This window comes from Gossypium arboreum, chromosome 13, assembly GCF_025698485.1.
Source record: "Gossypium arboreum isolate Shixiya-1 chromosome 13, ASM2569848v2, whole genome shotgun sequence".
NCBI lineage: Eukaryota > Viridiplantae > Streptophyta > Magnoliopsida > Malvales > Malvaceae > Gossypium > Gossypium arboreum.
In genome coordinates this window covers 79,421,167-79,493,255 of record NC_069082.1, presented here as the reverse complement: position 1 = coordinate 79,493,255, position 72,089 = coordinate 79,421,167, and the positions used below count along the sequence as shown (strand labels likewise).

The following is a 72,089-nucleotide window of genomic DNA, read 5'->3' as shown; positions in this document are numbered from 1 at the left end:
CAAAAAGAATTGAATCTGAGACAACCGAGATGGTTAGAGTTGATTAAAGATTATGAACTGATCATTGACTACCACCCGGGAAAGGCAAATGTGGTTGCAGATGCACTAAGCAGAAAATCCTTGTTTGCTTTAAGAGCCTTGAACACACAGTTGGCCATGTTAGATGATGGTTCGGTTTTGGCAGAGTTAAGAGCCAGACCAATGTTTCTACAAGAGGTTTGTGTAGCCCAAGTCAATGATTGTCATAACTTGATTTAGCTATTTCAAGGACTAATTTGAAAGAAAATCAAAGTCTAAAATTTTACCCATGTTGAATATTTGTGTATTTTGATGTCTAATGGTAGAAAATGCATGCTTGGTGTTAGATGAACAACATTTACCAAGTGATTTTTGATGAAAATGTCAAGCAGGGACCTATTTATAAAAGTTGTAAAATGTGTGTAAAAATGTGAATAAATGAAAATTGTGGGCTGCTATGAGCATGAAAAAGATTCGGCTAGGCTTGGGTAATGAAGAAATTGAATGAAAATCATTTTACGAGCCTAGGGACTAAAATGTAAAAAGTTAAAAAGTTAGGGGCAAAATGTAATTTTTACCATAAGGTATTTTTGGGATTAAGATGAATAATGTGATAATTAAATGAGTTAAATTTGATATTATAGCTCAAGAAAGATGAGGTTCTAACCTGGACCGAGGAAAGAACAAAGTTGTGGACTAAATCAAACAATTAGCCATTTTCTACCGAGGTAAGTTTATATGTTAAAAATAAACTTTAGAATAATTTTATTTAAATGCTTTAATATTACATGAATTGTATGTATGATTTTGAGAATGAGTATAATCCTATGAACGAGTTCGACGACAAATCGAAAAGCAAAAATCCCATTTGAACCTTAGGAATAGGGTAGGATACAAGTGACATGTCACTAGGGTAGTTATGTTTTTATGTGATTATGTGATTCGGGTGCTGGTCTTGTATGTCCTACCGGTGGTTGAGTATACCAGCATATGTTGCAGGTACTTGACAGTTTGTGTGAGCAACACCGTATAGCTACGTCTTGACTGACAGTTTGTGTGAGCAAGCCCGTCGATAGCTCGAGGGCGAGCAATTCTGTGATATGAGACTTAGGTAGCTTTGGCTACATAAGTGGCACTTAGTGTGCAAATTTTCTTAAGTATCCGACATCATTATTCCGAGTGATTCACGGGTCTGTCAAAGATGAGAATATGTGTAAATTCATTTCGAGATGGCTCAGGTATGTACATAAAGCTCATGCTTATTAAATGTGTGACATGGTGAAGATCAAGTAAGTTTTGTGATGGAATAGATTATGATCATGAAATTATGGTAGGTTTACATTAATTATGTTATATTATTTGAATGTTATGTGCTTGGTAAGGATTTCTTATTTCTTGCATATGAGCTTACTAAGCTATATAGCTCACTCCATTTTTTTCCATGTTTTTATAGTGTCGCCAAGCTAACTCGGAATCAGAGATCATGAGAGATTCTGTAACACCCCAAACCCGTGACTGTCACCGGATTTGACCACGAGGTGTTACCGGGCTTACTTTACTTATTCCTCTCTTGGAATTTTTTTTTTTGTTTTCCTTTTTCTGTTCCAGGCAGGCTAGTTAACTGCGTCACTGCCACCTTAAAAATCATATCTCGAGTTCCAGAACTCGAAAACCAAATCCGTAAATTTTCCCCGAATTTAGACTCATATATCCATCCATGGATTTATTTCTAGAATTTTTGGTCAGGCAAATTGGTACATTTTATTAGTTAAAGTCACCCCTGTTTCAGGGTTCGACTACACTGAACTTTGTGCATTACGACCTAGATATCATCTCGTACAGAGCTCTAATGCTCATGCCGTTTGTTTCTAATGAAACTAGACTCAAAGGGGAATCTATGCATATAAGGAATGACTTCTAATTGTTTCTGGATAATTTATGGTAAATTTTCAAAGTCGAAACAGAGGATCCAGAAACTGTTCTGGCCCTGTCTCACGAAATCTTGAATATCTCTCAAAATACAGCTCATATGGTAGTTTCGTTTCGTCCATATGAAAATAGACCCATCAAACTTCGAGTACATAATTTTCTTAGCAATTAATTCCACTTCTACTAATTTTGGTGATTTTTCGATCTCATATCACTGCTGCTATCCGCAACAGTTACTGCAGTAGACTATGCCAATTTCATGAATCTTTCCTTGGCCTTACTAATCATTCATCATACATGGCACAACTATGGCCACCTTATCAAAAATTAAGGTTTCTAAGACCCGTGGCTATAGGTTCTAGCATCCCACTCAAACGACCACATAGGCCATTTTCACATGGCTTAAAGTTTACAACCCAAAATTCAACAAAACAAAATAGCCCATACATGCCAAATGTTCTCCTAGGTTGACTAAGAAGACAATACTAAAATTGCTCGCCGGTGTGATGACTTCGTTGATGGCTCCGAGCACACAAAATAGACGAGTCCAAGAGACCTAAAATGGGTGACAAGAAAAACACCGAGTGAGTTTATAACTCGAGAAGTCATAAGCATTCGACAACCATCCATTAATAAAATTATCACAACATGAAACAATAAACGAGGTTAGGTACTCCATCCATGTCGAAACTATACCATGATTCCTCGGACCTTTCGGTTCAATCTCATACCAAGTCATACATCCACATTTCATATTCTATTCAATAAGATATTTGAGGCATTTTTACACACCAACTCATTTTCACCACAATCATACAATTGCAATCATCACATAGATTTAAAGCTTACCAAGCTCATCCCCGAACATGAACATAGCGCCTATTCGCCATGAGCTCAAGGTACTTACCCAATCCGCTGTCCGTGATCAACTCGATAATATCGCACACTCAGTGCCAATAGTGATGCAAAAGCATATAGTGAGTCCGCACACTTAATGCTATATAATCAGCTCGCACACATAGTGCTATATAATCAAATTCGCACACTTAGTGCTGTACAAATTTGAAACCCGCACACTTAGTGCCAATCTTGTCACCGTGTCCATTTATACCCGCACACTTAGTGCCGAGACCAATACTTTATGCATTTTACTACCTTTATACATTCAACGATGGCATCATTCCATACACATACATTTCCATTTACACATCAATTCATTAAACACAATTGCATATATATTATGATCATTTAAATCAATACCAAATATATGCTTAATGACTTACCTTGGAGGTTGTCAAGCGCTTTCAACGGCTATTCTATCACCTTTTCTTTTCCTTTATCGGAGCTAGTTCCCCTTTGCTCTTGAGCTTAATCTTGATGCAAGTATAGCCAAATCTCCTTCTAGTTCTCTTCTAAACCAAGCATGGAACAAAAACTTCCTCTTCCTCTTTAGAATTTTCGGCCAAAGAAAGAAAGGAAAGGATGAACAAATTTTTTTGTTTTCTTTCTTACCTACACAGCAATAGGGAGGGGAGAAGCCTTCACACACACATTTTTTTTTCATTTTTTTATCACCCGTACACCTTAGTTTAATGTTTCTCCCTAATGCACCAACAAAACATGTCTATGACATGTTTTGCCCATCCTCTCTTGTCATGGCCGGCCACCACCTATAAAAAGGGGGGTATTTGACATGCAAGTCCATTGTTTTGCATGCATGCTTTAATTAGTCATCACACATTTCCCTATCATACTTTCAAAGTTTACTACTAGGTCCTTTCTAGTGAAATTCACCTTTATAACTCTAAATCAAATCATCAAAATGTCACACACGAATTAACACATATCATAGGCATCAAAATAAATTTTTAAATTATTTTTATGCCTCGGTTTTGTGGTCCCGAAACCACATTCCGACTAGGGTCGTTTTAGGGCTGTCACAGATTCGCCTCACACTATCAAAACTGTTATTTTGGGTATTTGATAATCTTAGTAATTTGAAGGTATGGCATGTATAGGGACTTGGTCATTTTGTTATACGTGTCATTCCATTTGGCCAAAAGTATTGGCTCATATTTGTTTAAGTTAATTTGGTATTTAGCCATGTAGTTGGCTTATTTTGACTATAATGGTTGTAAGCCTATTTATTTATGTATATGTGCCAATGTCTTTGGTGTTATGGTCATGGCCTGCTTGGTGTATAATAGAGTGTGATTTTTTTGCATGAATGTGTAATATTTGGAAATCTGATTTATTGGTGAGATGATAATTGTAACACCCCTTACCCTTGTCTGACACCGGTATAAGATACGAGGTATTACCAGACTTAAACACCAGCAAACATACACAACTAGCCATAAAATTTCGTTCAATTTAAAACCATCCATACACATGTAAATTGTCCCTTATATGGTCTTACAAGGCCCAAAACATACATCGGGAGTAATTTGAGAATAGTCCAAGAATTTTAGAAAAACTTAGAAAAAAATAATGAAATAGGGTCACACGCCCATGTGGGTAGGCCATGTGATCACACACGCCTGTGTGGCTTGGGACACGCCTGTGTCCTCAGCCCATGTAACTTTCTGTTTATGATGTCATCAACAAAATTAGGGTCACATGGCCAAGGCATAAACCCATGTGCTTAGGCCGTGTGGCGAATTAAATTCCAATAATTAAGTGCAAGCTTCACCCAGCCTGGGCACAAGCCTATGTCTTGAGGCCGTGCCCTTCACACGGCTAAGACACACGGTCGTGTCTTTGCCTGTGTGTCTACTACTGGGCATTTTGTTTTGCATTAATTAGGGTGCAGGGGACACATGGTCGAATCACATGCCCATGGGGCAGACCGTGTGTCACACACGGCCTAGACACATGTGGACAACTTTGAGTCTATTTTCCAAGCCATTTGTCACCCTTAAATGCTCATTCACTCGTACATTTTTGATGGCATGAAACATAGTATATTTACTCACTCAAATACTTGTAAACTTGATTAATCCATAACTTTGTAATATTAACATATCACTTATCCAAACCATCAAGCTTTAACATAGCATTCTACACCAATTTCATGTTTGTTCATCATTGTAATCTTACTGCCAATTTACTCAATTATACCATAGCTTTGGTCATACTTATTAGTCATGATTCATTCATTTAGCACATACACCATTCATCACACATATCATTCACAAGCAACCACATCAAGCATAACACATTGCATGCATGCATAATTAATTAGGTTTACAACCCAAATAATCAATATGAACCATATCACAGACCATATACAAAATAAATCAAATATTACCATAAGCCAACACATTTGACTAGACCAATATGACATATAACATAAAGACCAAGTCCCTATACATGCCATACTCAAAATGTTGAGACTAACTATACTTAAATGTCTAGTTGATAGTGTGAATCAAGTCTCCGACATCTGTCGATCTTCGAGCTAGCTTGGCAGTACTATAAGAAAATGGAAAAGAGAGGGGAGTAAGCATAAAGCTTAGTAAGTTCACATGCAAATAAACATAATCATACATATAAATACCATTGACATAACATAGTTTACTTATGTGTTACCATAAATTCATCGGCATAGCTTAAATTTGAAGACATAACTTACACATTTTCAGTCTTACCAAAAGTTCATAACATACCGAGCTCATTCATATGAGTTTTTCATACATACCTATACCAACTCATAACACATTGTTTTATTTCCTCATCATTGACTTACTTGTCGAATAACTCACAGGTTTGCCTGTTGAACACTCGAAATACTATCAGATACACAGAAAGATTGCACATAGTGCCTCATACGTAGCCACTTGCTACCTCATATCACATATCACACATTGCTTGCTCTCGAGCTAATCACAAGTCTGATCACACAAGCTGACAGTCAGGACGTAACTACACGGGCTGCTCACACAAGCTGACAGGTACCCGCAACACATGCCGGGCTACCCAGCCACCGGTAGAACGTACAAGACCAACACCCGAATTCACATAGTCACATAGACACATAATCCCAATAGCTCATAATCACATAGTTCCTAGTAACATGTCACATTGTATCCTAAATTATTCCTAAGGTTCAAACGGGATTTTCTCGATGTCACATCTTTGTCGAATTCGTTCACAAAGTCGTTCTCATTGACCATTTTAAACATAGAAATTCATACATTAATAAAGCATTAAAACATGATACAACATTGCATTGTTTACACATGAACTTACCTAGGTACAAAATATGGACAATTAATTCGATTTAGTCCAAAATATTGTTCTTTCCCAGGTCTAGGTTCGGAATTCGTTTTTCTTGATCTATAATAGCAAATTCAGCTCATTTAATCATCACATTATTCAAATCAATCCAAAAACTATATTTAGGCAAAATTACAATTTTGTCCCTAAACTTTTACATATTTTCAAATTAGCCCCTAAGCTCATAAAATGAAATGTGGTCATTTTCTTTGTTATCCAATCCTATTCGAACCTATACCATGCCCATATCAGCCCACAGTTTGATTTATTTCACATTTTTACTACTCATTTTTACACTTTTTTCAAACAAGTCCTTTTTATGCATTTTTATAAAAAATCACTTAATAAGAAATGTTAAACACACATCAAACTTTCATTTTCTTCCATTAAACATCAAAATAGAAACATGTCACACATGGGTCAAATTTCATACATGAACCCTAGCTCAAAATATGGCTAGAAATGGATAGATCATGCTTCAAGGACTTCAAAAATGCAAAGAACATAAAAAACGGTGCTAGGGAGCACTTATAATCAAGCTTGAAAAGTTGAAAACCCTAGCTATGGAGCCCTTGAAAATTTTAGCACACAAGGAGGAAGATGGACACCATTTTGACTTTATTTTTCCCTTTTTATTCTTTTATTTACCAAAAGACAAAAATGCCCTTAAGGCCTTTCTTTCCAATTTTTCCTGTTCATGCCCATCTTTGTCTAAAATTTTAGAACTTGGTCAAATTACTATTTAAGAACCTCTAATTAATGATCTAATGCAATTTCATGCTTGAAGCTTCTAGAACACAAGTTTTACAACTTATTCAATTTAGTCTCTAAAGTCTAATTGGACACTTTAGGCATAGAATTTCTTCATGAAAACTACACACAAACATGCGAACATATCATGTACCATCAAATAATTATAAAATAATTATTTCTATTTTAGATTTGTGGTCTCAAAACCACTATTCCAACTAGGCCTAATTCAGGATGTTACAATAATCTTATGCACAAATAGGTGTTATGAAAGTAGTTTAATGATACCTTGTATAAGTGAAATTAGCATGGTTAATTTGGACATGATAAATGCTGTGAGTATGATAGTGGATAGTATTGTACTGATATGATTTAGCCATGATTGTGGATGTTTGGCTGCCTAAGTGAGCCATGGATTTGTGCTATTGAATTGGTATAAGTGTTTGTACTAGTAAAGGTGATAAATGGGTTGGTCAATAGCCCCTATTTTGTCCACACAGGTAGACAAACTGGCGTGTGTCTAGGCCGTATGTGACACACGATCTATCCATGGGCATGTATTTTGGCCGTGTGTCCCCTGCACCTTAAGTTTAATACTCAGAATTGAGCACATAGGCAGAGACACGGGCGTGTGTCCCAGCCGTGTGGACGGTACGGCCTCAAAAACACAGGCGTGTGTCTCAGCCGTGTGAAGTCTACCCTTATTTTAAGAAAATTAATTTTCCATACGGCCTAGCACTCGGACGTGTGACTTGGCCATGTGATCTCAATTTGCTCATGGGTTACAAGTTAGAGAGTTACATGGGGTTGGGACACGGGCGTGTGTGACCACACGGCCTGCCCACAAGGGCGCGTCCCAAAACACATGGGCATGTGACCCCTATTGAGGGAATTTTTTTTTTAAAGTTTTGTAAAATTTCCTAAGTGCACGTGTAGCACTCCATACCCGAGCCCTATGCCAGGGCGGGATACAAGGCATCACCATACTTAATCACATGCATATAGTCCTTTCGATGTCATTAAGACTTAGTCAAATTAAAAACTTTTTCAAACTTTGTTTAAACTCCTTAATATGGGGCTACGAGGCCCCAAACATTCGTTGGATACCATTTAGGACCAATTCGGGTCCTTTAACTAACTTTAGAGAAATAACTCTTGAAATAGGGCACACGCCCGTGTGGAAGGGCAATACGCTCGTGTCCCATGCCCGTGTGAATTAAATTCTAAATTCGAACCTACAGGGTTTTTCACATGGCCTGACACACGCCCGTGTTTCTCATACGACCATGACACGCCCGTGTCCTAGCCTGTGTCTAAAAACCTTGACATTCTATTTTTGACGTCAGCATCCAATAAGGGGCACACGGCTAAGGCACACGTCTGTGGTTAGAGGCTGTGTCCATCACACGACTGCGGTACATAGCTGTGTCTCTACCCTTGTGTTAACTACCACGCATACTGATTTGTAAAATTTATGTGCAGGGGACACATGGTCGAACAATATGCCCGTGGTGCAAACCGTGTGTCACGCACGGCCTAGACACACGCCAGTGTGTCTACCTATGTAAACAAAATAAGGCTATTTACCAAGCCTTTTTGCCACCCTTACTTGCACTAACCTACTTAATCTCTAACATGGCAAATCCACACAACAATACAAGGTCTCATCAGCCACACAAGGCATTATCTCATTCATGCAATCTACTCATCCATGAAAATATCATCAATTGCATATATCAATAAGGAATATTAGCCATTATCGAAGGCTTTATACAAAATGAAGGGATTCATCCCAAGCTAACACATTTGGCCAAATTAACATTGACACAAAACTCAAAAGTCTAAGTCCTATACATGCCATATTCAAAATAATAAAACCAACTATACCAAGTGCTTTGGTTGATAGTATGTTCGATACCTCCGACGTCCGATGATCCTCGAGCTAATTAGGTGACACTATAAGAAAATGGAAAGGAGAGGGAGTAACCACAAAGCTTAGTAAGTTGCATGCAAATAAATATAACATCTTTACCATTCATTATCATGCTCATAATACAAAAGTAGGCATAAGCACAACTTACTCATCACTATCCAATACAATTCGCACAGCATATATTGAGCTCACATCTCATACATTTCAAATAGGTACCTGTACCACTCACAACATAGTTATACTGATGACTTAAGCTGTAACTCTCACCGTTGAACCATTTGGAATGCTATCGGATATTCACTGAGCCTCAAACATAGGGTATAATACCGATGACATATCCCAAACATGGTCTTACACTGGCTCATCCATCAAGTCGATGCTATGTCCCAGACATGGTTTTACACTGACTATCGAAATTGAGGCCGATGCCATGTCCCAGACATGGTCTTACACTAGCTCTCACATATCCATGCCGATGCCATCTCCCAGACACAGTCTTACACAAACACCTCTATACGTGCTGATGCCATGTCCTAGGCATGGTCTTATGTTGATACATCTCGTAGCCGATGCATGTCCCAAACATGTCTTACACTAGCTCTCGTCTCAATACCGATGCCATGTCCCAGACATGGTCTTACACTGGCTCTCATAATGTGGCTGATGCATGTTCCAGACATGTCTTACACTAGCACACAAATAACCCGAATGTCATGGCATGAATATCCTATTTATATCTTAAGGTTCAAACGGGAGTTCTACTATCTCAATATTCATCATACATAATCATTTCAGACAAGAAATTTATGCTATATCAATTCAAACGTAATAACAATGTAGTTGTATTATTTACATACAACTTACCTCGGTATACAAAATGTAGGCTACTAGCTCGGCTTAGTCCACTAGCTTTGTTTTTCCCCGGTCTAGGCCTGAATTTTGTAATTCTTGATCTATAATGATAAAATTCACAAATTTAATCATTTTATTGATCAAGATACTCAACAATTCATAATTTGGCAAAATGACCATTTTGCCCTTAGACTTTCACAAAATGACTATTTTACCCCTAGCCCCAGAAATCGATTTTATCACATTTCCTCTTTAATCAAGCCTAGCTGAATACTTTTTATTCTAAGAGCAGCCCACAATTCTCATTATTTCACACATTTATCAACTATTTTACAACTTATGCAAAATGGTCCTTAGTTAGGGTTTCCATGAAAACTACTTCACAAAAGTTGTTTATTTCACAACCATGATTCATTTTCTTCCATAAAATTTCATAAAACACCATGAACACTCTCTTGGTAAAACCCTGGACTTTCAACCATTTTGCAAAATAGTCCCCTTATTAGAAAGCTCATGTTACAAGAGGTCAAAAAATACAAAAATCATCAAGAATAACCTTCTAAATGACTTACTTGATAGAGATACTAATGGCTATTATTTTGAGCTCTCTAAACCCCCCATTTTATGTTGAAAATTGGTGAAGAAGAAGAAGATGATAAAGTGATATCATCTTTTCTTTATTTTATTTCTATTTTGTCAAATAAGCCACCAAAACCTACCTAACATTTGACTATTTGACTTTCCTTGTCTCATTCCCGGCCATCACTTATTTAATGGCCTAATTTCACTTTGAAGACCCCGTATTTAGGTTCTTTAGAAATTTGACACCCTTAGCTATCAAAATAGGACTTTTGCACTTTATGCGATTTAGTCCTTTTTCACAATTAAACATGAAGTCGCTAAAATTAATTCACCAAAATTCTCATACTCTCATATAATCATGCCACAACACATAAAAAAATATTAAAAATAATTTCTCCGACCTCGGATTAGTTGTCTCGAAACCACTATTCAGATTGGGCCTAAAATTGGGATGTTACAGCTCGATTTAGTCCTAGACTACTTCCAAAGCATGTTTTGGGCCTCGTAGGCTCATGATAGGGACTTTATGATTGAATGTGAATGGATTTAATTTGGAAGTAAATTTATGACTCGGAATTGTATGATTGTTTGTATGGTAAGTCCAGTAATGCCTCGTACCTTATTTTGGAGTCGAATACAGGTAAGGAGTGTTACACTGAGTTAGTTTGAACTACGCAACTAAGAGGGTCATTCTGAGGACTGAGGATGATAGGGAAGTGGTCATAATTGGCGAGCATCAAGATTATCTGTCCAGTGTGATCTCAGCTATTGTGGTTGAGAAACTGGTCTGAAAAGGGTGTGAGGCGTACTTGGTTTACGTTAGTGTTTTTGATTCATGGGACTCTTCTACGAATATCTGAACTGTAAGGGATTTTTTGAATATTTTTCGTGAGAAGTTACCAGGTTTACCTCCAGATTGAGCTTCTTCCAGGTACGGCTTCGGTGTCCATCACTCCTTACCGTATGGCACTGAAAGAGCTTACTGAGCTTAAGGCTCAACTGCAAAAGTTTCTAGACTGTGGTTTCATTCGTCCTAATGTGTCTCTGTATGGAACACCAGTTTTGTTTGTTAAAAAGAAGGATGGGACAATGAGGATGTCTATTAATTATCGGTAATTGAATAAGTTGACCGTAAAGAATAAGTATCTGCTTTCGAGGATCAACGACCTATTTTATCAATTTCGAGGGGCTTCAGTGTTCTCCAAGATTGATCTTCAATCTGGGTATCATCAGTTGAGGGTTAAAGAAGCTGATATTCATAAGACTGCATTTAGGACCCGTTATGGACATTACGAGTTCCTAGTTATGCCTTTTGGTTTGACGAATGTTCTGGCCACATTCATGAATCTGATAAAATGAGTGTTTCAACCTTACCTAGATTAGTTTTTCGTAGTCTTCATCAATGATATCCTTGTTTACTGTAAGACTAAAGATGAGCATGATGAGCACCTTAGGGTAGTACTTCAAATTTTACATAAGAAGTAGCTCTACGCTAAGTTGAGCAAGTGTGAGTTCTAGTTATGACAAGTAACTTTTTTGGGGCATGTGGTATCTATGGAGGGGATTCGAGTAGATACGAGGAAGATAGAGGCTATGTTGGATTGGAAACATCCTAAGAATGTATCTGAGATCTGTAGTTTTTTGGATTTGGTGGGATATTATCGGCGGTTTGTCGAGGGGTTGTCTCTAATTGCAGCTCCCTTGACTAAGCTTCTGTGTAAGGATGTGCCATTTATCTAGACTGATGAGCAACAATCGATCTTTGAGAAGCTCAAGTCTATTCTGACTCAAGCTCTTGTTTCGATACAACCTGAACCTGGTAAGGAGTTTATGGTGTACAATGATGCGTCACATATCAGTTTTGGATGTGTGTTGATACAAGAGGGCTAGGTGGTGGCTTATGCATCTCGGAAGCTTAAGACACATGAGGGAAATTATCCAACGCATGATTTAGAGTTGGCTATGGTAGTCTTTGCGTTGAAAATCGGGAGGCATTATCTGTATGGTGAGAGGTGTATTATCTATATCGATCATAAGAGCCTTAAGTATTTCCTTTCTTAAAAAGAGTTGAACCTTAGGTAGTAGCACTGGATTGAGCTACTTAAAGATTATGACTGCACCATAGAGTATCATCCTGGTAAGGCCAATGTGGTGGCCGATGCTCTAAGTTGTAGAGCAATGGTTGATTTGAGGGTAATGTTTGCTCGCCTTAGTCTGTTTGATGATGGGACTTTATTGGCTGAGTTGAAAGTTAAGCCAACTTGGATTGATCAGATTTGAGATAGACAGTTAGTGGATGAAACTCTGGGTGTACAGACCCGTCAGGTTCAAAGTGGTACTACTTCTGATTTTGGGTTAAATAACGATTTGAGATAGACAGTTTTCAAGGTCGCATCTGTGTGTCGAATGACCCTGATTTGACGCAGTCGATTCTAGGGGAGGCATATAGTAGCCATTATGCTATGCATCCTGGTGGTAACAAGATGTATCGTGATCTTCGTGCGCTATACTGATGGTTGAGTTTGAAGCGAAAAGTTACTAATTTTGTTGCTCGTTGCTTGACGTGTCAGCAAATTAAGGTTGAACATCAGTTGCCTTAGGGTTTGTTACAGCTAGTTAAGATTCCCTTATGGAAATGGGAGCAAGTGATGATGGACTTTGTTAGTGGGTTGCCCTTGACACCCACTAAGAAGGATTCTGTTTGGCTCATCATGGATGGATTGGCCAAGTCTGCTCACTTTATTTCTGTTCAGACAGACTACTCTCTATAGAAGTTGGTGAAGCTTTATATTTCTGAGATAGTAAGACTACATGAGGTGCCTATTTCGATCATTTCTGATAGAGATCCTCGCTTCACATCTCGATTTTGGAAGAAATTGCATGAGGCTCTAGGTTCGAGATTAGACTTCAGTACTGCGTTCTATCCTCATACCGATGGTCAATCTGAGAGGGTGATTCAGATACTGGAGGATATGTTTTGGAGTTGTGTGATTGATTTTTGAGGTAGCTGGGAGGATTATCTGTCGTTAGCTGAGTTTGCCTACAATAACGGTTTCTAGTCTAGCATCCAGATGGCACCTTACGAGGCTCTGTATGGTTGTAGGTGTCGTATTTCACTATGCTGCACTGAGTTGGGTGGATGTTGGGTTTTAGGTCCTAAGTTGGTTTTTGAGAACAAAGATAAGGTTAGATTGATTCGGGATCGTCTGAAGGCAGCTTCTAATAGACATAAATCTTATGCAGATTTGAAGAGGCAAGTTATTGAGTATTATGTGGGTGATTCTGTGTTTCTTAAGGTTTCTCCATGGAAGAAGGTTCTAGGATTTGGTCGTAGCGGTAAGTTAAGCCCTAGGTTCATTAGGCCATATCAGATTCTGAAATGTGTGGGACCAATCACTTATCAGTTGGAGCTACCTCCAGAGTTGGACCGCATACATGATGTGTTTCACGTTTCGATGTTGAGGCGGTATTGGTTGACCCATCTCACGTTATCTCTGTTGAGGAGATTGAGGTTAGACCAGATTTAACTTTCGAGGATGAGCTAGTTTAGATTCTGGATCATAATGTTAAGGTTCTGAGGAGGAAGTCCATACCGTTAGTGAAGGTTCTGTGGCGAAATCGTGGCAATGAGAAAGCCACGTGGGAGCTTGAGGATTCAATGTGTCAGTAGTATCCTCATCTGTTCTGATCAGGTAAATTTCAAGGTTGAAATTTCTTTTAGGGGGTTGAGCTATAACACCCTAATTTTTCCTATTTCTGCCTCTGTGTAAATTGTCAACAAGTGTGTATCTGCTTCAATGGTTAAGTGTTCTGGGTGTGTGTGTGAGGTCCCAAGTTCAAGCCTTACCTTTAGTAAATTTTCTTATCTTTGGAATTAAGCCCTATCTTTATTCTGTGGGCTTATATTTAATTGCCTTAATTTTATATCAAAATGAGCCTGCTGGTTCGAGTGGTAAGGGAGTTAATGTGTTGGAGGTCCTATGTTTGAATCCCTATGTGAGAATGGGTATTATTTTTGCTTGGCTCTGTGATAAAGTTTCAGTTGTAGTAGAGTTCTGAGTAGTGGGTGGTTAGGATTACGGATGTGGTCGTGGTTGAGTGAAATTTATCTTTTCCCCAAAAGTCTCTTCCTAAGAATCTGACCTTTTTTCATTTCTTTTCCTCTCCTCTCTCTGCGTTTTCTTCTTTTTCCTTTTCTTCTTGGTTTCTCCTTGTTTTGGGGGGATTTGTCTCCTATTTTTGGTGGTCAGTTCAAGGTGGTTGTTCGTTGGTTGGTAAGGGTTGTTTGGTTTTTCTTGATTAGGGAATTGTTCCTTAAATTCATGTTTTATATTCCCAAAATCTGTTCGTTGGATTTAAAGTTGTGTTTTGACAGCAGCATATCGAGAAGAACGGGACTTACCTCTCGCGAAATCATATTTGGGAGTGTTCAAGGAAACGGGTAAGCGTTGGATGTTTGAATTGTGACTTTGATTGATTTGAAGAATTCGATTTAATATCAATTTAAATGATTAATTCAGTGTTTGTTGGTCAATCTTAGGTGCTGTGTGGTTAGGGGATGTTTTTGCATCAAATGGATACTAGTGTGTACCCGAAACGCTAAAAAACAGACGTCGGTAAAAACAAAAAAATCATATTGTCGACGCTACACAAGCATGTGGTCACTTGTGTGGTCAGCTGTGTGTGAAAACACAATCATGTGGTCGACAAAGGCATGGTCGTGTGCAACACCTGGCCATGTGGTGGCTTGAGTGTGGCTGTGTGTGCCACACGGGCGTATAGGCCTACACGGGCAAGCCACACAGGCATGTGGGCCCATAATTCTAAAATATTCCCTATGGTTGCGCTGGTTGTTCCGTTCAACTGTGGACATACCGTAGGGTCGGTAAGGGCTAAATAAACCCCTATCTGTATGCTATGAAATTTTGCTAGGCTGATCTAATAAGGATACTAATGTATGCCTGACTATACTATTATATGTGTATTTGTTATTTGTATAAAACATGTTTAGCATGTTTAGCCTGATAATTTTGTATCAGATATCTGCATCTATTTTAGGGTGGGTCTTATATATATGTGGAGGAAGTGTTCTGTATGGCGATTATCGCCTATATTGTGGCAGCTAGACTGCACTATATCTAATACATGTCGTAACGACACAATGTGGTGTGTAGGGATGGGTGGGTGTTTTTAACCTCACGTGGTGTGATGGGATGGTCGGAGTTGGTGTGCAGAGGATGGGGGTAGGACTTTGCATATCTGAATCTGTTATCTGATTTTTACACCAATTTTTGTAACTACATCTGGGATAGGTATAAGACTAATTCTGTATCTGATTGTCAGAAATGTTCTGTATGTTTGCTTGTCAATTCTGCTGGGTTACACACTGAGTTTACGTAAACTCGCATCTATTTGTCTGTTCAGTCAGGTAATCCTCAGACTTAGGAGGATCGGTGCGGCAGGGACACAGCGGTGACCACTATATCGTAAAATAGTTAAGTTCTTTTGGTTTATTTTAAATTTTGGACTTATTGGAGAGTTGTAATTTTTGGAGACTCTTTGGACTGTTTAGTTTTTAACTGATCATTTTTTTTGGATTGTTTGTCAATTTGATTTCTTTGGTAAATTTTTTTATTAAAATGATGGTTTTAATGTAAACAACAGTTTTTCTAAAAACATGACCGCATTTTCAAACTATAACGACTAAGGCTTCTACTGTAATAAGTTTTGGTAAAGAAACTAACTAATTTGTGGTTTTTAGTAAATTTCAAAGATTGTTGTTTTACCAAGTCAACACAGTTTCTGGAACCCGTTTATTGTGACATCACCTGATTCGGCTGGGTTTGGGGTGTTACATGTATGGCGACATTTCACCTATATTCTGGCAGCTTGACTGCATATTATCTGTAATGTGTCGCATCGACACTATATGGTGTGTAGGGATGGGTGGGTGTTTTTAACTGCACATGGTGTGATAGGATGGTTGAAGATGGTGTGTAGAGGATGGGGTAGGATTCACTGTATCTGTTTTGTTTATCTTTTATCTGTATCTGTATCTATAAAGGAATTTAGTCTGAGTCTGAATCTGAATTTGATCGTATATGTGATATCTATTTGTAATGCATGTCTATTTATGTTGGGTTACACACTAAGTTTTCGAAAACTCAGGCTTGTTCTGTTCAGGTAATCCACAGACTTAGGTGGATCGGTGCGACAGAGTCTCACGCTGACCACGAGATCATAAACTAACCTTAAATATTGGTTTTAATTAAATTAAGGACTGTTTCTCGGAGTTTTGTATTTATTGGACTCTCTAGACAGTTGGTTTTTAATTAGGTTTTGGATGTTTTTTTATTCTTTTATTGCGATATCTGACTGAAATATCAGTTTTACGAAAACAAATATTTTTCTGAAAATACAAGTTAGATTTCCAAAATATAATTATTTTAAGACTTCCATTGTAAATTATGATTTGGCAAGTAAATTAATTGAATAATGATTTCAATAAAAGTTATAATAATGATAATAGGTTACAAAGCTTCAATGAATTTGCATTGTTTTTTAAACCCCTTTATTATATAATAACCAGATTCAACAATAACGTTTAGGTCGGGTTTGGGGTGTTATAAAAATATATCTATTCATGTTGTCATGATTAGTCTTCAATTATAATATACATGATATAAAAAATAAATCATAATAAAATATACCTGAAGATCTTTAACATCATCGTCATCACCCTAGTTATTATCACGAGCACTGTTACAAGTAGTAAAACAAATTTGTTTTCGTAATAACATTTATAATCTAATAGTAAAAATCATTAAAAGAGAATCGTGCTGATAACACGTTATAAAATAAATAGATAGAGAGTAAAGAACAAAGAAAATGAGAGAGCAAAAGAGAGAGCGTATTTTATTGATAAATTAGAATATTTACAAAGCTTCTCCAAAGTCTCTATTTACATCATAAGAAGTATAAATGAAGTAGAGATATACTTCTAACGACTATTAGAATTTAAAGTACATCAAAACTTATCTTGATCTTGATGGACATCCACTTAATAAGATATTTATAACAAATATGATGTTTACTTTTCTTATTATTTTTATTAATGATCATATTATTAACTACTTTTCTAGACTAACATAATGCATATGATTATTTGATTTTAATTTTTGTTACTTGTTTCGTATTTAATTTTATCATACTAATAATTTTTATACTAATAATTTTTTAAAATATATAAATTATATAACTGTAATTATAATTTGTACCCAAATATAACATAAAAATTATGATATAATTACACAATATCAATATTGTTGAAATACATCCTTAATGAAAATAAAAGAACGTCAACAACACTTATACAGCTGGAGGTAAAAAGTCAAACTTGTGAATTGAGATTTTTTTTTTCTTTCCCTAATCTTGAGGGAAGTTCAAAAATTGTTGTATTTGAATTTTAAGGCTAACCTCAACACATATGAGGGTCTCTCAAAATTATATTCTAAAATCAATAAGTTTAACAAAACTTATTTTGTTTCATGTTGAATTTACACTGAATTGGATAGGGTATGGTTCATAGCATTGTGAATATATTTATAAAATATGATATGAAATTTATATTTATATAAATGAGTAGTTTTTAGGTAATGGTTTAAATAGATTTATGTAAAACTATTAAAAGATGAAAACAGTGTAGTAGTATTTGTTGCTTTTAAAATATGATTTTTAACTCCTATTAACTCGTAATGTAATTAAGTCAATAATTTTTAATACTACAAATCTAATAGGTTGGTGGTTATTTTAAAAGTCCACAATTATATTTTAAGAAATATTACTTTTTCAAAATAAATAATTTTAAAACAAATAAATTTATATAAAACTTGAAACACATATTTTATTTTTAATCTTATAATTTCATTTATCTTGTTTTATAATTTTACTAAGTAGTGATAAATATTTTTAGACCCGAACCGATGGTCAAACTGATCAAGTCACTAGTTTGTTGGTCAAACCGGTTCAATTAAAAAACTCGATTCAACTATTAGTTCAATCGATTCAGTCGGTTCGTACTAGTTTCCAGTCTAACCAGTTGATATGAGTATGGGGGCTCAATTTTCAACCCAAGAACATGTGGGGCTTAACCTTCTTCAAAGCCCATTTGACAAACTCAGAAGATCATGTAACTTAAGGCCCAACTTTTGATGGGATCCAGACAACCTTGACATTGAGCAAGATTATCACAACTTTGAATATTAATTTTAAGAAAATGAAAAACAAAACAAATCTTGGTTTAAAGCAAATAAATTTAAAGATTTTAAGCTCAAAGTAAAGAGTCCAATTCTTTGAAATCTTGGTTCAAAAATTTATTTATTAAAGTGAAACTTGTTTGAGTGATCATCTATGATTTTAATGAAATTAAATACATGAGGAAAACGAGCTCCAACAATCGATATGACCCTCCGTAGAGTGTGTAATACCCTCAACCCCATCCGATTTACCAAGTCTGGATCTTAGGTGTTACTAGACGATGCATAATATTTAACAATTCCTCATTTATTTCAATATGTTATTTGAAATCCAAAAGAAAAGCTTCACATTTTCAAATTTTAAAAATGAAATATATGTTAAACAATTTATTACAACACATCTGATACACATCTTTACAAATTAGAAATTTATTCAAGACAAAGTCAAAAGGTAAATTTCAAGACTTTCCACAAATCCTCTGTATGCATAATAGCTCAATCCACCAGCAGCTTGGTGTACTCCTGGCGTTGTCCCTCCAAGCGAAGCCTTTTATTAACGAACTAGAAAAAAAAAATCTTGTAAGTACAAAAGTACTTAGTGAGCTCATTAATCATACCTTGATGGAGTCTTCGTAATATTCTAGGACTTTCCATGAGTCAATTTCTACTATGCATCATTTATCATAGTCGATGTCATACGATCTTATTATTCTTGTATACGTCAATTATCATTCCCTGTTATACTTAATTTTTCATACTTAATTAACTGGAGGACCCTTCTCATTTTTACATGATTCTCTTGCCCTATAATACTTTCGTAACAAAATATACCTTTAGAATCCACCTCCAGCAATCCATAACTTAACTCATACTCATCTTTCAAATAATTTCTTATTGACATTGTCTTGGGCGGATACATACATATGATGGATACCTACACAATTTTCATGCTATTGGTTCTCACTTAGACATACCCTGATTCATTGTTGTTCACATACCCATACTGAAAATTCACTATGAATAACATCCAGATGGACTCCATATTATATTATATCAGGATAACATAACTTAATTTAGCATTGACTCGGATTCAGAATAAATTTTGAAGAAGATACGATACTCCTTACTTTTCATACTTACAAATCATCAAAACAGACACCATTCTTGTTATTCAGATAAACACCAATATTGATACAAAACTAAGTACACTTTTCACTATACTTCCCTCAAATTAGCTACAAACACCAATTCAAAAGTGACAATTTATGTCAACAACAAAGTTTGAAGGTACTAGATATAAAAAACACAAGAACTTGACACCATACTTTTCAAATTATAATATTCCTACATAATGTGAAACATAAGATAAGTAATACATTGCAAATAAACATTTTCTTATAAAACTCTTTCTCTTTCTTGAGTGATTTACATTTTTGCTTCAAGCCCTTAATCTTTTTCCATAATACAACGTGACCCATAACATCATCTTTGACCTATTTATAATCGCTCTCCTTGCCCACATTTTGCACACTGCCACTCTCAAACATCTCAACATTACTGATTTTAGTACTAGATATACTCTCATATTTTGACCTGTTTATAATCGCTATCATGTAATTCATGTATTGTTTCATTTCCCTTGTTACACAATTTATCATCATACCATTTAAAAAATCCGTATCCCCAATCTACAATTCACACAAAAAGGTCAACATTTTATCATGTAAACCCTGCAATTCACTTAAAAATCCATTGCTAGGATGAAATGTAGCACCAATTTAGTCCAACCGACACAAAAATCAAACAAACTAAAAACTCCCCAAATTCATATGAACCTTAAAACAAAATTGCAAACTAAAAAATCCTCAATTTCGTATAAACCCTAAAATAATATTGCAAACTAAAAAAACCCAATTTCATATGAACCCTAAAACAAAATTACTAAATATATGGTTACCCAAAATTTGAGCAACCATAATACCTTATGCTTGGGTTTAAATCCCTCCACGAAGTCTCTCTCGGAGCTAACTTGTTACAAAAACATGTTATTTTCTCTCCATCATAAATGAACTCCCCTCGTGATGAAGAAACCAGTTTCAAATATGGCAACTTCTCCATTGATGGCTTCCAACCACTATTTTCAGACAATATTTTTTATTCTTTTACTAACCCACTAGATTTCAGAGTGGATTCGAGATTTAGAGTTTTTCAATTAAGGGATCTTAGATTGTTTTATTTGTGTCTCTGTGTGTGTTTAAAGGTTTTTTTTTAATAATTTTAAAATCATTTGCTAATGTGACATATAAGACAAAATAGTGCCATGTCAACATTTAGTTACATTTGGCCGCCATGTTAGCGATTAACGTTAACCGTTAGTCAACTAGCTACCATGTCAACATGTCCATTAAAAATAGACCAATTTGACAAAAAAAAAACATTAGGGGTTAAAATATTCCAAAAAAAAAAAGATAAAGGGCCAAAGTGACCAAACAATCAAACGTTTGGGGCTATTTTAGGCATTATGCCAAAAAATATGATAATGTTATTTATAAAAGATACAAAGATTTTATTTTATTTATAATACAGAAACAAATCACATTAAATAAATAATGTTATGGAATTTTATTTTGTTAATCATATAATTCATGGGTATATTTTTCTTAGCTTTCTCAGCTTACATAAAATAAATTCAATGTTGAGAAACTTTAACCCTAAACCCCAAAATAAGAGTATATAGCTCTTTTCAACATAAATCGATCTCGATATTTGACTGTTTTAACTTTTTAAATATTTACTAGTATTTTTCCTCCATTTATTCAAAGTGACAAATTAGCAGTTTTGGGCAAGCCCAGATTTGAATATCTTCAAATTTGAATTATCTCAGGTTCGGATCAACTCATCTTAAATATTCTTGGGCTCGGGCTTTCTTTGGCATAACTTTTTCTTGAAATCAAAATTTTGTGTACTTGAATTTTTTAGATTAGTATTAATTTAGGCCAAACAAGCTTAGACAAATTTAAATTATTTTAATATTTTATAAACTTAATAAACTCATTATATTAAAAAAATGATCTTTTTCATTGATATGAGTTTTGTATTAAAAAATAGTTTTAGTTTAATTTTGTAGATATAATTTAAAACCATCTTGTCAAAATTCAATACATTAAATTATTTATATTTTTTATAAATTAAAATATATAAGATAAATTTATTTAAATTTTTATTTTTATTTCTTATTACAATTTCTTATGTTTATTTATTATCGATTTTAATTTTTTTACAATAAATATAAAATTAAAAATATAACTTTAATTTTAATTGAAGTTTAGAAAAAACGAAAAAATGTATACAAGGGATACGGAGGGGGGCAGGCGCTCGGGGCATTGGATTTGTATTCGTTGCACACTCTTTTTTTAAATATTATTTTTAATTAGTGTTGTTAAAATTTTAATAGTTAATAAAAAATATGCTCTCAACTTTGCAAATTTTTGGCAACGATGGGAAGGGCAATACCCACTCCGAGGGTGATCGTGATACCAAAAAATTGAGGTTTAAAGAGAACGCTATTGATGAAGATATTTCTATGGTGGTGGATCCCGAACCACAACCGATTATTTCGTGGAAAGATAAATTACTGAGAAGACACGATGTAGTCTCTGACTCAACTTAGGATGTGTCTTCTGCAGGGAAAGATAATGAATTTGAGTTACTCGAAGGAGACTTTAATGCGTCTATCATTGATGGGATCCCTGCTATTGAATTTTTGGATCGTGTTAAGGAAATTCTTTTCAAAGAAATGGAGTTGACGGTTATCGTTAAACTCCTAAGGCGTAACATTGGTTACAACGCCCTTCATAACCGCATTATTTTCCTTTGGAAACCTATGAATCCTATTCGGTTAATGGATATTGCTAATGTCTATTTTCTGGTGAAATTTTATGATTCAGGTGATTACAACAGAGTTTTATCACAGGGGCCATGGATAGTTTATGGCCAGTACCTGATCGTACAACCGTGGACTAGATATTTTAACCCCTTGCAACTTTACCCGAGTGTGGTGCTGGCGTGGATTCGTTTGCCGAATCTCCCAGGTTATCTCTATAAATGGAAGATTATTGAAGCCATCAAGAGTCTCATTGGGAAGGTGGTCAAACTAGACGTCCAGACCGATAATCAGACTAGGGGTCGATTTGCTAGATTACCTGTCTACATTAATTTGGATAGGCCGCTGATTTCGTAGGTTTTTATTGATGGAGTTACTCAACGTGTCAAATATGAGGCTCTTTCGATAGTGTGTTTTATGTGTGGCAAGTGCGGTCAAGTAAAAGAGATGTGTACCTCGATGGTGTCAAACCAAAATCTCGCGATTTTGGTGAACACGGTGGTTAACACGAGGAATAAAACCCTTGGTGAGCCCTCGATCGCTGTTGGATCTCTTTAGGAGAGAAACACGGAAGGGGAAAAACCTGATTCAGCTAGCAGAGAAAAAGGTCTGAAATTTGGGCTGTGGATGGTGGAAAGAAAGAATCTACTATAGGGGAAGTGTGGTTCCATAGTAGGGATTTTGGCAAAACAAGATAAATATTCTTCTGGCTCCAGATTCTCGGCGCTATTAGAGGAGAGAGATTTGAAAATGGATTTGGGATAGTCAATTGGAGGTTTTTTAGGGCTTAATTCATTTGATAAATTGGCAGATAGGTCAAGGAGTCTGACTTCTAGGGTTAACAAAAACATGGTTAATTCGTTTGAAGATTTAGGCCAAGGAAATTTTAATGGTTTGGGCTTTTCTAAGGGACCTGTATTGAAGAAAAATATGGATAAAAATGAAAAGGAGAAATCAGGCCATAAATCCAATTATCATTTGGATAACAGTTTAGGGAAAAGGCCTATGGGATTGGATGGAGCAGTAAAAAATAATAGGGGGTGTTATGAAAATTTATCCATTTCTAATTTGGATTCTTCTGATTGTCCGGGTTCAAAATAGGCAATTTCATTAAAACAAATTTCTAAGGATGACACAACTATTCAAGTCAAATTAGGTTCTAGTGTGCAGGAGAATAACGGAGCTGAATTTTAAAAAAAAATTAAAGCGCACTACAATCCTGTATTTGATGAATCTGAGGGTTTTATTCTTCCTATATCAGATAATACCCTTGATCTAGGTAAGCATTCAGCAGTCAGTTTCAATAAAAATGTTTACTACATTCAACAGGCTAATTTGGTTTTAAGGTCTGTGGAATTCCTGGACTTGGTTCTGGGTTCAAAGTTAAAAGGGCCCAAAGACCGAAGAAGCGAAGGTAGAGACAGTGATAGTCAGAGTAATAGGAGGACATATTTAGCTCTACGAGGTCGAGGTAATCATTTTAAATCTTCTAGAAATACGCGTGTTCCTTTAGCTGAGTCTATGGCGGCAATGGCAGAATTTCTATCTCCCAAAATTCTCAACGAGAATTTGAATGTCGAGATCGACGATGTAGGATCAAAGTTAGATTGCAATATCAGACTTGAAAGCTAGGTTTGTTTCCCAAATTTTTAATTATTTATTTATGAATATCACTATTTTTTCATGGAATTGTCAGGGTTGTGCAAATGTTAAATTCCCTAGAATTTTTTTGGAATATAATATGGAGTATAAACTAGGTATTATAAGTTTGTTAGAACCGAGAGTCAGTGGAACCAAGGCTGATAGCATTATTACTAAGACGATACTCAACCCCTAATCGAAGAGATGGTTGAAAACCAAGGGAATCAGCTACCTCCTGCAATTGCGGCTAATCAAAATCCTACTCCACGCACTATGTATGATTTTGCTAAACCTTCTTTAATAGGAACTGAATCTAGCATAGTTGACAGTTGTAGCTACAAATACTTTTGAAATGATACAACAATTTGTTCAGTTTGATGGTTTGTAGGATGAGGATCCCAACGCTCATTTAGCCAACTTCTTAGAACTATGCGATACATTTAAAATTAATGGTGTTTCTGATGATGCCATTCGTCTTCGGTTATTCCCTTTTTCATTGAGGAACAAAGCTAAACAGTGGTTGAACTCATTACCACGTTGTTCAGTTTGATGGTTTGCAGGACGAGGACACAAATGCTCATTTGGTGAATTTCTTAGAGTTTTGCGACACTTTTATGATCAATGGCGTTTCTGATGATCCCATTTGCTTTCGGTTGTTTCCCTTTTCGTTGAGGAACAAAGCTAAACAATGGTTGAACTCATTACCACGAGGGTTAATTACTACTCGGGAACAAATGACCAAAAAATTTTTACTAAAATACTTTTCGCCTGCTAAAACGGCTAAATTACGTAATGATATCTCTTCTTTTTTGCAGATGGATTTAGAAACACTCAATGATGTATGGGAGAGATACAAGGACTTACTGAGAAGGTACCTTCACCATGGGTTACCGCTTTGGCTCCAAGTACAAACATTCTACAATGGTCTGAATCCTTCGACTCGGCAACTGGTTGACGCAGTTGCTGGCGGAACCATCAACAATAAAACACCGGCAGATGCCTATGAGTTTATAGAGGAGATGTCACTGAATAATTATCAGTGGCAAGTCGTGAGGACAAAGCCAATGAAAATAGCCGGCGTTTATAGTGTCGATTAGGTCATTATGCTCTCTAATCAGGTAGAACTCTTAAATAAAAAGATTGATGGTTTTCTTAATTCTTCACAGGTTCACCCAATAATGCAGCACGAAGCAAGTGGAGGTGGAACAAACAATTCGGAATATCAACCTTATGCCCACAACATGGATAACGAGTAATTAAATTACATACGTAATAATCCTCGACCTCAAAACAATCCATATAGTAACACTTATAATGTAGGTTGAAGGAACCACCCCAATTTCTCGTGGGGCGGTTAAGGAAATCAAAGACCACAACATCCTCCGGGCTACCAACAACCATCCTATCAATAGTAAAAGAAGCCAACCCTTGAAGAGATGCTCTCAAAATTCATATAGGTGTTAGAAACTCATTTCCAGAACACCGAGATAGCACTTAAGAATCAACAAGCATCGATCCAAGGGCTCGAAACTCAGATAAGATAGCTATCCAAACTGATCTCGGAAAGACCACTAGGAAGTTTACTTAGTAACACCAAATCAAGAGAGCATGTCAAAGCAGTTACACTAAGGAGTGGGAAAGTGTTAGCGGAATCTGAAAAGAAGTTAGCATAAGAAGCCGTGGAAAGCAAAAGTAGGGAAGAAAAACCCGAAAATAGTGACAAACCAGTGCCGGAGGAATATAAACCACCAGTTCTATATCCAGCAAAATTGAAAAAAGATCTTATTGATGCACAATTCAGTAAGTTTCTTGAACATTTTAAGCAGTTACATATCAACTTACCTTTTGTTGAAGCCATCTCGCAGATGCCTACCTACGCAAAATTTTTGAAGGAGCTTCTAACAAATAAAAGGAAGTTCGAAGACTTATCTACAGTAGGACTCAACGAGGAGTGCTCAGCCATACTCCAAAACAAGCTGCCAACCAAACTAAAAGATCCAAGAAGTTTTACTATCCCTTGCTTAATTGGTAGTCTGAATGTTCAAAAAGAACTAGTTGATTTAGGCGCTAGCATTAATTTGATACCATATAAAATGTTCAAACAACTTGGTCTTGGGGAACCTAAACCTACTAGGATGAGTATTCAATTAGCCGATAGATCTGTTAAATATCCTAAGTGTATTATAGAAGACATACTCGTAAAAGTAGATAAATTCATATTCCCTGTTGATTTTGTTGTACTTGACATGGATGAAGATGTGAAAGTACCCTTAATTTTAGGGCGCCCATTTCTAGCCACTGCTAGAGCTGTAATCGACGTGGGTGACGGTAAATTGGTACTTAGAGTAGGGGACGAGGAGATTATCTTTAAAATTTATGATGCTATGAGATTCTCTAGGGAATAGGATGATTCATGTTACTTTATTGACTCTATTGATCATATTACTCAAGACTCTTTTCAGGAAATTGTACAAGTGGAGATGACGGAACCATATCTAGCTCAAGGCGAGGAGACAGGTGAGGAACCTAATGACCATTTGTCAAGACAAGTAGAATATGAGGGCATTAAGATAAACGATGAACTTAAGCAAAAATCCTCTATTGAGGAGCCTCCCAAACTAGAACTTAAACAATTACCAAACCACTTAGAATACACATTCCTTGGAAATAATTCTACATTACCAGTTATTATTGCTTCTAACTTGCAACCCAAGGAGAAAGAGGAATTAATCCAAGTATTAAAAGAACATAAAAAGGTTATAGCTTGGAAAATTTCTGACATTAAAGGAATCAACCCTTCTTTTTGCACCTACAAAATTTTGATGGAAGATAAATACAAACCGTGTGTGCAAGCTCAAAGACGTCTGAACCCCAACATGAAGGAAGTTGTAAAAGCCGAGGTAATTAAACATTTAGATGCTGGAATTATTTATCCTATTTTTGACAGATCTTGGGTAAGTCCAGTGCAGGTTGTCCCCAAGAAAGGAGGCATGACGGTTGTGACCAACGAGAAGAATGAATTAATCCCAACAAGAACAATCACAGGATGGAGAGTTTGCATAGACTACAGGAAATTGAATGATTCCATAAGAAAAGATCACTTCCCCTTGCCATTCATTGACCAAATGTTGGAAAGATTATTCAAACACATGTATTACTGCTTTCTAGACGGACTCTCTGTTACTTCCAAGTCCCAATAGCTCCTGAAGATCAAGAAAAGACGACATTCACATGCCCATATGGTACGTTCACTTATCATAGAATGCCTTTTGGATTATGTAATGCTCTTGCCATTTTTCAGCGATGTATGATGGCCATATTCGAAGAACTCATGGAAGATATCATGAAAGTATTCATGGATGATTTTTTGGTATTCGGTAACTCTTTCCATCTCTGCCTTAAAAATTTAAAACAAGTCTCAATAAGATGTGAGGAAACAAACCTTATGTTTAACTGAGAGAAATGTCACTTCAAGGGCATAAAATTTCTAGTAAAGGGATTGAGGTGGATAAATCTAAAATAGAAACAATTGAAAAATTACCACCTCCTAGTTCAGTTAAGGCTATTAGAAGCTTTTTAAGACATGCTGGTTTTTATAGAAGATTTATTAAGGATTTTTCTAAAATAGCTAAGCCTTTGACTAAATTGCTAGAAAAAGATATACCTTTTAACATCGATAAGGAATGTTTAGAAGCGTTTAATACTTTAAAGGATAAATTAATTAATGCTCCAATCATAATTGCACCTGATTGGAATTTGCCATTTGAACTAATGTGTGATGTGAGTGACTTTGCAGTAGGTGCAGTATTGGGACAGCGAAGAGACAGGTATTTTCAACCTATCTATTACGCCAGTAAAACTTTAACGGCTGTACAAGAAAATTATACTACTACGGAAAAAGAGTTGCTAGCTGTGGTTTTTGCATTTGATAAATTTCGATCATTCTCATATTGTCTAAAGTTGTTGTTTACACTGACCATTCCGCCCTTCACTACCTTTTAACTAAAACTGATGCAAAACCTCGACTCATTCGATGGATTCTCCTATTGCAGGAATTCGACTTGGAGATTCAGGATAAGAAAGGAGCTGAAAATCTCGCGGCTGATCATCTATCTAAGCTTGATAAATCCAATACCGGAGAACTAGATGACGTTGAAATAAATGATTCGTTCCCTAAAGAATAATTTTTCGCTATATCTAACTCCGAGGTACCTTGGTTTGCAAACATCTTGAATTTTTTAGCTGCTAACATTATCCCAAAAGTGTTAACACACCAGCAAAAGAAGCAATTCTTTAATGATGTGAAAAACTACTTTTAGGACGACTCATTTATGTTTCGTAGATGTATAGATCAAGTCATTAGAAGATTGGTTATAAGATCAGAAACATCAAAAATATTAGAACACTACCACTCAAGGCCAACCGGAGGACACTATAGTGGAACAAAGACCGCACACAAAATACTCGAATCAAGTTTTTATTGGCCTTCGTTATTCAAAGATGTTATCAGGTATGTTACTTCATGTGACAAATGCCAACAGACAAGTAACATATCTAAACGTTATGAAATGCCTCAAAAGTATATGTTTTCATGTGAAATATTTGACGTTTGAGGTATCAGCTTCATGGGCCCATTCCCCAGTTCATTTGGGAATAAATACATCTTAGTAGCAGTTGACTACATGTCCAAATGGGTAGAAGCCCAAGATCTACCTACTAATGATGCTAGAGTGGTAGTACGTTTCCTTAAAAAACTCTTCTCGAGATTCGAAACACTTAGAGCAATTATCAGTGGCAGGGGCACTCATTTTTGTAATACCGAATTTGAAAATATCCTTAAGAAATACGGAGTTTTTCACAGAACAGCCACCCCATACCATCCTCAAACTAATGGACAAGTTGAAGTAGCAAACCGAGAAATCAAACGGATCCTTGAAAAAATAGTAGAATCAAACAGAAAAGACAGGGCAACGGAAGTAGACGATGCCTTATAGGCTTACAAAATTGCTTTTAAGACTCCCATCAGGACATCACCTTGCAGACTTGTTTATGGAAAAAGTTTTCATCTACCATTCGAATGAGAGCATAAATATTTTTGGGCTATTAAATTTCTAAACCTTGATCCTGAACTTGCAAGAAAAAATAGGTTTATGCAGCTGAACAAGCTTGATGAATGGCGAGCCAATGCATACAAAAATTCACGCCTGTACAAGGAAGCGACAAAGCGGCGCCATGACGTTCGTTTAAAGCATTGAAAACAATTTGAAGTTGGAGATCTCGTTTTACTATACAACTCAAGACCCAAATTGTTTCCCAGGAAACTAAAATTACGATGGTCCGAACCCTTTGTAATTCAATCTGTTCTTCCATATGGCTCAATAGAGGTAAGTCACCCATCATACAGTACTTTCAAAGTAAATGGACACCGTCTCAAACTTTAAAATGGTGAGAATTTTAAAGTCGATAGAGAGGAGCTACGACTCCACAAACCGCCCTGAATAAACCAACAAGGTAACAGTCGAGCTTAGACTATAAACAAGTGTTTCTCGGGAGGCAACCTGAATACTAACGGTTTTATATTATTTACATTTCAAGTTTTAAACATTTAGGTCACTAACAGAGTACTTAAAGCTTAGGTTCCCAACTCCACACGGCCTAACACACGGCCGTGCTTAAGCTCATGTGACCAACACAGATAGAAACACGATCGTGCGATATGGCCGTGCAGAAATAGGGTAGAAGATTTCCCCAAACACGGGCTGTGATAAAACGCCACTGCTGTGTGACATGGTCGTGGTCGAATCTGCCAAATAAACACTGGCATGCGACATGCCCGTGTCTAGCACCCGTGGACAACACTATCAAAATAACACGAGCATACGAAAACCTACACGACTGTGGGAGAAGCAAACCACACCAGACACGGCCGTGCGACACGATCATGTAGCCACACGACCTATACACGCGGGCGTGCGAGAAGGCTGTGTGACGACATCACAATTCGCGACGAACACGGACTGGACATGAACCACACGGGCGTGTGCAATGGCCGTGCCATTTGAAAAATTAGAATAATTATCTTATTTTATTTTTCTTTCATTAAGTTTTTAAGATTCATTTGTTTCCCTTTTAAAAACGGCTTACCTTCAGAGTCAAGCTTGCCATCCAGAGTTATCTCCAATACTTAATCTCGCCAATCCAAGAATATCATCCATTCTTAATACAGGAAGTTTCACTTCTCTCCCTATCTTAATTTTATATACTCTAATACCTATCTTTGTACATTGAGGGCAATGTACATATTAAGTATGGGGGGAGGCATTCATTTTATTATTAGAAAAATCCTTGAATGACTGGCTTGTTCTCTTAAAAAGCTCTCATATCATATTTAGGATAAATTTTAATTGATTTATGATTTTGATTGATATATCTTGAATTAAAACATAGGGATTTATGCATTGATTGTTTAAACTTTAAGACATTAGAGAATCAAGCATGATAAGTTGATTTTTAAGAATTTAAATCTTAGGCTGTTTCCCCAAAGTTTAGGCATTACTTTGAATTGGAATTCACAAGTTTTTAACATCAAAAAGCCATAATTTTTCTGAGATTTTTGAGCCTTTTGAGCATCTTGTAATTCTTTCATGCTCACTTTTATTATTGCTTTAAGTGCGTCAATATTGAACTATTATTCTAGAACTTGCTTGATTATGCATGTCGAGACCACACCATTTGATTTGATATATCAAAATGATTAAGGCACTTAGGATTAACCCACTCATTCCATGAAAAGCCTACCTCCACGATTAACCCTTAGTAAACCCATTTGAGCCTAACAAGCCATTCCTTATATTAACCTCAATATTAACCCTTAACCCATTATTGTTGAAATCCCCTAAATTAATTTGATCCCTATTTTTGTTGAGATTTGAGGTGAATAAATTGTTTAACTATGTCTTGTTTGTAATAAGTTAGTCCTTGAATAATTAACTTGTTCTTAAAATAAAAAAAAAACCTATGTATACATATTTGTAATTTCATATTCTGAGAGAAGCTCTGTTGTACGCAAGTGAAGATTAACTCTTTTTCTAGTTAGTCAATTTTTCAATTCAATCTCGATCCTAACCCTTTCTTTCAGCTTGTGACCACAACCCCTAACCAAGCCTCACTACAACCCTCTAAAGACCTTTTGATTGATGTATCATCTTAAATTATAGTGGTGGAGATTTGATTTTCATGCAAGCCTATGGTAATGAATTTTCATTATTGACTATTGAGTGCTTCATTTATTGTCCTTAAACGCCTCGAGTGATTTGAGTGAATCTTTAGAGAGGATGTAAAACTCTGTGATTGTAACATCCTAAAATAGGGCCTCGTCAGAATAGTGGTTTTGGGACCACAAATATGACATCAAAATATTTATTTTATGATTATTATGAGCCCTAGAATATGAGTATATGCATGTGTTAAAGTTTCATGAAGAAATTCTAAGCATAAGGTGCCCAATTGGAAATTAGGGACTAAATTGAATAAATTGCAAAACTTGGATTCTAGAAGCAATTTGTATGAAATTGCTTTAGATTATGAATTAGTAGGTCTTGGATATTAATTTGCCCAAAATCTAAATTTTTGGACAAAAATGGGCTTGCATGGATGAAATTTTAAGGAAAGGGCATAAGGGCATTTTGGTCATTAGGCTTTTTAATGAAATAAAATGGCAAAAATGAACCAAAATCAGCTCATTTTCTCCTTCATCCAGCCAAATTTCAGGGGTCACCATAGCTAGGGTTTTCAAGCTTTCCAAGCTAAATAGCAAGCTCCCAAGCCCCGTTTTTCATGTTCTTTGTATTTTTGAAATCCCGATAGCTTGCTCTTCCTATTTCTACCCATATTTCATGCTAGAGGTTATGTTAAAAAATTTACCCATGCATGATTTATTGGTATTTTGATGGATTATGGAGGAATATGAAAGATTAATGTGTGTTAAACATCTTTTCCAAGTTGGTTTTCATGAGAAACCCTTATAGGGACTATTTTGCAAAAGATGTAAATGTGCGGTAGAAATGGGGAAGATAATGAAAAATGTGGGCTTCCATAAGAGAGAAAAATGTTCGGTTAGGCTTGGGTAAGATAGAAATTGCATGTGTTTCATTATACGAGCTTAGGGACTAATTCGTAAAAATGTCAAAGGTTAGGGGTAAAGCGGTCAATTGGACCAGGGGTGGATATTAAACTTGAAATGTATTATGTGGGGTATTAATGAGTTAATTTTGCTATTATAGACCCCGAGGAACAAGTTCCGAAGGTCGATCGTGGTAAACGCAGGGTTTCGGAACACACTCCCGAAAAGAATACCAGGTAAGTTCGGATAACTTAAAGTAAACCCCTAATATTCATAATTGTATGATTTATGAATGCATGAAATTTGTATTTATTGATAGTATGAAGATGCATGAAATGCATCTTTAGTAATGACTTGTTGATAATCATCTCGGTTGAGGTTGATAAAGTGGATTCGATGGATAAACCCTGATTGATATGTGTAACGGGATACTGTATGTGTTGCAGTAAAGATTTAGCCTGGACGGATAATCCATTGATCTCAATTATGATAAGGATCTAGCCCAGACGGGTGTTTCTTGAATGATCAAGTCTTCCAAAGAATATATATGTATTATAGATTTAGTCCGGACGGGTAATCTGATTAGGGACTGAATTTAGCCTGAACTAGCTTCTTCCATCCCGTGTTTGAGCCATAACACTTTTACTAATGGAACCCTTTTGTTTCGCAACTCCTTCATTTCACGAGCTAGGATACTGAATCGGTTCTTCTTCATAACTCATATTGGCTTGAATCTCAACCTCGATGGACTAATTACGGGACGGATCGATCTATAGCGTCAAGCATCGAAACATGAAACACGCCGTGAATCTTTTCAAGTTCGGGGCAAAATCAAACGATATGCAATCGGACCGACTCGTTCGGATATCTCATATGGCCCGATGAACCTCGGACTCAATTTGCCCTTGCGCCCAAATCGAGTATCTTTTTCCAAGGCGAAACTTTAAGAAACACTTTATCTCCCACCTAATACTCAATGTCTTTTCGCTTCAGATCCGCTGCACGACTTCGACGATCGGAGGCTATCTTCGATTTTCACGGATTACTCTTACTTTCTCAGCGTCTTTAATCAAATCCACTCGAAAATTTTGCTCTTACCGAGCTCGGTCCAAAACAATGGTGTACGGCATTTACGCTCGCATAAGGCCTCGTAAGGCGCCATCTTAATACTTGATTGAAAACTATTGTTGTAAGCTTAATTCAATCAAAGGTAAATACCGCTCCCATGAACCATCGAACTCGAGGATGCAACATCTCAACATATCCTCAAGTATCTCGAATTATTCGCCGGATTGACCATCGGTTTGGGGTGAAAGGCGGTCTGAAATGCAACTTGGTACCCAAAGCTTCTTGCAATTTCTTCCAAAATCGCGAGGTGAACCTCGGATCTCTATCCGACACAATGTAAATCAGACCCGTGTAATCTCACAACTGAGAAACGTACAATTCAGCTAGTTTATCCAATGAAAAATTCAGACGACAGGATAAAGTGAGCCGACTTAGTCACCTATCAACAACAATCCAAATCGCATCCTTCTTACTAGTCGACAATGGCAGCCGGACACAAAGTCCATTGTGACTCGATCCCATTTCCACTCGGGTATCATGATCGGTTGAAGTAACCTCAAGGCACTTGATGTTCCGCTTTCACTTGTTGACATATTAAACATCTCAAACAAAGTCGGAGATGTCTCGTTTCATACCATGCCACCAAAACCGACATTTCAAATCGTTGTACATTTTCGCACTCCCGGTGAATTGACATTCGGCCATAATGAGCTTCGCTCGTAATCATCAAATGAGTTCTCAATTTCTTGGAACACACAAACGATTTCGAACCTCAAACAATCGTCATTATCAATTTGAAACTCCGATTCCTTGTTCAAACACACTCACCTGCTTTGCAACCAGCTCATCGTCAACTTTTCGAAGCTTCGCGAATTTGATGAGTCAATAATGGTTTGGCCTTTAATTCGCTATTAACACATTGTCGGGTAGGATAGACAAGTGTACATTCATAGCTCGTAAAGCAAACAAAGGATTTTCGCTTAAGGCGTCGCAACCATATTAGCCTTTCCGGTGATAATCAATGACAAGCTCATAATCTTTTAACAACTCGAGCCAACGTCTTTGTCGCAGATTTAAGTCTCTTTGAGTCATCAAATATTTGAGACTTTTGTGATCCGAATACACATGGCACTTCTCACCAAATAAGTAATGTCGCCATATCTTTAAGGCGTAATACGATGGCGACCAATTCGAGATCATGGGTCGGATAATTTTTCTCATGTGGCTTTAATTGTCTCGACGATAGGCCACAACTCGACCTTCTTGCATCAATACGCAACCTAACCCAAGTAGGGAGGCATCACTATAGATGACAAACTCTTTGCCAGATTCGGGCTGTACTAGTACTAGAGCTTTCGTCAAATGAGTTTTCAATTGGTCGAAACTTTTTCGACACTTTTCCGTCCATTCAAACTTGACATCTTTCAAGCGCTTTGTCATGGGTGTGGCTATCATCGAGAATCCTTTTACAAATCATCGGTAGTAACCGCAAGTCCCAAAAGCTCGAACCTCGTAATATTTCTTGGAGGCTTCCAGTTAATATGACTGAAATTTTGCTCGGTCGACTCGAATACCCGATGCAGATACCACATGACCCAAGAAGCTAACCTCTTAACCGTAACTCACACTTGTTGAACTTAGCATATAACCGCTATCCCGTAAAATTTGCAACACTAATCTCAGGTGCACCGTATGTTCGGTCTCATCTCTTGAATAGACCAAAATGTCGTCAATGAATACAACTACGAACCGATCCAAATACGGGTGAAGATCCGATTCATCAAATCCATAAATACCGCAGGGCATTAGTGAGCCCAAACGGCATCACTAAGAACTCAGAGTGACCGTATCTCGCTCAAGGCGCTTTGGGTATGTCCGAGTCCCGACCAAGAATCGATAATAGCCCGATCTCAAATCTATTTTTGAGAACACCGAGGTTCTTCAGCTTGATCGAACAAATCATCGATACGCTGAACGGATATTTGTTCTTTATTGTCACTTTATTGTCGACGATAGTCAATGCACAACCTCATGGTTCCGCCCTTCTTTTTCACAAACAACACCGGTGCACCCCAAGGTGAAAAACTTGGTCGAGCGAAACCTCTATCCGTCAACTCTTGCAACCGAAGCTTTCAACTCCTTCAACTCGGTTGGTGCCATACGATACGGAGCTATCGAAATTGGCGTAATCCTGTGTACAAGCTCAATACCAAATTCTACTTCCGAACAGTGGTAAACCCAGTAATTTTTCAGAAAAACATCCGGTATTCACAAACCACCGGCACCGATTTGGGTTTCTTTTCCAATTCCTTGTCATCAAGTACATACGCAAGGTATGCTTCGCACCCCTTTCTTACATGTTTCTGGGCCAACATTGCTGATATTACGGTGGCAACCCTTTAAGTCCGTAGACTCAACTCGGATTATCCCGTTATTCAAGCACCTCAAATCAATAGTCTTGCTTTTGCAATTCACAACCGCATCATGCACGGTCAACCAATCCAAACCAAGAATAACATCAAATTCATCAAACGGCAAAAGCATTAGGTCCGCCGGAAAGCAGGACCCTCGAATTTCTAGGGGACATTTCTTGCACACTTTGTCGACAAGCACGTATTGACCCAAAGGGTTTGACACTGAATTACGAACTCAAGAGACTCAACAGTAGAGTCTTATGGATGCTAAGGTTTCACATACATATGAATGAGTAGAGCTGTGGTCAATCAATGTAATCACACTAGTATCAAAGAGAGTGAAAGTACCAAGTGATAACATCGGGGAGGATGCTTCCTCTCGTGCACGGATGGCATATGCCCTAGCAGAGTACGGGTCTCGGATCGAACAGCCAGATCGGTGGCCCCTCTCGACTACCACCCCTACCTCCCGAAATTCTTGGTGGTCTACCTCTAGTTGTCATTCCACTAGGTCTTGCACCTTGCATCCTATTCTTCTCATCAAGCTCCGTGCAATCTCTAATGAAGTGGTCCTTCAACCGCATCCGTAATAAGCCCTATTGGTAGACTTACCCCAACATTCACCTATGTGTCTTCTCCCACATTGGGGCATTCAGTTTCTCTTGACGGTTATTGCCTACACTAGCTACCAAGTAGCTCGGGAGTTCACAATGGTCGTGCTCTAATGGAAATCCCGCAATCGTCCTCGATTTATTGGTGTCCTCCCGAACTTCTTTTACACCGAGAACGGAGTTTTACCCGTCGATCTTTTGTGATAGTCTCTAGCTTCAAATTCAGCCTTCTTCTTCTCCTTTCCAAGTTCCTCCGCCTTTGTGCTCGCTCAACTAGTGTAACGAATTCTTTTATCTCCAAAATACCCACTAGTAGTCTTAGATCTTCATTCAATCCTTCTTCAAACCTCTTGCACATAGCAACCTCATCAGCCACACACTCCGGGCATACCGATCGAGTCTTACTTAACTCATGTTCGTATTCGAGACATGTCATGCGGCCTTGCTTGAGTTCCGTGAATTCCTTACGCTTTTGATCGATGAACTGTTGATTAATATATTTCTTTCAAACTCCGCTTGAAAGAAATCCCAAGTAACTCGCTCGCTTGGAACTATAGAAATCAAGGTCCTCCACCAATAGTAGGTCGAGTCCCGCAACAAGGATATAGCACACTTTAGACATTCATCGTGTGCATGATAGTTCATCAAACACCGAATGGTGTTGTCAAGCGTAACTCGGCCCTTTCGGCATCATCAAGAACTATGGCCCTGAACTCTTCAGCCCCGCTTCCTAATCAAGTCTACAGTGGCTTACTCATTTCACAGGTCAAGAATCGATGGCATTACGGGCTCTTGGGGTGGATTATTCAAATTGGAATTGTTGGACAACCGGATTGGTTCGGGCATATTGCGCGACCCACTCATTCATCATGGTAAAGAAGGCTTGTTTAGCCCCTCACCTTGATTATTCGCAGATGACCGAGGTTCAACAGCGGCGCCCCTTGTGCAGAGCAGCCGCTACACTTTCAACGCCATCCGCCAAGGTTCTCTCTACATCGGGATCCATTTACTAATCAAAACAAAAAAAATTTTAACCGTCAAGTCATCACACATTTAAACATTAACATTAAGGCATGTAAGCTAGACTCATACGTGCCATGGTAGTCCTAGAACCGACTAAACCATAGCTCTGATACCAATAAAATTGTAACACCCGAACTCGAGACCGTCACGAGTCGAACACGAGGTGTTAATGCACTTCAAACCACTTATTGAGAAATTCCAGACAAGCTGCCAATCTATGTACTAGTCGTTTCAAAAATCATAACTTGAGTTTTACAACTCAAAAATCAGTTTTGTAATTTTTTCCTGAAACTAGACTCATATTTCGATCTACATATTTATTTCTAGAATTTTTAGTCTAGCCAATTAGTACAGTTTATTAGTTAAAGTCTCCCATGTTACAGGGGCCGACTACACTAACCTTCATGCGTTACAACTCGAATAACTCCCTGTGCAGGGCTTCAATACTGATGCCGTTTGTTTCTATAGAAACTAGACTCAAAGAAGAATTTATACATATATGGTATGACTCTTAATTATCTCTGATTAATTTATAATGAATTTTCAAAGTCGGAACAGGGAATCCAGAAACCGTTCTGGCCCTGTTTCACGAAAACCCAAATATCTCTTAACATACAACTCATATGACCGTTTCGTTTCTTCCATATGAAAATAGATTCATCAAGGTTCATTTACATAATTTATTCACTATTTAATTCCATTCCTACTATTTTTAGTGACTTTTCACATCCACGTCACTGTTGCTGCCAGCATCTATTTCTAGGGTAGACTTTCTCTAACACATAGTTTCTATGATTCAACCACCCCTTTTCATATATAGTCCAAAATATAATCATGATGACCCATTCTAATGGCTGGTCATTGCCAAACATTTCCATGCCTCTTAATGAGCATATACATACCAAATGATTATAACATTATGCTCAAAACATTTATAAGCCATTTTCGCATGGCTATTCAAAATTTTACATACCAAGTTCAAACAAAACATAATAGCCTATACATGCCGAAATGTTTTCTTAGACCATCTAAGAAGAAGATACCAAAAAGTCGCTAGTCGGTGTGATGACTTCGACGACGGTCCCGAGCACGCAAAATGGATCAAGAACCTAAATAAACAACAAATAAGCACACCAAATGAGTACATAACTCAGTAAGTCGTAAGCACTACTCTACCATCCAACAATAACAATCATAAGTGAATAAACAAATAATACAAAATCGATGTTTCCAACCATAACAAACTATGCTGCAATTTCTTAAATTTTTGGTTCGATCTCATGCCAAGTCCTTCAACCAAATCAAACGCCAAGTCAGCCCAATCGATTTGGATCCGCTTCTCAAGTTGGAACAACGATGCACTAGATAATTTTATGCATACACCGCACAATCTCAATTTCGATATTTAGTTAGTAGCTCAATCACTTACCTCGCTCATGCACAATTTATTTCAACAACCGAATGTGGCACACATAGTGCTTATTATGTTCGCACACATAGTGCCATAGCAAATCGCACACATAGTGCCATAGCAAATCGCACACATAGTGCATTAATAAATTGCACACATAGTGCATTTGAGATAGCCTCATGCCTCAACCTCCCAATCGCACACATAGTGCCACATAATCTTGCACACATTGTGCCCTATGTCAATTCATCATGGTAAAGCAATTTACTAAATTCAAATTGTACATATGGTCATATTAATAAATAGGAGAATCACTTCGAAAAATATCTATCCAAGGAGTTCTCACAACAAGTGCTTAAGGACTTACCTTGCGTTGAGTATAACGGTTCCGACCCGCTACTCGATGTCCTTGGCTTTGCCCTTGCTTGTTTCTCCTTCTTTAACTTCTCGGGCTTAATAGATAAATAAACTAGTTCAATCATCTTGCTATACATTTATAGTTCAATTACACATGCATATGTCTATTTGTATATTCGGCAACCCCTCTTACTAATTACTCATTTAGTCGATTATACACATGATTAAAGGTAACATCATGAATGGGCATACTTATATATATATATACATACCCGATTGTGCACCAAAAATTTGACTCAACATCACCTACATACTCCCTTTGATGGCCGAATATATATATATGTATAGTGTCATCTATAACATCATCTAAACACCTAAATTCTTCTAATGCACACTTGACCAACCTTTGTCCCAATCTAGCATAGCTTCACCTCCATTTGTGATATCATATAAATTTGCATGTTGCTACATTCCTTAGGTTCAACATCTCTATGCCCATTATAGCCACTCCCCTAACCCAATTCTAAAAATCGGCAACATCCCCTTTCAACTATGTTAGCCGAATACTCCTCCCTTCTTAGTCCCAACTTCGCACCTCCAACAAAATGACTTAACATCTTCACTTTCATGCTAACATAACAAGCAACTTAGTTCATCCACACAACTAACATGTCAATAGCATCAAGGTATCTACTAAAATTTTTTTAAGCTTCTTGTCAAATTCCAACTCTCCAACAACCCCAAATCCCACCATGGGATAGATAGAATTCAAACTAACAACCAACAATACACATGAATTTAAAGGAATAACTTCAACATACCTCAACTTAGATACTAGTATGGCCGACTTCTCCAAAGCTTTTTCTTTTCTTTCACTTGGTTTTTCGCTAAGGGTAGCAAGGATGAACACCTATTTTTTTTGTTCATTTTCTTATCATTAATCTTTATTTCCTCTATTTTAATATCTTACCAACATTAAATAATAATAACAACATGATCTTGGAAAGATGAAGCCATGCCTGCCGGCCACTCAACTTAGTTTGGGGCATTTTGACATGCAAACCCAACTTTTCATAATTCCATACTATTTGGTCCTCACTTATTTACCTATCAAATTTTCTAAGTCTCTCAACTAAATCCTTTCGAGCAAGATTCACATTCCTAAGATAAAAATTGAATCATCAAATTTTTATACAAGTACTACCACACATATAAGGTATGCAAATAAAATTTTAACTAAATTTTATGACTCGGTTTTGCAGTCCCGAAACCACATCCCGACTAGGGTCAAATTAGGGCTGTTACAGTACATATATGGAATGATCATTCCTATGAATTGACGGATAATGGGTATTCCATCGAGATTTCCTAGAAACTCAATGAGATCAACATCGGATATACATATATGAATGAAATGTTGAATGATGAGCTCATCTAGTTAGATTATATGATACATGATTATGTGACTAACTCATTGATTGAGTGCATGTGATAGGAAATCATTTTATAATGGATGATTTCATGAATTAAGTATGGATGTATGCTAATTATTTGGTAAGTTTAATTTTTGGTTATTTAAGCTTACTAAGCTTGAAAATGCTTACCCCCTCTCTTTTCCCTGTTTTTTAAAGCTCGAGGACTCATAAAGATTGAAATACGATTGGAGAGTTAACACAGTATCAACTAGTCAAGCTTTGGTATAAAGACACTTCTATTTTGTTAATGGCATGTATAGGGCTTTGAGTATTTTGTCATATAAGTCATTTGAATTTCCAAATGAAGGCATGTAAAGATGCATTCATCTTTTTGTACAAGGCCATGGAGATTGGCATATTTGAAAGTAGGCTATGACCTGCCTTTATATGCATGTTTATGCTCCATTATGATGGGTTGCTGCAAGTGGCAATGAGTTCAAAAATGAGCCAAGTTTTGAATGTGTTACAATAACATAAGAACCCATAAATACTAAATGGGAAATAACCTTTTTGAATGAAACCAATGATATAAGGTTTTCATACAACTAATTTCATCAAGATCATTTACAAGTGTATAAATCATGTTTTACTTTGAATTTGGTATCTTTTAAGAAAAAGAAGTAGAAAGGGGTGATTAAAGGCTTGGTAAATAGCCTATTAAAGTCTACATGGTTAGACACACGGGCGTGTGTCTATGCCATGTGTGACACACGGCCTATCCCCATGGGCGTGTGGTATGGCCAAACTTTAAGTCAAATTAGTACACGGGTAGGACACACGGGCGTGTGTCTGGGCCGTGTTAATTTAACAGAATGCTCAAGTTTTAGACACGGGGTGATTCCACGGGCGTGTGGCTTGGCCGTGTCGAAAAGTTAGTGTTGCCCACGGGTTAAAGGCATAGACGTACCTTAGACCACACGGGTGTGGGTGATCACACAGCCGCTCATGCATGGGCGTGTGGCACTTCTAAATAAGGAAATTTTTCTAAAGTTATGGACCGTTCCCAATCCTAAACCGAATCATCTCTATGTATATTTAAGGCCTCGGAGGCCCATTTAAAGGACGAGATGTGAATGCTTGTAAGTTCCAGTTCGGAGCTAAAACTGGTGAGTCGAGTCAGCATGTTTTAAATGAAAAGTTTCGGTAATGCCTCAAACCTTATCCCGATGCCGGATATGGCTGAGGGGTGTTAAATTTATTGGTATCAGAGCCACGGTTTAATCTGTTCTAGGACTACCGTAGAGGATGTGAAAGGTTCGTTAAATAGTAGACTGTATCAGATGCCCAAGCCACTCCATACAAAGCAAAAAGAGATATGGGGAAAGAGGACATCCTTGCCGGATTCCTCTAACAAGTCTGAATTTAGATAATAGAACACCATTCCACATAACTTGCATAGTAGAATTAGAAATAGACATAATAACATTATTGAGATAATTAAGGATACCTGCCACTCGAAGAGAAGCTTTAATAAACTCCCAACTGACTGACTCTGTCACAAGCCTTCTCCAAGCCAATTTTAATTGCCACCCATTTCCATTTCTTTTGACTTCGCATGGTATGAATCACTTCTTGAGCTAAGATGATATTTTCATCAATATTCCTTCCTACAATAAAGCCAGCTTGTTCCTACGCAATAATTTTAGGGAAAATATGTTTAAAACAATTTACAATTACCTTCATCGTCAACTTGTATAGGGCCGAACAAAGGCTAATAGGCCAGATTTGGCCAAAAGCATGCGGATTCTGAACCTTCAGAATAAGAACGATCAAAGTATTATTCAAATCAAGATCAATAGAATTTCCATCAAAGACCTTCCGAACCCATTCACAAATCACTCCCCCTATAGTGTCCCACTGTTTCTGGAAGAAAAGGGCATGAAAACCATCACTATCAGGGGCTTTAAGAGGTGCCATATCAAACAGAGCCTCCTTAATCTCCACATTCGACATCAGTCTTCCCAAAAAACTAATGCCAACTAGATCAAGCTAGGGAAAACCACTATGAGGTAAACTTCCTAGAGGTGCAAGAATTTCTCTATACAGTCTTTATGTAACATCCCGAATTAGGGCCTAGTCGAAATAGTGGTTTCGGGATCACAAATTTGACACAGTAAAATTTTTTTTTATTACATTTTTATGGTCTACAATTTCACGGGATGATTTCGTGAAAATTTCGTTCGAAAATTTTGACGTTTGGGCACTCAATTTAGTTAAAAGGACTAAATTGTAAAAAGTGCAAAATTTGAGTTCTAGAAGCTAGAGGTGTCTAATTGCTATGAAATTTTAAATTGGAAGTCCTTGAATGGTAATTAGACTGTTGGTTAATTTTTGGACAAAAATGGACATGAAATAGGTGAAATATAATATTTTTAAGTTAGGGCATTTTGGTCATTTAGTAATTAAAATGAATTAAAAACAAAATTAAAAGCCAATTTTTGTCCATCTTGTACCCCTTGGCCAAAACTTGCATGGAGAAGAGATATCTAGGGTTTTTCAAGCTTCTAAACTCGATTTTAAGTCTGTTCTAGTCCTGTTTTAATGATTTTTACGTTTTTGAAATCATCGTAACAAGATCTATCTATTTCTACCATTTATTTGAGCTAGGGTTGATGTTTAAAAATTTTCCCACGTATTTCATGCATGTATTTTGATGTCTAATGGTAGAACATGAATGTTGGGTGTTTAATAAATGACTTTTGATTTTCGGTGAAAATGCTTAAAAGGACTAAATCGTAAAAGTTATAAAATTTGTCATAAAAGTGTGTTTTAGTGGGAATTGGGGACTGCTATAGTTATGAAAATGGTTTGGATAGGCTTAAAGTACAAAAAAGTTGAATAAAAATCATTTTACGATCATTGGGGCAAAAGTGAAAATATGTGAAAGTTTAGGGGTCAAAATGTAAATTTGTAAAAGTATGATTTTTGGACCCATATGAATAATGTGACTAATTAATAAGCTAAATGTGATATTACAGATCAAGGAAACTGAGATTCGGGCATAGATTGGAAATGAATGAGATTATAGACTAAATTAGAATAAATAGCCGTGCTCGCTTTTGAGGTAAGTTCGTATGTCAATAATAATGCAATAATATCATTGTTTAGGCTTGAACTTAAATTGATGTGTTAGCATTATGTGGTGAATATTTATATAGTAGGTATGATGATTGTATTATGTGACAAATACCTACATGTTATTTTGAGCAATGCCATGATTATTTCATGAATATGAGAATGGTGAATTTGTAAGCATGAATGATATTATGGTCGTTATCCACGATGATATGAACAAATACGATGAAGATTCTATGTGCAATGAGAAAAATCCCATTGGAACCTTAGGAATAGTTTAGGATACAAGTGACATGTCACTAGGAATTAAGAAATCTGAGCTTGTTGAGTGGTCTAAGTTCATGATATATGTGAAAATCTGAACTTGTTGAGTGGTCCAAGTTCATGATATATGTAGCATCCGAGCTTGTTGAGTGGTCCAAGTTCATAATGGATGCGATACATGTAACATCCGAGCTCGTTGAGAGGTCTGAGTTCATCATGGATGTGTTACATGTTATAAGGTAGCTTTGGCTACGTATGTTTATGTGGCATGTGCAAGTTTCTGTGTATCTAATAGTATTCCAAGTGTTCAACGGGAATTATAATGAATGATGCGATGAAAGTCCCGAGATGGGCATGGTAATGAAGGTAAAGTTATTCGATATGCTACAGATATGTACAGGTACGTATGTTATACTCATGAGTATTGCTTTGTTACAAGATGATATGTTACAAAAAGGTATATTAACATATATTTATATAAATATTTGATTAATGAGCTAGAATTCTTGACTGATGAATAAACTTGGTGATTATGTTATTATGCCATCATATTTAGTTATCATGATATTGCACTAAAATAGTTTTGAACATCAGCAGTTGTGTGATTTTGAAAATCCACCAAAAATTGTGGAAATTGAATTAGATACTGAATAAGATATGCGATTAAAGCTTATTAAATCTAGTTTCACATAGAAGAAATAATGTAAGCAAAAGAGTTTCATATTACAACATATTTGAACTTTTATAAGACATAGTCAGAGTGCTTTTGGGCTCCCCTGTCTCAAATTTGGAAAATCACTAAAAATTGTAAAAAAATGATTATGGGTTAGAGTTTATATTGCTAAATCCTTAATGAGTCTATTTTCAAGAGAAATATACAAGAACATTAATTGAATCTTGTACTAAGATATAATTGATTTTTAGTAAAGAAGGGTCAAAGCTTTCAAATAGCAGAACAGGAGCGACTTTAAAGAATAAACTGTACTTATTGGATAATCAAAAAATTCTGAAAATTTTATGATAAGAAGATATGTGAGTCTAGTTTTAGGGAAAATTAAAAGATATTGATTTGAAGTTTTGTATCTCAATATATAAATAATTTAGTGACTATGACTCGAGAAAACAACATGACCAGAATATAAGTAAAAGTATAATTATGGTTATATTACCATGGAAACATGTTGATAATTTGCTTATCATTTTCATATGGAGTTAATAAGCTTTAAGATTACTCCCTCCTCTCCATTTCTTTAGTGTTGTCAGGTCGGCTCGGGGTTGGAAATCACCGGAGGCAGCATCACATTATTAGGCTACCACCTTTGGAGTATTGTTAAATCTTAATGTCTTCAAGTGAGTGGCATGTATAGGGACTTAGTCATTATAATGTGTATTCTTTTGATTTGGCCAAGATTTTGGCTTAAATTGATTCATTATGTTTAGCCAGGAGATGTGGCTTGTATGGGTTATGGCTTGTAAGCCTATTTATCCAGGCTATTTATTGATGCCTTGTGATGTGGTCATGTGATTATAATTGTTTGACATGAATGGTTAGTATTACGGTATGTATGCTTGATGAATGTCCTATGACCAAACGAAGTGGTCATAATCAGAGAATAAAAGTGTGATATGACAATAAGTCAATAATGCTTGAACATGAAATTGGTGTGGAATGACTTAGGCAAGCATGGTATAAATGTATAAATGCTAATCAAAATAACATATTCAATTGATTGTGAATTGGTGTGTTTAGTCTTGGTATAAAATGAGTAAGCAAAACACATGTATGATGATATATGAATATTACAATTGAGTATTAATAGAGGATGTTTAATCATTTACTTGGTGCTACATTATATGTGTCTATAATTTATTTAAGTATGAAAGGTATTAATGGTAACAAAAAGGCATTGAAAAATAGCCTAAGTGCTAGCCACACGGGCAGAGACATGGCCATGTGTCTCAACCGTATGGAGGACACGTGATCGCGTGATTTCGTGATAGGTTTTAAATATTTATAATTACTCATTCTTGAATTAACTATTATTGCGATGTAGGCAAGTGTACCTATCAAATAGTAGTATAGTTTTAGCAAGATTGGATTGTTGAACCCAAAGGAACTAAAAGTACTAGTAATGACTATCTTTTTATTATCTAGCCTAAGAATAAAGAGGTTTTTGTTTTAACTAACTAATTATCTATGTGATATCCCGAATTAGGGCCGGCAAATAAGATTGAACAAGATAGTAATTTAATATTTAAGAGTCAAGTAAGAATTTACAAGAATTTGTGAAATGGTGAAATTAGTGATTAAAAGAATTTATTAGGTCAAACGGGTCAAAAATGAGGTATCGAGACCTCAAAGTTGAAAATCGAGCTATAAATATTTTTATAAATATTTATGGAGTGTCATTGAGTTAGTATTAAAGTTTCGTTAGAAAATTTTAACGTTTGGATGGCTAATTAATTAAAAAGGACTAAATTGAAAATAGCGCAAAATTTGTTAAATTGTGAGTAAATAGCTTAAGTATTTAAAAAGATGGATTTAAAGAGCAATTAGACACAAAGGTTAATGGCTGGACGGTTTGGGTATGAAATAAGCAAGAAAACAATGTGAACAAGGGGCAAAATTGGAAATAGCATAAAAGTTAATAGTTAAATAATGATGTAATTGAAAAATCTAGACATTTCTTCATATTTTCTTAGCCAAAACGCCATAGAAGGTCTGGAGAAAGCTGGTTTTTCATATTTTTACATCATGTGAGTTTAATTCTTACTTTTCTTGATAATTTTTATGTTTTTATGACTTTTACAATTAGGTCCACTTGTAGAATTCATTAGTTTTTGATTTTATGGGTGAAATTGGAAGTTACCCTGGATGGATAAGGGAATTTTATGATGAATTATTATGAAATTTAAGTTCTAATTTCATATTAAGGTGGTTTTATTAAGTGATTTTGATAGGAAATGATATTTAGGACCTAATTGTGAAAAAGTTGTGAATTGAAGGTTTCGTTGAAATTAAGAATATAAAAGGTTTTGAAATAGTTTATAATGATAAAATAAAGTGTTAATTGAGAAAAATTAGTTCAATTGATGGGTGAATTGAGCAGGGACTAAATTGTGAAAATTGTAAATTTTGGTGTAAAAGTGCAATTTCAAAATTTGAATAGCATAAATTGTGAAGTGAAATAGAATTGAAATGGATGCTAATGAAGGAATGATTTTATAATTATAGATCAAGAAAACGAATGAATCGTGGAAAGGAGAAAATTCAAGAATAGTCCACAATTTCTACGACTTTTGCAAATTAGTCCGTAAGTTCATATGGCAAAGTTCAATGTTTTGATATGAAAATCTTATGATTGTTAAAGTATTTTATTGTTGATGAATACTATCAATTTGCATTAACTAATGAATAATGTGTAACTAAAAGTACAAATTAGTAGGAACAATGGATTTGAGTGCTTCTATTCGTGACCTCGATGAATTGACGAAAAATATGTGATAAGTGTGCTCGTTTAAGACCATAGCTGGGCTATGGCATCGGTGCAATGTGATAATGTGACTCAGATAAGACCATAGTGGGCTATGGCATCGGTATAATGTGATAATGTGATTCCAGTATAAGACCATGTCCGGATATGGCTTTGGTATGATATGTGAACCGTGTAAGACCATGGCAAGGCTATGGCTTCAGTGTGTGATGCGTAACAATGTGAAAGTCCATAGTTTACTATGGCAATGTGATAATGAAGCACTCAATTCCCTTATTGTTCCCTAATTTGACAATGAAGTAAATGAGAAATGGGCCTAAGGGAGTTAAATTGTGAGTAGCCATATGGAAATTATTCCAATGAGTTATTAATGAAATTGTGATTTGGAGGATGAAATAGTTAAACTAATAGATATATGATTGTGTACGATATTTGATATGGTTTGTGTTTATATGCCTATGAGCTTACTAAGCTTCAATAAGCTTACTTGTGTGTGTTTAATATTTTTATGTAGATTGACTTGAAGTGAAGTGGGTAGATCGGATCAACACAATAGGGCACACTATTCAGGTCAATTCTGGTAGGTTTTTTTTATGTTTAAAGATTTATATGGCATGTATAGAGTTTGAATGAATTGAAGTAAAGATGTTATGAACTAGTTAACAATATTTGTACTAAAACAGTTTTTGGTAAGTAGCAGTAGTTTGACTTTGAAAATTCACCATAAATTGTGGAAATTGAGTTAAGGGCTGGAAAAAAAATGAGATTAAAGCCTAATGAGTCTAGTTTCATATAGAGGAAACGGTGCATGCAATTGGATTTTATGTTATGAGATATTTAAATTGTGGTGAGACAGAGTCTGAATGACTTTGAGTTCCCCTGTTCTGATTTTAGAAAATCATTAAAAATTTCACAAAAATAATTATGAGTCATACTGTATATGTATGGATTCCTCATTGAGTCTATTTTTAAGAGAAACAAACGGAATGGTTATTTGAATTTTGTACAGAGAGAAATTTGGTTCGTAGTGCACAGGGGTCAAAGTAGCCAAACCCTGAAATAGGGGAGGATTTAACTAATAAACTGTACTGGACCAACCAAAAATTATAAAAAAAAATTGGTAAGTAGATATATGAGTATAAATTTGGGGAAAATTTACGGATTTGGGTTTCGAGTTTTATAACTCGAGATATGAATTATTTAGCAACTATGACGCAGTTGGACAGCTTGTCTGAAAAGTATGATATAAATTATCTAAATTTGGTTAAGTGCTCAAATAAGTTTAGTAGAGTGGTTTCGGGACCACAAATCTGAGATAGAAATAATTATTTTATAATTATTTTGAGGTCTATGATATGATTGCATGATTATGTGAAAATTTCGTGAAGAAATTCTATACATAAAGTGCTTAATTTGAAGTTAGGGACCAAATTGAATAAGTTACAAAATTTGCATTCTAGAAATTTCTAGTATGAAATTGCTTTGAAATATTAATTAGGAGGTCTTAAATAGCAATTTGACCAATTTCTAAGTTTATGGACAAAAATTGGACATGGATGGAATTTTTGAAAGTTTAATAAGGAAGGGCTAAATGAAATAAAATGGGAAAATAACACAAAAATGATCATCTTCTTCATAAGTTGCTGCCAAATTTTGCTCTCCACGATAGCTAGGGTTTCAACACTTTTAAGCCTTGATTGTAAGTGATTTCTATGCCCGTTTTTAATGTTCTTTACATTTTTGAAATCCTCGTAGCTCGGTTTACTTGTTTCTACCAATATTTTGAGCTAAGGTTTATATTTAAAAATTTACCCATGAATGATATGCATGAATTTTGATGTTTTATGGTAGAATATGAAGCTTGAGATTGTGTTAAACAACTTTTGCTAAGTGATTTTACGTAAAAACGACTAAAATGACATAATCGGTAAAAATACCTAGTGTTCATAAGTACATGTTAGAGAGAGAATTGGATGTTGCTGTAGAAGGGAAAATGATCAGCATATCATAAAACATAAGAAAATAGGATGAAGTTTAATTTACGAGATTTAGGGCAAAAGTGTAAATATGTGAAAGCTTAGGGGCAAAATTGTAATTTTTCCAAAATATGATTTTTGGTTGATTTGAATAATATGAGTCCTAATTAGGCTATATTTGAAATGATAGAGCAAGGAAAATCGAAATTCGGGCTACAATCGGTAAAATACCAAGTTGTGGACAAAATGGTAAAAATGACCATTTTCGCATACTAGGTAAGTTCAAATGTAAATATTGTAATATAACTGTTATTTTAAATCATTTAATGCTATTTATACGATATTATGATTGTTATCATGCAATTCTATGCTTTGTGGTCATTGTTGGACAACATGCAAAAATTTTATGAATTATGTGAAAAATATGAAAGACTACTGAAGTATCGTCATAGGTATTCCAAGAAGAATGGTAAAGGAGTACGAACGAGGAAAGTCCCGTTGAACCATAGGAATAGATTTAGATATTTGGGCATCCGAACTCGTTGAGTTGAGTCCGAGTTCACTTATGGATGCGAACGTCCGAACTCATTGAGTTGAGTCTGAGTTCGTGAGATGTAACTAGGCATCCGAGCTCGTTGAGTTGAGTCCGAGTTCACTTATGGATGCGAACACTCATGTAATATCCCTAATTTGACCCTAGTCGGGAAGTGGTTTCGGGACCACAAAATCGAGTCATGAAAATAATTAAATGTTAAATTTCATGTCTATTATATGAGATAATGCATGTGTAAAAGTTTCATGCTTTGATTTGATCATTTGTATGTGAATTTATTAAATAGGACTTATGTGAGACTCTTTTGAAATGTGATATGTTAATTTTATAATGGTCTATTAATGCATGTATTGAAAAGAATGGTTTTGCATGTCAAATTACCCATTTTAGATAGTGGCCGGCCATGTTACTAGTTAATATATAATATATGAATTTTCTATTAGCATTATTCTAATTAAATGGCTTTATATTATAGAATAATAATAATTAAAAAAAAGGGGGAAAATGGGTGAAGAAAACAAAGTGTTCATCTTTGTTTCTTCTAAGCTGAATGTGAAGGAAGAATAGGGGAGAAACACCACTCGGTCATCCTAGGCTTAAACTAAGGTAAAAAGTTTATGTTAATTCTTGAAATTTTAGTTAATTTTTGAGTTAGTTACCAAGTTCTTTATTTGACCCATGTTAAATTTTTGATTTTGGGAATGAATAGAGCTTTCGGCCATAGTAGTCAATAAAGAATATGGTTGTTGTTTCATGTTAATTTGGATGAATCATGGTGGATGGGTGTTTGAGCCAAACAAATGATCACAAGTATGCAATAGATGCTAAGTGGGAAGAATCGGCTATCATGTTGGATGCTATTGCCGAATATGAACTTGGTTATATTTGAGTAATGTATGTGTTTTGAGTTGACGGAATGAAAAGAATGCTTAAAATGTGTTATAAACAAATTATATGTTAAACTAAGGTTTGCTAAATTACCATTTTTCCTTGCCGAATATGTGCTTAATTAAAGAAGAGTTTGTGTTGAATGTTTAAATAATTTAGATAATTATTAATCTAAGTCTAAGCTAGGTAAATTAAATGATTGTGGCTTAATTGTTTTATGGCAAGTGGCTATTTTGGTGAAATGCAAATTCGGTCATGGAATTTAATGTATTTCTTATTGAATTTTGATAAATTTTGTTATAAGAAATATTAAGAATGAAATTGAGTTGGCTACTAGTGTTTTGTGTAGAACTTTTAACTAAGTGAGGTGTTCGGCTAGGTCCTTTTGAACAAATGTTTTGGTGTTGTCTATTTAAATGACATTAATTTTTGGTATTAAGTTGAATTAGAAAGTTGATAAATGTGTAAAGATGACTTAGGGCTTATATAAGCATTCAGCATTAGCTAAGGAGTGGGAATTTGATAGTTGATGTATATGTAAATGGGTAGTGTTAATTGAATGTGATTTATTTGGTAATAATCGTAGTGGTTAAACTAGTGTATAAGAAAACAAGCTAAACTATGTGAGTTTTGCTTGTGTATGCGAAACTAGTATAAGTTGAATGATCGGTTATTAGGGTTTTATGATCATTTTGAGTTTGACTTATAAGTGACTATCATGGCTTGATAAGTTCTTGCCATTTTCGGTTATAAATAAGTACGAAATTTGAATCATGGCATATTTATAAATTATAATACATATTGAATTTGTTATGTGATTGCGAATGTGAATAATAAGTAAACAATATTGGTTAAGATATTAAAAAATCTATTTGCATTTATTAAGCTCAAGAGCAAGGAGGATCAAAGTTGGATAGGGGAAAAGAGAAAGCAATAGAGTAGCCAATCTAGAACCGTTCGAATATACCAAGGTAAGTCTTTGAGTAATGAAACTTAGCTTATGATTTGATAAAATCATGGTATATAAGCATAATAAATAAATTGTGACCTATTGGTTCTACTTGAATTACGTAGTGGGATAAATAATTTGTGTATATGACTTGTAGCCGAATGGTAATAGAAATCATGTTGGATAGCGAAACGAAATCGTGTTCTTTGTATGTGGCTATTGAGCCGAAAGTGGAATGGTTGATAAGCACGTTGTGCTTGTGTTCAAGTAATGCAAACAAAATGCTAATGTGTTATGATATATATATATATATATGTGCATGATAATGGAGAATTATATCCGGGCTAAGTCCCGAAGGCATTCGTGCTGGTGTTATATCCGGGCTAAGTCCCGAAGGCATTCGTGCTGGTGTTATATCCGGGCTAAGTCCCGAAGTCATTCGTGCTGGTGTTATATCCGGGCTAAGCCCCAAAGGCATTCGTGCTGGTGTTATATCCGGGCTAAGCCCCGAAGGCATTCGTGCTAGTGTTATATCCGGGCTAAGCCCCAAAGGCATTCGTGCTGGTGTTATATCCTGGCTAAAGTTTCGTAGGCTTTGTGCTGGTATTATATTCGGGCTTAAAGTCCCGCATGCTTTGTGGTGGTGATTGGATTTGGGTTTTAAACCTAGCAGACTTAATGTCGATGATTGGAGTAAGATTGTGATTTCGAATGTTCGTAGTAAACTACCATTGAATATGTCAAATACATTAAGTTGGTCATGTATGTATTATATACTTTTATACGTTAGATTGATCAGAATTGAATCATGATTGAGAAATGAGAAGTATATGTGAAAATCTCATATGTGTATGTGTGTATTCGGTTATGGTGAAAGGTTATATGAGATTGATTTGGTGATATACATGTTAAATAATATGAATGCAAGAATGGGTAATAAATCTGCTTGGGACAGCAGCAGTAACGTGATTTAAATTGTGGGAGTTGAGTTAGAAGCTGAATAAATTATGTCATGAAATCTTATTGAGTCTAGTTTCTTATAAAAGAAACCATGTGAGCAAAAGAATTGCCAATAATGAGATATTTGAAGTGGCGTGGAATAGAGTCAAAATAACTTCGAGGTCCCCTGTTCTGTTTTCAGAAAATCATTATAAATGGTACAAAATGGTTTTAATTTAAATTTATATCCTTAGACTCCTTAATGAGTCTAGTTTCAAATGAAATAAACAATAACATATTTGAATTCGTATAATGAGAAAATTGATTAAAGTAGTGAAGAGTGGTCGAATAGTCAAACAAAGTGAAACAGGGAAAACTTCAATAAAAATCTGGTATTGATTGGTCAAACCAAAAATTCTGAAATTTTGATGGATGGAAGATATATAGTCTATTTTTAGGGAAAATTAACAGCACTTGATTTGGAGTTTCTTATCTCCAGTTATAAATAATTTAGTGACTGTTTTTCACGAAGATACCTTGTAGTGAATTTGTGATTTTGTTGCAAACATGGTTAAAACTTGTTAATGAGATGCTTTTCGAGTTCTTATGATCTTATTTGTGATTTCAATATTTGGTTTTAATTGAGTTCAGATTCAAGTGAGGTGAATTTGCTAAATATGCATTATGTTCATGGATACTTGGCCCAAATGGCAATTATCTAGGAATGATTTCTTGAAAATTTGAAATAATCGATCTATAAGTAAATTAATTGTTTGCGTTGCTTAAAACTTACTAAGCATTGAAGCTTACTCCGTGTTCTCTTTTCCATTTCTTATAGGTTTATACTTTAGCTCGAGTTGGAAGGGTCGGAGATATCATCACACTATCGAGTCATTATGTGAGTTGAGAAGATTGTATATCATCATGGTTTAAGGCATGTATAGGATAGACTATAGGTAGAATGATATTTCGACTTTGTATACATTATAGCCATGCGAAGATGGCTTGCTCATTTTGTTTAGAGAAGCCTTATAATTGAACTAATGTGGTGAAATGTTTTAGTTATAACTTGACGGTAGTTAATTTGTTATTAGATATTCAGTTATGTTTTGATAGTGAGTATCTTTGACCTTATAGAAGTTTTGTTCAGTCAAGTAATACCTCATAACCTTATTCCGGTAACAGATATGGGTTAGGAGTGTTACATTTAGTGGTATCAGAGCTATGGTTTAGTTGGTTCTCAGACTAACATAGCAAGTGTAAGAGTCTAACTATGCATGCCGTAAGTAAAGTGTGATAGTGTGAGGTCTCTCGGCTCTTATAAATTGTTTTGCTCAGGTAATGATGTGTTCCAACCGAGTTATTATTAATTGATCTGAAATTGATATTGAACTGATTGTAATATATATGTGATATGATGGAATTGAAAAGGTATGAAAAGAATTTTATGATATGTTTGCATCAGTGTAAAGATATGTATGAGATTGTATAAAGTAAATGGTAATGAAAGATCAAATTGGGTAGAACGCAGGGAATGAGTACGATCATTCAATAATGAATTGACAGAAAAGACCATCGTTGGACCATGGCAATACATGAGACAGATAAGCTAGTGTAAGACCTATCGGAAATAGGCATCAACATGGGCAGAGCAGAGTTAGTATAAGACCATAGTTGGACTATGGCATCAAGTAAGCGACGTACTCAAAAACGTAAGACGTTTTTCAGTGGGATAAATATTGACGAATGATCTAGACTAAATGTGGAAATTTGATAAGAAATTACTTGGTAATTTGAGTAATAGAAATGAAAGTTTGAATCGTGATAATTTCACTTATGTTTTGTTAATACTCACATGAAATAAAGTTGCATGTGAAACTGAGATATGTGAAAATGTGTTTGTAACAAGATGAAAAAAAAAATTGAAATGTTTGAATGAAGTGTTTGAATCAAATTGTGTAATACTATGCTGATGAGTGATGATTTTATCTGTGTATTCGAATATGAAACTCCCTTTCGAGGCTTAACGACCTCACCCCCTTACCAGTGATATGATTCTAAGGTTTTAATGGAACGAAATAGAACGAGTTTGCAAAGAAAGATTAAAGAGTTAAATAGTGAGATAATGATTAAGTAAGCAAGGTTCAGAACGATTTTGCAATGAATTAAGGCTGGAAGGACTTGTACAATGTCCCGAAGGTTCTTAAGATTGAATATTGTCATTAGTAAAAGAAAGTTGGTCTGGTAATTTAATTCAATCAGATATGATGTATAAGTATGTATCTGTTGGGAATTTTTCCGAGTGGTTTTCATTAGTGAATGAAATAGAATGGAATTGAAATGACGAATGAATAGTAAGAGTGTCGAATTGGATAATTACAGTCAAGTGAATTTCGATGATTTCTTTTGAATATTCTCAGATATTTCTTATTCTCGTGGACTCATGTGTGATTGTTCCTTTTTCTGATGAAAATGCTATAAAGTGAGAATGTTATCTGACTCTGATGTTTAATAAAAGTATTGCTATTTTGATTGGTTTATAATCGGTATCATCGTATTCCTCTGTTTGAGAATTCATTGTAGTATGATCGGAATGAATTTGGGGATAAATTCATATGATGTTATTCTTCTGTTTCTATTGATTTGCATTCCATCTTATAAAAATGTTGAAGAATATGTTATTTTTGTTATAGAGGATATCTAATAGAATGTATATTTGAAGAGTTACGACATGCACAAAGAAAAGTGGTCTTGAAAAGTTATTATTTGTTAGACAAGACTGATTCAGTTGTGTGGTTTAACTCGGATTATCTGTATGATTGAATTTGTTAATGATTCAGAGACAAATGTTAAAGTTATTATAAAAAGAACTATTCGGCTGATGATTAGAGATGATTGTGGTTGTGTCAGTGTTGCATATTTGACAGTTTCAAGTATTCGAGGGAAAAATTTGAATGTTTCTTGAACCATGGAATAAAAGCAATAAGTAATGTTATAGAAGTGGTTATGAGACAGAATTGATATCCAAACCGAATAAAAAAATTTTATTTGTCTCCTGAAAAAGAAATATCATTGGGTCATGATCGATCTTTTAACAAGAAAGAATCTGTGTCTTCAGTTTAGTATGTACAAAATTCCGATCGACAAAGTTGTTGAGATATTTATAATATAGTCTGCCAATGTGATCTGTTAGTGTGAATTAAAGTTTAGAGATTGTTGGTAAAAAGAGATACATGTGATGAATGGAATTTTGTGATTCCGAAATTTTTGAAAACGTTTTCAGAATGGAAACTATTTTTTTTGTTGATAAGATTTTCGGGGATGAAAATCCCTAAGGGGGGAGAGTTGTAATAGCCCTAATTTGACCCTAGTCGGGAAGTGGTTTCGGGACCATAAAACCGAGTCATGAAAATAATTAAATGTTAAATTTCATGTCTATTATATGAGATAATGCATGTGTAAAAGTTTCATGCTTTGATTTGATCATTTGTATGTGAATTTATTAAATAGGACTTATGTGAGACACTTTTGAAATGTGATAGGTTAATTTTATAATGGTCTATTAATGCATGTATCGAAAAGAATGGTTTTGCATGTCAAATTACCCATTTTAGATAGTGGTAAGCCATGTTACTAGTTAATATATAATATATGAATTTTCTATTAGCATTATTCTAATTAAATGGCTTTATATTATAGAATAATAATAATTAAAAAAGGGGAAAATGGGTGAAGAAAACAAAGTGTTCATCTTTGTTTCTTCTAAGCGAATGTGAAGGAAGAATAGGGAGAAACACCACTCGGTCATCCTAGGCTTAAACTAAGGTAAAAAGTTTATGTTAATTCTTAAAATTTTAGTTAATTTTGAGTTAGTTACCAAGTTCTTTATTTGACCCATGTTAAATTTTTATTTTGGGAATGAATAGAGCTTTACCATAGTAGTCAATAAAGAATATGGTTGTTGTTTCATGTTAATTTGGACGAATCATGGTGGATGGGTGTTTGAGCCAAACAAATGATCACAAGTATGCATTAGATGCTAAGTAGGAAGAATCGGCTATCATGTTGGATGCTATTGCCGAATATGAACTTGGTTATATTTGAGTAATGTATGTGTTTTGAGTTGACGGAATGAAAAGAATGCTTAAAATGTGTTATAAACAAATTATATGTTAAACTAAGGTTTGCTAAATTACCATTTTTCCTTGCCGAATATGTGCTTAATTAAAGAAGAGTTTGTGTTGAATGTTTAAATAATTTAGATAATTATTAATCTAAGTCTAAGCTAGGTAAATTAAATGATTGTGGCTTAATTGTTTTATGGCAAGTGGCTATTATGGTGAAAGGCAAATTCGGTCATGGAATTTAATGTATTTCTTATTGAATTTTGATAAATTTTGTTATAAGAAATATTAAGGATGAAATTGAGTTGGCTACTAGTGTTTTGTGTGGAACTTTTAACTAAGTGAGGTGTTCGGTTAGGTCCTTTTGAACAAATGTTTTGGTGTTGGCTATTTAAATGACATTAATTTTTGGTATTAAGTTGAATTGGAAAGTTGATAAATGTGTAAAGATGACTTAGGGCTTATATAAGCATTCGCCATTAGCTAAGGAGTGAGAATTTGATAGTTGATGTATGTGTAAATGGGTAGTGTTAATTGAATGTGATTTATTTGGTAATAATCGTAGTGGTTAAACTAGTGTATAAGAAAACAAGCTAAAATATGTGAGTTTTGCTTGTGTATGCGAAACTAGTATAAGTTGAATGATCGGTTATTAGGGTTTTATGATCATTTTGAGTTTGAGTTATAAGTGACTATCATGGCTTGATAAGTTCTTGCCATTTTCGGTTATAAATAAGTACGAAATTTGAATCATGGCATATTTATATATTATAATACAAATTGAATTTGTTATGTGATTGCCGAATGTGAATAATAAGTAAACAATATTGGTTAAGATATTAAACAAATCTATTTGCATTTATTAAGCTCAAGAGCAAGGAGGATCAAAGTTGGATAGGGGAAAAGAGAAAGCAATAGAGTAGCCAATCTACAACCGTTTGAATATACCAAGGTAAGTCTTTGAGTAATGAAACTTAGCTTATGATTTGATAAAATCATGGTATATAAGCATAATAAATAAATTGTGACCTATTGGTGCTACTTGAATTACGTAATGGGATAAATAATTTGTGTATATGACTTGTAGCCGAATGGTAATAGAAATCATGTTGGATAGCGAAACGAAATCGTGTTCTTTGTATATGGCTATTGAGCCGAAAGTGGAATGGTTGATAAGCAAATTGTGCTTGTGTTCAAGTAATGCAAACAAAATGCTAATGTGTTATGATATATATATATATATATATATATATGTGCATGATAATGGAGAATTATATCCGGGCTAAGTCCCGAACGCATTCGTTCTGGTGTTATATCCGGGCTAAGTCCCGAAGGCATTCGTGCTGGTGTTATATCCGGGCCAAGCCCCAAAGGCATTCGTGCTGGTGTTATATCCGGGCTAAGCCTCGAAGGCATTCGTGCTGGTGTTATATCCAGGCTAAAGTTCCGTAGGCTTTGTGCTGGTATTATATTCGGGCTTAAAGTCCCGCATGCTTTGTGGTGGTGATTGGATTTGGGTTTTAAACCTAGCAGACTTAATGCCGATGATTGGAGTAAGATTATGATTTCGAATGTTCGTAGTAAACTACCATTGAATATGTCAAATACATTAAGTTGGTCAGGTATGTATTATATAATTTTATACGTTTGATTGATCGGAATTGAATCATGATTGAGAAATGAGAAGTATATGTGAAAATCTCATATGTGTATGTGTGTATTCGGTTATGGTGAAAGGTTATATGAGATTGATTTGGTGATATACATGTTAAGTAATATGAATGCAAGAATGGGTAATAAATCTGCTTGAGACAGCAGCAGTAACGTGATTTAAATTGTGGGAGTTGAGTTAGAAGCTGAATAAATTATGTCATGAAATCTTAATGAGTCTAGTTTCTTATAAAAGAAACCATGTGAGCAAAAGAATTGCCAATAATGAGATATTTGAAGTGGCGTGGAATAGAGTCAAAATGACTTCGAGGTCCCTTGTTCTGTTTTCAGAAAATCATTATAAATGGTACAAAATGGTTATAATTTAAATTTATATCCTTAGACTCCTTAATGAGTCTAGTTTCAAATGAAATAAACGATAACATATTTCGAATTCTGTATAATGAGAAAATTGATTCGTAGTGAAGAGTGGTCAGAATAGTCAAACAGTGAAACAGGGGAAAACTTCAATAAAAATCTGGTATTGATTGGTCAAACCAAAAATTCTGAAAATTTGATGGATGGAAGATATATGAGTCTATTTTCAGGGAAAATTAACAGCACTTGATTTGGAGTTTCTTATCTCCAGCTATAAATAATTTAGTGACTGTTGCTCAGGAAGACAGCTTGTAGTGAATTTGTGATTTTGTTGCAAACATGGTTAAAACTTGTTAATGAGATGCTTTTCTAGTTCTTATGATCTTATTTGTGATTTCAATATTTGGTTTTAATTGAGTTCAGATTCATGTGAGGTGAATTTGCTAAATATGCATTATGTTCATGGATACTTGGCCAAAATGGCAATTATCTAGGAATGATTTCTTGAAAATTTGAAATAATCGATCTATAAGTAAATTAATTGTTTGCATTGCTTAAAACTTACTAAGCATTAAAGCTTACTCCATGTTCTCTTTTCCATTTCTTATAGGTTTATACTTTAGCTCGAGTTGGAAGGGTCGGAGATATCATCACACTATCGAGTCATTATGTGAGTTGAGAAGATTGTATATCATCATGGTTTAAGGCATGTATAGGATAGACTATAGGTAGAATGATATTTCGACTTTGTATACATTATAGCCATGCGAAGATGGCTTGCTCATTTTGTTTAGAGAAGCCTTATAATTGAACTAATGTGGTGAAATGTTTTAGTTATAACTTGACAGTAGTTAATTTGTTATTAGATATTCGGTTATGTTTTGATAGTGAGTATCTTTAACCTTATAGAAGTTTTGTTTAGTCTAGTAATACCTCATAACCTTATTCCGATAACGGATACGGGTTAGGAGTGTTACAACTCGAGCTCATTGAGTTGAGTCTGAGTTCGCTTATGGGCGGGTTACATGGTAGCTTGGTTACATATGTGGCACTTATGTGCAAACTTTCCATGTATCCGAGTTATATTCTGATGTGTTCAACGGGTAAAATTCTAGTAAAATGGAAGAATACTCAAGATGCAAGTGACGTATTGGTAAGTGTTGTGGAATGGGCACTTTGGACAGGTATGTACTTAACCCTCGGGTTGAGACTTGATACAACTACAATAATGTAGTAAGACGATGAATGATGAATAGAAATGTGATATATGTTTTTGGTGATATTATGCTAATGTTGGTTGGTATAATTTCTTTGTTAAGTTATTTGTTATTTGCATGTGAACTTACTAAGCATTTATGCTTACTCCTTCCCTTCCATTCCTTGTAGTTTTGACAAGCCGATTTGGAGATCAGGACGATAGGAGGCACGCTCACACTATCAACAGACCATCTCGGTATGGTGGCTTGCATATTTTGGGAATATGACATGTATAGCGTTATAATCCTTTTGTGTATATAATCTTATGATATAGCTCATGGATGACATGGAAATTTTTGAAAATGATTAGCTATTGGAGTGGCTAATCGAGATTATATTTGACAACACGTATGCTTTATGTGCTAACTAATCTATGGAAATCCATAAAATGGTGAAATTGGCTATAAAATGAATCACACACAGAAGATGGACGTGAGTTTGAAAAATCACTAAAAATAGTAGAGCTAGAATTAGATGATTAATAAAATATGAACGAAGAAACAAAATAGGTAAAAGAGTTGTATTTTATGAGATATTTATGTTTTGGTGAAACAGGGTCAGAGCAATTTCTAGATTCCCTGTTCTGAATATATAAATTCACCATAATTTGTGTAAAAATAATTAGGACTCACAATGTATATGTATGGATTCCTTATTGAGTCTATTTTTAAGTGAAACAACAGCATAGTCATTGAATTTCTGTACAGAAAGAAATTTGATTTGTAGTGCATGAGGGTCGAGTAGTGAACCACAAACAGGGAGACTTTAACTAATAAACTGTACTAATTTGTCCGACCAAAAATTCTAGAAAAAAATTAGTAGATAGATATATGAGTATAGTTTTAGGAAATATTTACGAATATTAATTTCGAGTTTCGAAACTTGAGATATGAATTTTTAAGCGACTGTGATGCAGTTAGCTAGCTTGTCTGGAAATTTTAAAAATAAATTGTTTGAGCTATTTAATTAATGAATTAAGTTCGTTAACACCTCGTGCTCGACTTCGGCGATGGTCTCGGGTATGGGGGCATTACAATCTAAACTAAGAACCCACAGAGAAAAGAATTGGGGAATTGCTTCTGGGAAAATTCGATTGACTTAAGATAATACCTAATGAAAAATCCACCTAGACTTTACTTGTTATTCTGGGTCCGAATCAGACGATTTATTCATTCAACTTGTTCCGTAGAGATCGCTAAGTTATGCTGTTATCCCTATTCAAGACTAATAACGTCTAATCTCTAGATTCAATAACCGAGACTTTTCTCTAATTAACACTCTAAGGTTGCATTAACTCGATCTATGGATCCCCTTATTAGGTTTCACCCTAATCCGGCAAAATCTTATCACCCTATGTCTAGGCGCGCAATCAAATCCGCTTAATTATGACAAAAGTACTCTTAGACAGGGTCTATTCCTCCTCTGAATAAGATCATGTCTTGAATCAGTATCCAGAGATATCAAAACAAGAATTAAGAACACATAATTAAGAACAAGTTAAATATTTATCATACGATTCAGAAAATAATAACAAGATTCGTCTTAGGTTTCATTCCCCTTAGGTATTTAGGGATTTTAGTTCATAACTAAATAAGAAAACATCTCAGAAGAATAAAGAATACAAAACATAAATAAAACCCAAAACTCTTAAAGGGAAATTGAGGAGAAATCTTCAGTCTTGACGATGAATCTGGCTTCCGAGATGGATCAATAGGCTTCCTTGGAGTAATTCCTTATTCCCCCTTCTCCTTCTCCTTTTTTTTCCTCCTCTAGGGTGTATTTATAGGCTTTGGAATGCCTATGAGCTCTCAAAATTGGCCTTTTCTGAATTGGACTCAACTTGGGCTCTGCAAGGACACGCCCATGTGACACGCCCGTGCGCGATTACTTCAGGCCGTGTTCGAGCCTGCCAAATTGACATAGCCGTGTGGTCTGCCTGTGTGAATCGTGCTTCGATTCTTCCAAATTGACATGACCGTGTGGGTTACCCGTGTGAGGAAGTCCAGGCCGTGTTGAATTCGTACTTTGGCCCATTTTCTTTGTTTTTGGCCATTTCTCATTCCTTTCGCTCTTCTATGCTCTCATAATTATAAAACATGAAATTAAAGCATTAGGAGCATCGAATTCACCAATTCTAATGAGAAATCATCTATAAAATGCATTAAACATGGGGTAAAAATATGTATAATTTACGGTTTATCAAATACCCCCACACTTAAGCATTTTCTTGTCTTCAAGCAAAATTCTCAACTCTTAATCAAAATAAATTCTTTTCAACTTATAATTTTTATCGATAATATCTCAAATTAATCCATAAGTAATCATACATTGAGAATTCAACTAAAAGAACATAAAAGTTCCAAACATTCCAAGTTGAGCATTTTATTCATGCAAACATAGGTGTCTCCCCTCATCTAAGTAATTACCTTTGATTCAGAATATCACTGTAACACCCCTCACCCGTATACGGTGCTGGGATAGGGTTCGAGGCATTAACGGAACTTTTCATTTAAAACATGCTGACTCGACTCACTAGTTTTAGCTCCAAACTGAAACTTAAAAGCATTCACATCTCATCCTTTAAATGGGCCTCTGAAGCCTTAAATATACATAGAGATGATTCGGGTTAGGACCGAAAACATTCCATAACTTCAGAAAAATTTCCTTATTTAGAAGTGTCACACGCCCGTGCATGAGGGGCCTTGTGATCACCCACGCCCGTGTGGTCTAAGGCATGTCCATGCCTTTAACCCGTGGGCAACACTGACTTTTAGACACGGCCAAGGCACACGCTCGTGTGTCCTACCCATAGACTAATTTGACTTAAAGTTTTAGGTGTAGGGGACACACGGCCATACCACACGCCCATGGGGATAGGCCGTGTGTCACACACGGCATAGACACACGCCTGTGTGTCTAACCATGTGGACTTTAATAGGCTATTTAGCAAGCCTTTAATCACCCCTTTCTACTTCTTTTTCTTAAAAGATACCAAATTCAAAGTAAAACATGATTTATACACTTGTAAATGATCTTGATGAAATTAGTTGTATGGAAACCTCATATCATTGGTTTCATTCAAAAAGGTTATTTCCCATCTAGTATTTATGGGTTCTTATGTTATTGTAAAACATTCAAAACTTGGCTCGTTTTTGAACTCATTGCCACTTATAGCAACCCATCATAATGGAGCATAAACATGCATATAAAGGCAGGTCATAGCTTATTTTCAAATATGCCAATCTCCATGGCCTTGTACAAAAAGATGAATGCATCTTTACATGCCTTCATTTGGAAATTAAAATGACTTATATGACAAAATACTCAAAGCCCTATACATGCCATTAACAAAATAGAAGTGTCTTTATACCAAAGCTTGATTAGTTGATAGTGTGTTGACTCTCGAATCGTATTCCAATCTTTATGATTCCTCGAGCTCTAAAAAACAGGGAAAAGAGAGGGAGTAACCATTTTCATGCTTAGTAAGCTCAAATAACCGGAAAGTAAACTTACCGAATAATTAGCATACATCCATACTTAATTCATGAAATCATCCATTATGAAATGATTTCCTATCACATGCACTCAATCAATGAGTGAGTCACATAATCATGTATCATATAATCTAACTAGATGAGCTCATCGTTCAACATTTCATTCATATATGTATATCCCATGTTGATCTCATTGAGTTTCTAGGAAATCTCAATGGAATACCCATTATCCGTCAATTCATAGGAATGATCATTCCATATATTCACTCCCACGAACCTCACACCATATAGCAGGATTACCAGTCCAGGCTAAATCCCACATATCATGAACTTGTAAGGTGATGTCGAGATTACCAGTCCAGGCTAAATCTCTTATAGCGACAACACCCTTAATGAGCTTGGATCTGAATTACCAGTCCAGGCTAAATTCAGACCCTAATCAGATTACCCGTCCAGGCTAAATCTGTAATGCATATATATTCTTTGGGAGGCTTGATCATTCAAGGAACACTCGTCCGGGCTAGATCCTTTTCATAATTGAGATCAACGGATTACCCGTCCGGGCTAAATCCTTACTGTAACACATGCAGGATCCCGTTACACATATCAATCAGGGTTTATCCATCGAATCCCCTTTATCAACCTCAACCGAGATGATTATCAACAAGTCATTACTAAAGATGCATTTCATGCATCTTCATACTATCAATAAATGAAAATTTCATGCATTGATAAATCATACAATTATGCATATTAGGGGTTTACTTAAAGTTATCCGAACTTACTTGGTATTCTTTTCGGGATTGTGTTTCGGTTATTCCGAAACCTTGCGTTTACCACGATCGACCTTCGAAACTTGTTCTTCGGGGTCTATAACAGCAAAATTAACTCATTAATACCCCACATAATACATTTCAAGTTTAATATCCACCCCCGGTCTAATTGACCGCTTTGCCTCTAACCTTTGACATTTTTACGATTTAGTCCCTAAGCTCGTATAATGAAACACATGCAATTTCTATCTTACCCAAGCCTAACCGAACATTTTTCTCTCTTATGGAAACCCACATTTTTCATTATCTTCCCCATTTCTACCACACATTTACATCTTTTGCAAAATAGTCCCTATAAAGGTTTCTCATGAAAACCAACTTGGAAAAGATGTTTAACACACATTAATCTTTTATATTCCTCCATAATCCATCAAAATACCAATAACTCATGCATGGGTAAATTTTTTAACATAAACTCTAGCATGAAATATGGGTAGAAATAGGAAGAGCAAGCTATCGGGATTTCACAAATACAAAGAACATGAAAAACGGGGCTTGGGAGCACTTACTATTTAGCTTGGAAAGCTTGAAAACCCTAGCTATGGTGACCCTTGAAATTCGGCTGGATGAAGGAGAAAATGATCTGATTTTGGTTCATTTTTGCCATTTTATTTCATTAAAAAGCCTAATGACCAAAATGCCCTTATGCCCTTTCTTAAAATTTCATCCATGCAAACCCATTTTTGTCCAAAAATTTAGAATTTGGGAAAATTACTATCCAAGACCTACTAATTCATAATCTAAAGCAATTTCATACAAATTGCTTCTAGAATCCAAGTTTTGCAATTTATTCAATTTAGTCCCTAATTTCCAATTGGACACCTTATGCTTAGAATTTCTTCATGAAACTTTAACACATGTATATACTCATATTCTAGGCCTCATAATAATCATAAAATAAATATTTTGATGTCGGATTTGTGGTCCCGAAACCACTATTTCTGGACGTTACATTTCTCCCCCTTAGGGACTTTCGTCCTCGAAAGTCTTACCAGGAAATAGATTCGGATATTGACTCCTCATAGTTTCTTCCGGCTCCCATGTAGCCTCTTCTACACCATGTCATTGCCATAAAACTTTTACAAAAGCCACATTTTTATTTCTCAACTATTTAACTTCGCGAGCCAATATCATAACTGGTTCCTCTCCATAGGTCATGTCCGGTCGAATTTCAATCTCAGTCGACGAAATTACATGAGAAGGGTCTGATCGATATCTTCTTAACATGGATACATGGAACACATCGTGAATCTTTTCTAGTTCGGGTGGTAACGCCAAACGATAGGCTAACGGTCTAACCCTTTCAGTGATCTCGTATGGTCTGATAAATCGTGGGCTCAGTTTACCTTTTCGACCAAATCTCAATACCTTTTTCCATGGAGATACTTTCAAAAATACTCTATCCCCAACTTGAAACTCAATTTCCTTTCTTTTCAGATCAGCATAAAACTTTTGCCTATCTGTTGCCGCTTTTAAACAATCCCGTATCACTTTAACTTTTTCTTTAGTTTCTTTAATTAGATCAACTCCATGAATCTGATTTTTCTTGAGTTCTATCCAGTACAATGGAGTTCGGCATTTCCTACCATACAAGGCCTCATAAGGTGCCATCTTCAAGCTTGTTTGGAAACTATTGTTGTAGGCAAATTCTACCAATGGCAGGTATTTTTCCCAAGTACCCTAAAATTCAAGGATGTAACAACGCAACATGTCCTCGAGAATTTGAATCATCCGCTCAGACTAACCATCGGTCTGAGGGTGAAAAGTTGTGCTAAAGCTCAACTTTGTACCCAAGGCTTCTTGTAACTTATTCCAGAATCTCGAAGTGAACCTCGGGTCTCTGTCAGAAATAATTGACAGTGGTACTCCATGCAATCTTACTATCTTAGAAATGTACAAATCGGCTAATCTATCAAGAAAATAATCCATCCTTACAGGAATAAAATGAGCTGACTTTGTCAATTTATCCACTATAACCCAAATGGTATCTTTCTTTTTCGGAGTCATAGGTAATCCTGTCACGAAGCCCATGGTAACTCTGTCCCACTTCCATTCGGGGACCATTACAGGTTGTAACAAACCTGAAGGCACTTGATGTTCAGCTTTAACTTGCTGACACACCAGGCATTTCGATACAAATTTAGATACATCTCTTTTCATAGCATTCCACAGTACAACTTTTTTAAATCGTTGTACATCTTGGTACTTCCCGGGTGAATAGACAAACGACTGTTATGTGCTTCTTGCAAAATCTTCCGAATAAGTTCATTGTCTTTGGGTACACAAACCCTATCTTTGAACATCAAACATCCATCAGGACTAATTCGGAAATCTGAATCAACACCAGACTCACATTGAGCTCTTTTTGCTTGCAAGTCATCATCATTAAGCTGAGCATCAAGAATTTCTTGCAGAAATGTCAGCCTAGCCTCAAGCTCAGCAAAAACTGAACCATCATCAGGCAAAGTCAAACGAGTATCCATAGCTCTCAAAGCATACAGGGATTTTCTACTCAATGCATTGGCGACCACATTCGCCTTTCCCGGGTGATAGTCGATAATTAGGTCATAATCCTTAATTAATTCTAACCATCTTTGTTATCTTAAATTTAGTTTTTTCTGAGTCATCAAGTATTTCAAACTCTTGTGGTCTATGAATATACGAAAAGTCTCGCCATACAAATAATGCCTCCAAATTTTCAAGGCAAAAATAATAGCGGTAAGCTCTAGGTCGTGGGTTGGATAATTCTTCTCATGAGGCTTCAATTTCCGTGAAGCATAGGCTATCACCTTGCCATCTTGCATAAGTACACAACCCAATCTATTTAAGGATGCATCACTATAGACCACAAATTCTTTTCCCGGTTCAGGTAGCACTAAAATAGGAGCTTCGGTCAGCAATGCCTTTAACTTCTCAAAACTTTACTGACACTTCTCTGTCCAATCAAACTTAACATATTTCTGAAGCAGCTTCGTCATTGTAGTCGCTATCAAGGAAAATCCTTTTACAAATCTTCGATAATAACGGGCTAAGCCCAAAACGCTTCTAACCTCGGTTACATTCTTAGGTGATTTCCATTCAACAATTGCATAAATCTTACTTGGATCAACTCAGATGCCTTCACCCGAAACTATATGACCCAAAAATTCAACCTCGTAGAGCCAAAACTCACTCTTGCTAAACTTAGCATATAGTTGCTTTTCTCGCAAGGTCTATAACACAATTTTCAAGTGCTTCTCATGCTCTGTCTCACCTTTAAAGTAGATCAAAATGTCATCAATAAACACAACGACAAACTTATCCAAATATGGCTGAAAGATCCTGTTCATTAGATCCATAAACACAGTCGGTGCATTCGTCAGTCCAAACGGCATGACAAGAAATTCATAATGGCCATACCTCGTTCTGAAATCTGTCTTGGATTCATCTGAGTCTTTAACTCGCAATTGATAATAGCCAAACATCAAGTCTATCTTGGAGAATACGGTGGCTCCTCTCAACTGGTCAAACAAATCATCGATCCTTAGCAAAGGATATTTATTCTTGATAGTCACCTTATTTAGTTGCCGTTAATTGATACATAACCTCATCGAGCCATCTTTCTTGTTTACGAACAACACAGGGGCACCCCAAGGTGAAAAAGATGGCCTTGCGAAGCCTTTATCCATCAATTCTTGCAACTGTGCTTTTAAATCCTTCAACTCAGTAGGTGCCATTCTATACGGAGCAATAGAAATGGGAGTCATCCCTGGCACCAACTCAATACCAAACTCTATCTCCCTTTCAGGAGGTAATCCAGGTAATTCCTCCTGAAATACATCTGGGTACTCACATACTATCGGCACAGACTTAATCTTCAATGCAATTTCCTTAGTGTTCATAAAAAATGCAAGGTAGGCTTCGTATCTTTTCCTCATATATCTCTGGACAACCATTGATGTGATTATAACCAGCGGTGAACCTAATTCTCTTGATTCGACTCGTAGAATCTTACCATCCGGACATTTCAATTTAATATACTTACTACCACAATTCACTGTTACATCATGAAGGGCTAACCAATCCATACCAAGTATTATATCAAATTCATCAAATGGTAACAACATAAGGTTAGCCGGAAAACAATGACCTTGAATCATCAAAGGACAATTTTTACAGACTTTATCAACCAGGACTGATTTGCCTAGTGTGTTCGACACTTTAATGATGAATTCTGTAGGCTCAATAGATATGTTCATACTAGACGTTAATCTTATGCAGATATATGAATGCATCGACCCTGGGTCAATTAAAGCAATAACACTGGTATCAAAAAGAGAGAAAGTACCCGTAATAACATCAGGAGCAGAGGCTTCCTCTCGAGCACATATCGCATATGTTCTTGCCGGGGCTCAAACCTCTGGTTTTGCAGCGCCTTTCGTCTTGACTCGACTGCCGCTAGCACTCCCTGGGTATCTCGAAGGTTTACCTCGTGGAATAGGAGTACTCGATTTTGGGGCTACATCCACTTCTTTTTCAACTTGCTCTGGGCAGCCTCTGAGGAAGTGATCAAGAGAACCACATTTGAAACATGCGCCGCTCTTCATTCGACAATCCCCAAAATGAAATTTGTTGCAGCTCTTACACTTTGATTTTTGATCATCTACACTCCCCACACTAGTCACCATCGGGGAGGAAGACTTTTGACCTTGTCGCTTAGAGTTTCTCGATCTACCTGAATATCCCACTGACGAAGTAGAGCGTTCATGCAGGCTCCTGGCTTTCTTTTCAGAGAACGAGAGTGTTTTACCGCCAGACCTCTTGCTTGCAACTCGAGCCTCTCTTTTAGCTTGTTTTCTTTCATTATTAAGTTCCTCGGCCTTCTTGGCTCAATCGGCCAATGTGGCAAACTCCCGTATTTCCAAGATCCCAATTAACAACTTGATGTCCTCATTCAGGCCTTCCTCGAAGCGTTTACACATCTCCGATTAAGTTTTGACCCATTCAGTTGCGTACTGACTTAGTCATACGAACTCTCTCTCATATTCCGCTACAGTCTTGTTACCTTGTTTGAGTTTCAGGAATCCTTTCACTTTGAGTCCAAAAACCGTTGGCTAATGTATTTCTTCCTAAACTCTGCTTGGAAGAAATCCCAAGTAATATTTTCCTTTGGCACTACCGAGGATACAGTCTTCTACCAATTGTATGCAGTGTCCTTCAAAAGGGACACAGCACACTTCAAACATTCCTCGGGTGTGCATGACAAATCATCTAGTATCCTCGAAATGTTCTCGAGCCAGAACTCGGCTCTTTCAGCGTCATCATCAACTTTCGCTCTAAATTCCTCAGCCCTATACTTCCTAAGCTTATCTACAGGGGCTTTAAAGATTCTCACCGGTGCCATTCCTCGTGGCACATCCTCGTCAAGTTGGTTAGGGGGCAGGTGAGGTCTTGGTATATTGGGGCGATTTCTTAGATAATCCCCAAACCATTCATCCATCATATCAAAGAAGGTAGCTCGGGCCTCTTCTCGGCCTTCTGACATCAGCCTTCTACTACTACTAGATACAACTCATTGTACGAAAGCTGGAGCATGGCTCTCAGCTCCCTCGGACTCATCTTGTTCTTGATTGGAAGACATTTACTATATTCAAAACAATTTAAACAATTAGGAGACGTCACACTATCAAAATTCAAATAATGGCCCTATTCGTCTTTCTAGAGATGGGCCTGCTATCTCACATTAATTTTTTGCAGATGATTTGGTTATCTTCAGTAAAGTTGATTCAAGGCATGGTGGAGTTTTAAAAAACCATTTTGGATGATTTTTGTGCATTATTTGGACATAAAATTAAGGCGGGGAAGACCAACATTTTCTTTTCTAAAAGTGTGGATGAAACTATGGTGAATATGATTATCACTATGTTTGGTTTTTAGTGTTTTCATAATCTTGGTCATTATCTTGGAGTTCCTCTTTTTCACCAAAGGGTTACTAGTAGCACTCTTCAGTTCGTGGTGGAGAAAGTGTGGGGTAAGCTTCAAAGCTGGGAAGCCAAAAAGCTCTCTTTTGCTGGGAGTGTTACTTTGGAGCAATCAATCCTCTTATCTATCCTAAGTTATTTCATGCAATCCATGATGATACCTAGGAAAGTTCGAGATGAGATTGAAAGTTTGGTTAAATAGTTTATTTGGGGATCTTCTGAAAGGAAATAAATGATGTCTCTGGTTGGCTGGGATTCCATTTGTCAACCTAAAATGTGTGGAGGATTAGGGCTAAGGAAACTCCGAGACTAGAATATTTCTTTTTTAATGAAGAAGGATTTCAAATTGGTGTCGGACAAGGAAGCTTTTTGGGTTTGCGTGATTAGATCAAAGTACCAAATGAAGGACGAGTTACCAGATTGCATTGATAAGAATAGATGCTTTTTTCTTTGGACATCTTTGTCCAAAATTTGGACATTATTTCGTGAAAACTTGCACTAGTCCATTGGAGATGGTCACAAAATTCAGTGCCAGAAGGATAATTGGATTCCCTACATCGGACCCCTATTACGATATGTTTCCCCTAATATCAATCTAAATCCTGATTGCCTTTTGCATGAGATGACTACAGAAGACAGGTCGTGGAACCTTGATCTTTTTTGGGTTTGGTTAGCAGAAGATGTGATTCAAGCTATTAAGGGTATTCCTCCTTGACGTGATGTGAGTCGTGATAAGTTTTATAATTTATCAATGTTCGTTCTTGAAAACTAACCATTATCACAACAAAGGCAAGCGCACCTTATCGAACAGTAGTATAGCTTATGGCAAGACTGGGATGTTGAACCCAAAGGAACTAAAAATAAAGGGGTTTGTTTCATATAAACTAATTACTAAACTAAGAATGCACAGAAAGTAAATTGGGGAAATAACTTTTGGGAAAACTGAATGATTTGGACAATACCTAAGGGAAAAATCCACCTAGACTTCACTTGTTATTGACTCTAAATCAGACGATTTATTCATTTGACTTGATCCGTAAAAATCCCTAAGTTATATTATTATCTCTCTCAAGACTAACAACATCTAACCCTAGGTTGACTAATTGAAATTTCTTTCTAATTAAAACCACTAGTGCTGCATTAACTCGATCTATGGATTCCCTTATTAGGTTTCACCCTAATCCAGCAAAATTATGTCACCCTATCTCTAGCCATGCAATCAACTCCGCTTAATTATGTTAGATCTACTCATAGACAGGGACTTTTGCTCCTCTGAATAAGCACATCAATACTTGAATCAATATCCTAGAATATTAAAGAAAGAATTAAGAACTCATAATTAAGAAAAAGTCAAATATTTATCATATAATTCAGATAATAATAACAAGATCCGTCTTAGGTTTCATTCCCCTTCGGTATTTAGGGGGTTTAGTTCATATTTATGAAAGAAAACATATCAAAAGAATAATGATAACAAAACATAAAGAAAACCCAAGAACTCTTGAAGGGAGATCTTCAGTCTTGAAGGTGAATCCGGCTTCTAAGATGGATCAATCGGCTTTCTTCGAGTAATTACTTGCCTCCTACTCTGTGTGTGTCTTTCAAGTACCTCCTGGGGTGTTTATATAGGCTTTAGAATGCTTCAAAACCCTT

At 35.8% G+C, this 72,089-nt stretch overlaps 1 non-coding gene across 1 annotated transcript; it reads right to left on the bottom strand.

Moving 5' to 3' along the window:
- Positions 1–24,903: 24,903 nt before the first annotated feature.
- On the bottom strand, positions 24,904–25,010 carry LOC128287013 (small nucleolar RNA R71). The gene has a single exon (XR_008277713.1). It is a non-coding gene; the product is annotated as a small nucleolar RNA R71 (small nucleolar RNA).
- Positions 25,011–72,089: the final 47,079 nt, after the last annotated feature.